Source organism: Aquarana catesbeiana, linkage group LG03, assembly GCF_042186555.1.
Source record: "Aquarana catesbeiana isolate 2022-GZ linkage group LG03, ASM4218655v1, whole genome shotgun sequence".
In the NCBI taxonomy this organism is placed as follows: domain Eukaryota; kingdom Metazoa; phylum Chordata; class Amphibia; order Anura; family Ranidae; genus Aquarana; species Aquarana catesbeiana.
The window spans coordinates 399,458,263-399,530,351 of NC_133326.1; positions in this window are offsets into that span (position 1 = coordinate 399,458,263).

The following is a 72,089-nucleotide window of genomic DNA, read 5'->3' on the forward strand; positions in this document are numbered from 1 at the left end:
TCATTTTGATTGCATTAATCTTCCCTATCCAGGATAAAGGAAGTTGCGACCATTGTTTTATTAGATTTGTGATCTGTCTTAATACAGGAGGATAATTGGTTGAGAATAAGTCAGAATGAGATGCTGTTAAATGAATTCCAAGATATGGGATTGATTTTTCTGCCCATGTGAATGGGAGTGCAGCCCTAGCCGGGATCAATTCCATGTTTGTGAGTGAAATATTAAGCACTAGGCATTTCTTAGGATTAATCATAAGGCCGGATAGGGCTGCAAATCCATCAAGAGCTGGTATTAAGTTAGGACCAGAGACCTGTGGTGATGATAGAAAAAGTAATATATCGTCTGCAAATATACATAATTTGTGTGTAATACCTCCTACTTCAATGCCAGTTATAGTTTGGTTTGTTCTGATGTATTGGGCCATGGGTTCGAGTATAAAGGCAAATAATAAGGGAGATAATGGGCAACCCTGTCGGGTACCTCTTTCGATATTAAAGGCTTCAGATTTGTATCCAGCATATTTTATATAGGCTTTGGGTTTATTATATAATGCTTTGATCCATGTTAAAAAGTGGGGTCCAAAACCCCATTTTTGTAATGAATATTGCATATATTGCCAGGATACTGTGTCAAATGCCCTCTTAATATCGAGAGATAGAAAACATAAAGGGATTTTCCGTTTTTTAGCAATATGTGCCAATAACACTGCCCTGCGTATATTATCGCCTGCCTGTCTATTTGGCATGAAGCCTACTTGATCTCTATGTATTAATTTTCCTATAATGCTATTGAGGCGTTTTGCTATTATTTTTGCTAATAATTTAATATCGAGGTTTAACAGAGAGATAGGCCGATAATTCACACAGGAAGTATCATCAGAAAGGGGTTTTGGGATCATACAAACAATTGCCATTAGTGTTTCTTGCCGAAAAGAATGTCCATCTAGAAGTTTGTTAAAAGTTTCAGTGAGAATGGGAGAGAGTATTTCTGAGAATGTTTTATAGTATAAAGCCGAGTAGCCGTCTGGGCTTGGTCTTTTGTTTTAGGTCTTTTATGGCGTTAGCAACTTCATCTATAGTTATAGGCTCATCCAAACTGCTTTTTTGATTCTGAGATAACTCAGGTAAGGTTATTTTTGAGAAGAAGGATTCAGCTTCTGTAGGATTAAATTCATTGTTTATCTTGTATAAAGTTGCAAGATGTGAGTGAAATTTATGGACTATTTTAACTGGATTACAAGTGTAAACATTTTTTGATAATTTCAAACGTATTGGTTTGAAAGATTTGTTAGTTGAATTTAATGCCCGAGCCAAATATGTACCTGGTTTGTTTGTATTCATGTAGAAATTGTGTTTGGAGCGTTTGAGGGATTTATCAACTGACTCAGTGAGAAATAGATCGTATTCCAATCTAGATTTTTCCAGATGAGATTTTGTACTCTGAGATGGATTATCTTGAAATGATATGTAGGCTGCATTAAAATTGAGTTCTAGTTTTTTTGCTAGATTTTTGCGTTCCCGTTTAAATAGTGCCATTTGTCTTTGTATTGTACCACGCAAGACAGGCTTATGAGCTTCCCACAGTGTTATTGGGGAGATGTCTGTTGTATTATTAATTGATATGTATTCCTTTAAAGCTTGTTCAATGGCCATCTGATGTAGTGGGTGTTTGAGCATTATGTCCGGTAAGTACCACGTTGGGTCATGCCCTTTTGGTATGGCTGAGGCTATAGTAGTGTATACTGCATTATGGTCAGACCACGGAATCGGAATTATATCTGATGCAATAATTTCTGGTATCATTCCTATTGTTAGAAAAATATGATCTATTCTGGTGAAGGTTTGATGAGGGTGCGAGAAATAAGTGAATTTCTTTTTCATTGGGTTACTTTCTCTCCATGAATCTACTAGATTGTATTTGGAAAGAAGTTGAGAAAAAGGTAATCTAGAGGTTATTTTGGATGGTGTAAAAGGTGATTTATCTAGAAATGGGAGGAGGACCTGGTTTGAATCCCCACACATTATCACTGTTCCTATTTTGTGTGTATTAATCACTTGTAATATATGTGAGAGGAATGGTGTAGGTTGTTTGTTAGGAGCGTAGTAGGAAATCACAGTGATTGCTGTATCCATTATATAACCCATGAGTATCAGGTATCTACCTTCTGGGTCTTTAATTTCTGATGATAAGGCGAATGGTGTGGATCGGTGAAATGCAATTAGAGTTCCCCTTTGCTTGGTACAGGCAGAAGCCGTGTAAATTTGTTGATAAAAAGGAGAAATATATTTTGGAGTAGAATCTTTGGTGAAGTGTGTTTCTTGGAGGCATACTATGTGAGCCTTCTTGTTATGGAAAGTACGGAAGGCTTTGGTCCTTTTTTGAGGGACATTTATTCCCTGAACATTCAGGGAAAGTATATTCAGTGGTGCCATGGCAATAGATCAAATAGTTTTGACTTACTTTTTGTTATGCAGAGCTGACTGCGCAGATCAACCTGTGTGGACTGAAGAGATGAATAGATAGAAAAGAAACCAGTGAATTCTGGAGTAAAGAGTAAACAAAAAACATATGAGATTAGATGATACATTGTATAAATTATTTTTTGCAAGTAATCACAATTTACCCGTGAAAGAGAATAAATATCTCTCTCAGGGGAATAAGTACCTTCGTCACACTCCCACATAATATGGTTGGGAGAATGAGGAGGGCTAATGGGGGTACACGGATCTTCCGCTTACAGGAGAGAAGTGCTATGTCAAAAGACATCAAAATGATGTTTCATTAATTGGAGTGCAGAATATAGTTTTTGTTGAAATTATTTATTCCAGGGTGGTTGTATATGGTTAGTCTTGCCCTAGGCTAAATAATTCAGTTAGAAAGGTACTGTTAATAACTTTGGTATTGATGAAGATAGTTTGAATTATTTTGGGATTTTAACCCTTTTAGAGTAAACAATTACATATTTTATTCATATGTAACTGTTTAGATATGTTAACTCATAAAATTGAGGTTGTATTGCTTCAGATTAGAATAAACAAAAACATAATTCTAGGAACTAGTTAGGTAATAATATATTTGTTTTAAGAAAAGAAAGAAAAAGCTTCCATTACTTCTGGATTATTGAACATATTTGTCCTAAAAAGTAATAAATCTATTGTTATTACCTGATAATATATAACTGAACAAGAATTTCCTTATTTCACTTATATATTCTAAGGCTATATGAATCAGAAGTAATAAGAAATATAACTGGAATGTAACATGATCTCATACAGTGTGTGACTATCAGTTACATTCAGTTATAAATACAGGTTTTTTATAGAGAACCATCTCTTAGTATAATAAATGAAGAGATATCAGGAATTAGGATGTCAGTCCATTGAATCTTCTTGGTCCATGGATGATGTGGCATAACGGCCTCTTTTGTGAGAATGATGATTCCCATTTTGTTCTGAAATTTTCTGGGTGCTGCCTGAAGGTGAAGATGACGCCATTCTTCTGCATGTGGGAGTGTTGCTGCTTGTGGGTTCTGTCAGATTTAATTTTAAAAGGGTTTGTTGTAGTTCATCTGCTGATCTGCTTCTGTAAATTGTACCTTGGTAGTTAAATCTGACTGAAAAGGGGAAGCCCCACTGATACGTAATGTTGTGGCGTTGCAGTTCCATTAGTTGGGGTTTCATGGATCGTCTTTTAGTAATAGTAAGTTGGGATAGGTCAGCAAAAATTTGATAATTGTGTCCTTGAAAATTAAGTTCTTTTTTTTCTCTTGCAGCAATTAGTATTTGTTCTTTCGTTCTGTCTTGCTCTTTTTTTCAATTTAATCAAATATTTTTTTTAATACATTATTATGGGATTTTATTTATCCAAAAAATAAAATAGAAAATTAAAATGTAAAGTTCTGTTATACCACATTACAGCTTTATAAAAAAAACTATAGAAAATATTTTCTATAATCCATCTACAGTACAGTATACAGTATGTCCAATCATCTATGTTTTTTTATCTTAAAAAAGTTAATGAAATGTTCCTGAAAAATGCCCACATACAGTTCCATCTTTGTGGATCCCATCACAATATAGATAAACGAGTTGGTTGAAATGTGTGTGGGCATCATGAGACCGCCAAATTCCTTTGTACTCGCTCTTATAAGATACCTATCTTTTGACTGCTGTGTTCTAGTTAAATAAATCATTGGTTGCTGGTAGGGGTGTAATAGTTAAGTAAAAGATTGTTAGTGAGGACATAGATGGATGCACATTTGTATGTTAAAGCACATTTCATAACAGCAGAAAAAATCATGCTAACTTTCTCAGAAATATATTTTCTTTGCAGGAGTAAAAATAGATCTCTGGCAGCCTGTGCCAGAAAAATAGCAGACACTGATTTGCAGTGATCAGGTTTCAGTATGATTGTTGATTACAGTAATTTCTACTATACAGTAGACCAGTGCACTAAGTGCATTATAATTTGCAAGGAGATAACGTAGAATTGACTAAGGAACAGGAACGAGTGAATCATAATTCTGGCATTATCTCACTTGTGATACTATCTGTATTCTGCTATCTAATGTTTCTTATGATTATCTATTATGTATGAATGACATGATGAACTTTTTATTCCTGATCATCGTCTCCGACATTATTTAATAATAGATTTTTATGGCCTGTTTTTCCATAAACCACCAATAAATAACAGATAATAGATGAATGTGCCTGGTATTCAATTTAAGATTACCCATTTAAGAAGATCATAGTCTCAGATTGCATTAAATACCTAAAAGAATAATAAAACCCCTTTGTTAATCTCACTCACCTCAGAATTTGCCTTTAAAGTCTACAAAAAAGCCATAGTGATCAAAGGAAGGCTGAAAATAGCTGGCATTCATCTAAATACTAAAACGTACTTTTTATAAAAAAAAAAAAAAAAATCCACAGAATTCATAGAAAATCGACAACCACAAACTTTCAAGAACGCGAGCATGGCTTTTGCTTGGCATCATCATTTGCATATGAGAAGAATGGATTAAGGTTCATTGGGAATTGAACTTCAGTAATGCAGGATGCAGTGATAAAACTGAAAAGGAAGAGGTTTTAAAACCAGTTTCTGATCTTATGAATGACCTCTGTATATCACCATCAGGCATTGAAACCAAGAATTCAGTTTGAATTATTCAACAGTCTTCTATTCTTCCTGGATTCTTTTTAAGATTAAGCGTATATCTATATAAAAAAAATGCTGGCAGTTCTGCTAGTTCTAGCTACATATCTAGTTGTTTACAACCATATTTCACATATTTCATTCCAGGCAGTTACTGCTTTTGGACTTGGAAAACGTTTACCTAAAAATGACCCAACACTTACAATTTTAGGAATTAAGTAAATAGACATCCAGTTAACATATTAAAATAAATAAAACCTGTTGATTGTAGTGTAGTGGAAATAAAAATGTATTTTTGGGGGTTTGTAGTGCTGGCCAAGGACTATTGCTAAATATAAGGCAAGCCACATCCTTTCATAAATGTGACAGGGCAACAGGTCTCTTACTGTATCAGGGATACAGACACATTCAGCAACATGCTGAGAAGTTTTAGCACGTCTACAAAAAGAATAACGCGTTTGGGTTAAAGCATTGCTGTAGGACAGGGATATGCAATTAGCGGACCTCCAGCTGTTGCAGAACTACAACTCCCATGAGGCATAGCAAGACTCTGACAGCCAAAAGCATGACACCCAGAGGCAGAGGAATGATGGGACTTGTAGTTTTGCAACAGCTGGAGGTCCGCTAATTGCATATCCCTGCTGTAGGAAGTGCCTTTAAAAAATTATTAAACAGAAGAAATCTACCAAGATTTAAATTTTGTTTTAGATGAAAAGTAACTAGGTATTCTTGCATGGGTGTCCTGATGTTAACCATGTGTCACCTGCCTACTTTGCTTTGTCTGCCATCTGTGCCAGTCAGTATCAGACCATTGCCTACTGACTTCATCTAGATGACAAACAGCACTAATGCATACAGGCATCATGAATTAGTCAACTCACATATATCAAGGCCTGTGCACAGATGAGACTAATGATGACTTGAGGTCTGGCTACCTGGTGAGATGTGAACTTATGAATGGAGGCAGAGGCACAACTAAAATCTTCAGGGCCCTGGTGCAAAAAAACATGAAGGGACCCACTGGTCGTGAGGCCTTTCCCTTCTGGTCCTGGGCCCTTTACTCCTATTGTGAGGCCCTTTATTACAACGCCACTGTGGGACCCTTTCACATGTTCTGTAGTGGGCCCCCCCTCCTGCCATCTTGGTGCCCAATATGGTGGCGGAACACCAGTGCCCGGTCACAAGCGCAATCTTTGCAACCCTGGGAGTTCTGCCACTGGGTGAAATACTCTGCAGTGTCATGGGATGGGTTGAATGCTCAGCAGTGTCAGAGGATAGGTGAAATGTTCTTCCATGTGTCATGGGAAAGGTGAAATTCTGTGCAGTTTGTCACCAGATGGGTGTAATGCTCTTCAGTGTGTCATGGGATGTGTGGAATGTTCTGCAGTAACACAAGATGGATGGAATGCTTTGCAGTGTATGATGGGATGGGTGGAATACTCTACAGTGTGTTATAGGATGTGTGGAATGCTCTGCAATGTCATGGGATAGGTGGAATACACTGCAATGTGTCATGGGATGGGTGGAATACTCTGCAGTGTGTTATGTGATAGGTTGAAATACTTTGCAGTGTGTCATGTGATTAGGGATGAGCTTCGTGTTCGAGTCTGTTCGCCCATTCGCCGAATTGCGAACGATATGGGCCGTTCGCGCCAAATTCGTGTGGCGCGTCACGGCCCATAATTCACTGCGGCATCGCAGTGCATTGCTGGCTGATGATTGGCCAAGCATGCACTATGACCCGCATGCTTGGCCAATCACAGCGCCGCCTGAACAGAGAGCCGTAATTGGCCAAAGCCAAGGAGGCTTTGGCCAATTATGGCTCAGGGGATTTAGTACACGCCCCACACTATATAAGGCCGCCTGCACGGCGGCCCTGTGTAGTGTGTGTTCCGGCGTTCATTGAGAGAGAGAGAGAGACAGACAGTGACATTTGATTTGAGTTAGATAGATTAGGCAGAACAGTCAGTCAGTTAGCTGTACTTACAGTGTATTGTGTATATATATGCATCCCAGGTGTTGCATATATATATATATATATATATACACTGTATTCAGTTTAGCTAGATCCGTTCTTGTTATCTTCCTACTGACAGGCAGGCTTGTCTTGTTACAGTATTTACAGCTACCTGAAGAAAATTACTGGTGTTCTTTTGATCCTATTAGTACCACAGTCAGGCAGCTAGACTATTTACAGTTAGTGCAGTGCGTCCTGCTCACAGTGTTCAGCTAGATCCATTCCTGCGATCTTCTTACTGACAGGCAGGCTTGTCTTGTTACAGTATATACAGCTACCTGAAGAAAATTGCTTGTGTTCTTTTGATCCTATTAGTACCACAGTCAGGCAGCTAGACTATTTACAGTTAGTGCAGTGCGTCCTGCTCACAGTGTTCAGCTAAAACTAAAAGTTAGTGGGGTGCGTCCTGCTCACAGTGTTCAGCTAAACCTACAAGTTAGTGCGGTGCGTCCTGCTCACAGTGTTCAGCTAAACCTACAAGTTAGTGGGGTGCAAGCTGCTCACAGTGTTCAGCTAAACCTACAAGTTAGTGGGGTGCGTCCTGATCACAGTGTTCAGCTAAACCTACAAGTTAGTGGGGGGCATCCTGCTCACAGTGTTCAGCTAAACCTACAAGTTAGTGTGGTGCGTCCACCTCACAGTGTTCAGGTAAACCTACAAGTTAGTGGGGTGCGTCCTGCTCACAGTGTTCAGCTAAACCTACAAGTTAGTGAGGTGCGTCCTGCTCACAGTGTTCAGCTAGATCCGTTCCTGTGAGAGAGACAGACAGTGACATTTGATTTGAGTTAGATAGATTAGGCAGAACAGTCAGTCAGTTAGCTGTACTTACAGTGTATTGTGTATATATATGCATCCCAGGTGTTGCATATATATATATATATATATATATATATATATATATATATATATATACATACACACTGTATTCAGTTTAGCTAGATCCGTTCTTGTTATCTTCCTACTGACAGGCAGGCTTGTCTTGTTACAGTATATACAGCTACCTGAAGAAAATTACTGGTGTTCTTTTGATCCTATTAGTACCACAGTCAGGCAGCTAGACTATTTACAGTTAGTGCAGTGCGTCCTGCTCACAGTGTTCAGCTAAACCTACAAGTTAGTGGGGTGCGTCCTGCTCACAGTGTTCAGCTAAACCTACAAGTTAGTGGGGTGCGTCAATGTTCACAGTGTTCAGCTAAACCTACAAGTTAGTGGGGTGCGTCCTGTTCACAGTGTTCAGCTAAATCTACAAGTTAGTGGGGTGCGTCCACCTCACAGTGTTCAGCTAAAGCTACCTGTAGAAGGTTGGTGGTGTTCTCATACTACAGGCAGGCAGTTGATTTTGCTAGCTGCAGTATCAGTACATATATATATATATATATATATATATCCCAGCTTAGTGCAGCTACAGGCCATTAGTATGTCTGGAAGGCCAAGAAGGAGAGGCAGACAGTCACAAGCCAATAAGAGAGGGCAAGCAGGCTCTGTGTCTAGTGCTGGTCGTGGAGACGGTGCATCCTCATCAGCACGTGGCCGTGGGACACGCTTGGCCTTTTTTTCGGCAGCTGGCCGTGTTGAGCCGCAACATGCGGAAGACTTGGTTGAGTGGATGACCAAGCCGTCCTCATCCTTCTCATCCTCTCTCACCCATGCCCAGGGTACTTTGTCTGGCAAAGCAGCGGCCTCTTCCCTCGGCTCAATGTCATCAGTGACTCCTTCCCTAGCCCCACCATGTCCTCCTGAGGAGTCCCTCGAACTGTTTGACCACAGTGTTGGGTACATGCTCCAGGAGGATGCCCAGCGTTTGGAAGGCTCTGATGATGATACTGAGCTCGATGAAGGCAGCAACATGAGCACGGAAAGAAGGACAGCAATCTGGCAGTCATGCTCCCCCTGCTGCAGCATACTGCCAGGTTTGCTCCAGTGATGAGGAGGGAGGGGATGATGAGGTCACTGATTCAACGTGGGTGCCTGATAGGAGAGAGGAGGAGGAGGAGGCGGCACATCACCAACGAGGCAGGATGCCCTCCAGGGGCCAGCCTAAGGGCAGCACATTGACTGCATCACACCCCAAAGCTCCACATGTGCAGGGCGCTGCAGTCTCTGCACGTTATTCAAAAAGTTCTTTGGTGTGGGCCTTTTTTGAGACGAGTGCATCAGATCGCACCGCTGCTATTTGCAACATATGTCTCAAGCGTATCTCGCGTGGCCAAAACATCTCCCGCTTGGGTACCACATGCTTGACCAGACATATGTTGACCTGCCATGCAGTTCGTTGGCAAGCGTATCTAAAAGACCCACACCAAAGAACAAAGAGGACCTCTCCTTGCTCCTCATCAGCTGAGATTTCCAACCCCACTATACCTTCAGTCCTCTCTGAGAGCTGCACTGAGAGGAATGAAGGTGTAGAATTAGGTGTGTCACAGCCAAGTACTTGTGGGCAATCTGCTTTTGGTACACCGACTTAAGATTGTACCAGGCAAATTTCCCTGCCCCAGCTGCTGCACCGCCGAAAGAAGTTTGCTCCCAGCCATCCACATGCCCAGCGGTTGAATGCTAGCTTGGCAAAATTGCTAGCACTTCAACTGCTGCCTTTTCAGTTGGTAGACTCTGCCCCCTTCCGTGAGTTTGTGCAATGTGCGGTTCCTCAGTGGCAGGTACCCAAACGCCACTTTTTCTCATGGAAGGCGATTCCGGGTCTCTACCGGCATGTGGAAGGCAATGTCCATGCCTCGCTGGACAGGGCGGTCAGCGGTAAGGTGCATATTACCGCTGACTCATGGTCCAGCAGGCATGGACAGGGACGTTACCTAAGTTTCACGGCGCATTAGGTGACTCTACTGGCAGCTGGGAAGGATGCAGGACAAGGTGCATTAGTGTTGAAGGTTGTTCCGCCACCACGCCTCCAAAATGCTAATGATTGTGACACACCTCTCTCCTCCACCCCCTCCTCTTCTTCTTCCTCCATGGCCTCCTCCTGTGCTTTGTCCTCGGAACCAGCGGTGCTCCGTAGCCGTTCAAGGGGCTACGCAAATACGCAGGCCAAAAGATGCCATGCAGTGCTTGAGCTGGTGTTCTTGGGGGACAGGAGCCACACTGGGGCAGAGGTTCTGTCAGCTCTGCAGGGGCAGGTTCACAGGTGGTTGATGCCACGCCAACTTAAGGCAGGAATGGTGGTTTGCGACAATGGCACCAACCTCCTCTCTGCCCTCCGACAGGGACAAATGACCCATGTGCCCTGTTTGGCTCACGTCCTTAACTTGGTGGTGCAGTGGTTCTTGGGCAGGTACCCGGGCTTACAGGATGTCCTGAGGCAGGCCAGGAAAGTCTGTGTGCATTTCTGCCGGTCATATAATGCCAGTGCTCGGCTGACGGACCTCCAAAAGGAGTTTAACCTGCCCAAGAACCGCCTAATCTGTGACATGCCCACCAGGTGGAACTCAACGTTAGCCATGCTGCAGCAGCTGCACACGCAGCAGAGGGCCATCAATGAGTACCTGTGCGACTATGGCACCAGGACAGGGTCAGGGGAGCTTGTTTTTTTTTCCCCACGCCAGTGGGCCATGATCAGGGATGCATACACTGTCCTGTCACCATTTGAGGAGGCCACGAGGATGGTGAGCAGTGACAGTGCATGCATCAGTGACACTGTCCCCCTTGTCCACCTGTTGGAGCACACGCTGCATGGAATAATGGACAGGGCACTTGAGGCAGAACAGAGGCAGGAAGAGGAGGACTTCCTTAGCTCTCAAGGCCCCCTTTATCCAGACAGTGTTCCTGCGTGCCCGCCGGTCACACAGGAAGAGGAGGAGGAGGAGGAGGAAGATTGTGTCAGTATGGAGGTGGAGCCTTGCACTCAGCATCAGCAGCAGTCTTTAAGGGATCAGTCCCAAGAAACACATGGACTTGTACATGGCTGGGACGAGGTGGCTGCGGACCATGTCGCCCTTAGTGACCCAGAGGACTCCGGACCGAATGCCTCAGCAAACCTACGCTGCATGGCCTCCCTGATCCTGCAAAGCCTGCGTAAGGATCCTCGTATTCGTGGTATTAAGGAGAAGGACCAATACTGGCTGGCAACCCTCCTTGATCCACGTTACAAGGGTAAGGTTGCGGACCTTATCTTGCCATCGCAGAGGGAGCAGAGGATGAAACATCTTCGGGAGACCTTGCAGAAAGGTCTGTGCAACGCGTTCCCAGAGACTGGGAGGTTACAAACTCCTGTTTCTGGACAACGTGTTGCTGAGGCTTCGGTCAGTCAAAGAAGGAGTGGTGGAGAAGGTGGCCATCTGACCGATGCGTTCAGACAATTTTTTGGTCCGCAGCCCCAAGGTATGATCGGTTCCAGCAACCATCGCCAGCGTCTGTTTTACATGGTGCAGGAATACCTAGGGGCAAGATCAGACTTGGACACCTTTCCCAACGAAAATCCTCTGGGTTACTGGGTCTTGAGGATGGATCACTGGCCAGAGCTTGCACAGTATGCAATTGAGCTACTGGCCTGTCCTGCATCCAGCGTTCTTTCGGAACGCACATTCAGTGCTGCTGGAGGCGTGGTAACCGATCACAGGGTGCCCCTGTTCAACAGGGGCATGTAATTACAATTCTTGATCTAATATTTCACAGCAGGGATCATTTCTGCACCCACCAAGTGCGAGTGAGGACTTACAGTGTTGTGGCACCAGCACCACCACCACCACCACCAAAGGCCCAGTTTTTCTGCCCCTGTTCAACAGGGGCATGAAATTACAATTCTTGATCTAATATTTCACAGCAGGGCCCTGTGAGGGCTTACGTTGTTGTGGCCACAACAACACCTAAGGCCCAAATTTCTGCTGAGTATATAGGGCAGGCCCCTACTTTCAAACATCTATTTTACAAACGACTCCTACTTGCAAACGGAAGGAGACAACAGGAAGTGAGATGAAATCTACCCCTAGTAAGGGAAATTCTCTCCTGTAAGAGTTAATATGGGAAAAACATTTCTCCTTTCCACTGATGCTTTCCAATCCTTGTTCCACAAAAAACCCCAAATTTTCAAAAAACATTTGTCATTGGGACAAAAAGTGAGGTGAAATCTTCTAAAGAGGAGGAAAGACAGCAAAACAAATGTCACAGGGGTGATAACCCTTCCCTATGTTTTCCAAAAAGCTTAAAAAAGATATTTTGGCTGGAGCTAAACACGTTAAAAATGTACCCGTTCAAAATGACAAACAGATTCTACTTAACAACAAACCTACAGTCCCTGTCTTGTTTGCACCGCCTGTATACTGCTGTTCAGAGTATATAGGGCCTGGTGGCCCCACACCTTTCCTTATTTTATTTGGGTGCGGGGTTCCCCTTAATATCCATACAAGACCCAAAGGGCCTGGTAATGGACTGGGGGGTACCCATGCCATTTGTCTCACTGATTTTCATCCATATTGCCAGGACTCGACATTACATTAAACCCGCAAGCAGTTTTAAATGAGATTTTTTCCTTTAAAATTGACATTTGGTGCAGGGACTGTTCTAAACACGGGAAACACGCGCCACTTTACAGGCATACTATAGACACCCCCCAGGTATGCTATTTAAAGGAATATTTCACTTTTTTTTTTTTTTTTTTACTTTAAGCATCATTAAAATCACTGCTCCCGAAAAAACGGCCGTTTTTAAAAGTTTTTTTTGCATTGATACATGTCCCCTGAGGTAGGACCCGGGTCCCCAAACCCTTTTTAGGACAATACCATGCAAATTAGCCTTTAAAATGAGCACTTTTGATTTCAAACGTTCGAGTCCCATAGACGTCAATGAGGTTCTAATGTTCGTGCAAACTTTTGGTCCGTTCGCAGGTTCTGGTGCGAACCGAACCGGGGGGTGTTTGGCTCATCCCTACATGTGATGGGTGGAATGCTCTGCACATATACACACACACACACAAACAGATATAAAAAAACACACATAATTACACAGAATCACACACACAAAATCACACACATACACACACAATCATGCACACACAATCACACACAAAAGAAAAAAGTTGTTATGGCACTAAACAAGAAGAGGTACAAAAATAAATAAATAAGTCCTATAAATGGTTCCTAGGAAGAGTCAAATAAATGCTCTCTACTGAAAAAAAGTATGTCAGTCCCTTAGAACATGGCTGCAGCTGCCCCAAAGAAGATTGGATGGCACTTATGGATCTGTATAAACAGAAAGGTATGTGAAGCGTTACTTATGCGCTGTACACATGACCAGTTTTGCCGTTGGAATAAACTCTGAAGGTTTTTACGTTGGAGTTCCGACGGAATTCCGCTCAAGCTGTCTTGCATACACACGGTCACACCAAATTCCGACCGTCCAGAACACGGTGACATACAACACATATGACGGGACTAGAAAACGGAAGTTCAATAGCCAGTAGCCAATAGCTTCTGTCTCGTACTTGCTTCAGAGCATGCGTCATTTTTGAGTGAGTCCACTCCTTTGGCTGAGAGACAACCCTACACATGAATGGATTTAAGATGCTTTACTGTTGGCATGACACAGGACTGATGGTAGCGCTGACCTTTTCTTCTCTGGAAAAGGTTTTTTTCCAGATGCCCCAAACAATCAGAAAAGGGATTCATCAGAGAAAATGGCTTTACCCCAGTCTTCAGCAGTCCAATCCCTGTATCTTTTGCAGAATATCAGTCTGTCCATGAAGTTTTTTTCTGGAGAGAAGTGGCTTCTTGACACCAGGTCAGCCTCCAAAAGTCTTCACCTCACTGTGCATGCAGATGCATTCACACCTGCCTGCTGCCCTTCCTGAGCAAGCTCTGCACTTGTGGTGCCTCAATCCCACAGCTGAATCAACTGTAGTAGACGGTCCTGGGACTTGCTGGACTTTCTTGCAAAGAACCCTGAAGCCTTCTTCACAACAATTGAACCTCTCTCCTTGAAGTTCTTGATGATCTGATAAATGGTTGATTTAATTGCAATTTTAGTAGCAGTAATATCCTTGCCTGTGAATCCTATTTTCTGCAAAGCAATGATGACTGCACATGTTGCCCGTCGAACAAAAGTCCAAAGTACAAACACGCATGCTCAGAAGCAAGGATGAGTCAGAAGCGGTCGGTCTTGTAAACTAGCATTCGTAATGGAGAATTAACATTCGTGACGTGGCAAATTATGAAATCTCAAAATGTAGTGCACATTCTCTTCTTCTTTAAAGGGATAATAATGAAGCCGCTTTGCTGGTGATACTGATGGAGTTATTGCAAACAAATTTTCAAAGGCTTTTTTTTCTAGTGATATCAAGAATAATATTATTATGCTTTCTTTTTTTTATTTTGGCAAGTTACCACAACACCATTATCCCGTAGTTTTTAAGATCAAAGTTACAACTATGTTGGTGTCCCTTGTCACTTTTACGATGTATTTTTTTTTTAAATTGTTTATTTATTGAATATTTTCAAAGAATAACAAAGAGAAATCAGCATGCATGTTTACAGGATAAAGTCATGAAAAGGAATTCCATCCCAATAAAACCGAAACATGTCATATTTTGTATAACAGGAATAGATATAGGATGTCAAAAGATTAATAGACATTATATACGCATCATTGTAAGAGAAGACGGATTTACTTACAGAGTAAATTCAGCATCAGCCTAGTTGGCCTCTTTTTTAATCAGTTAATCAAAAGTCTAGTTTGTCAAGCACATATAGCTACTGAAATTTTCTCCAAGTTGTATTCTGAGGAGTCCCATATCCCCCAAACTGTGTCAAATCTGGGGAGGGAATCCTCAATTACAGCTGTGAGATGTTCCATTCTGCTAATGTCCGCTATAATTGCCAGGAATTGTGCAAAAGTGGGAGGGGTATTGGTAAGCCAGCCCAGCACTGAGGGATGGCTCATTTAGCTGCTAAAAGAATAAAGGCCATCAGTTTCCTGAGGGGTTTAGATGTTTTCGGAAGGGGTAGACCCAATCAGAGGTGTATAGGATGGAAAGGAATGGGAAGGTTCAGAATTTTTCCCAAGAGTGCATGGATCCATGACCAAAAGGGAGAGAGCAAGGGGCATTCCCAAAATATGTGGTAGTGAGTGTCTATAGATGCGCCACACCTCCAGCATAATCCAGAAGTTGTCAACTGTTGTTTCATTAAAAATTCTAGAGTCCTGTACCAAAACATTAAGATTTTATAGGCAGTCTCTCTCTGGGTCACACATCTGGATATTTTAGAAGTAGCTTCCCAGATTTCCTTCCATTCATGCAGTGTAATTGGTCTATTTAAAATATGAGACCATTTACGCATATAGGAGTATGTTCAGTGATGATGGGGGTAGAGTGTAAAATTTTATATATAGTGGATATTGGGCGGGGTTCATAGGGGCCTCTGGAACACATCAGTTCAAATTCTGTGGGTATGTTTAAAGTCGGTTGTGGGGTTTTTTTGGAGAGAAAATGCTTGATTTGTAAGAAAGAGTAAAAGAGATTCTTCGGGACTTCATATTTAGATTGCAGTTCAGAGAAGGTGAGAAGTTTGCGCGTGACTGGGTTAACTAAATGGCGTAACTGAAAAATACCTGCTTTTGTCCAAGGTAACATGGCTTCATATGATAGGCTGTCAGGAATTTCTGGTTGAAGGTGACATTTTGTTAGAGGGGAGCATGGAGATAGAATATTTACCTGAACAGCTCTTCCAGATCGAGAGTGTAAATAACATCGGATTTAAACATATCCTACGCAGCTGAGAGATAAATTTGTCAGAAGATGGCCATAACATGCAGCATGGGTGAGCAGGTACTGTAATGCTCATTTCAATCTCAGACCAGCGATTGGGAGCGCATCTGGATGTCCAAGATGTTATAGCTCTCAGGTGCGCAGCATAATAATATTTGATTATGTCTGGTGCACCCAAGCCACCTCTAGCTTGGGTAGTAAGGAGAACTGAGGAAGCAATTCTACGAGATTTATAATTCCATATGAAATTTAGAAAGTTTCTCTGAAGGAGTTTCAGTTGGACATTGGAATCATTACTGGAAGGGTTTCAAAAAGGTATAGAAGTTTGCGGAGCACTGCCATCTTGAGAACATTTATCCTACCAAGGAGAGATAGAGGATGATTTGTCCATGTTTTTAGCAATTTATTAATTTCCACAAACATAGATGGGAAGTTTGCCTGAAAAAGTGTGGAATAGGAAGAGGTTAGGCGGACACCAAGATATTTTAGAGATTGAGGACACCAGTGATAATTAAAGTTTTCTTTTAAGATCGGGAGTGTGTCTGATGAAAGATTAATAGGGAGTGCCTCAGTTTTGGATGGGTTAATTTTAAAACCGGAGATATTACCAAATAGGTTTAGGATTGCATGAAGTGAAGAGAGCGAAATGTGGAGATGAGTCAATGTTAACAAAATGTCACCAGCAAAGAGTGACAGTTTGTACTCTCGATGTCTCAGCGGCACTCCTTTTATGTCTGGATGAGAGCGTATGGCTTCCGCTAAGGGTTCCAGACTGAGAATGAAGAGCAGGGGAGACAGGGGACATCCCTGTCATAGGGTTGCCACATCATCCCTCTAATCCAGGACACACATTAATTACACAGGTTCTGTGGCTGATTAAGGTGGTAATTAAACTCACTTGGTACCTTATCTGCATTAAATCAGCCTCAGAACCTGTGTAATTCATATGTGTCCTGGATTAAAGGGATGATGTGGCAACCCTACCCTGTCAAGTGCCATTACTTAGAGCAAATGGCGGAGAGGCATGAGAGGTCAGCTGCACTTGGCATGTGGGTGTGGAGTAGAGTGCTTTCAAGGTTTGTACGAAGGGGCCAGAAAAGCCATATCTATTCAGAACAGCAAACATGAATGATCAGTTCAGGCAGTCAAATGCCTTTTGGGCATCTAGACTGAGAATTAAGGCGGGTTTCTTGGTTTTGGTCAGCAGATCAATAAGATCAATTGTCTGTCTGGTATTATCTCCCACGTGTCTAGTGGGGACAAATCCTACTTAGTCTCTGTGTATGAGAGAGGGGAGAAGCAGAGAAAGTCTGTTGGCCAAAATTTTAGTAAAAATTTTATAATCAGAGTTTAAGAGGGCAATGGGGTGGTAGTTATCGGGCAACGAGGGGTCTTTACCCGGTTTCGGAATGACCGTGATGAAGACGTGTAAAAATTGAGAATGAGGGAGTGTCCCTGACATTAGAGAGGTGAACAAATTAATCATATGAGGCATTAGGACCGAGAGAAATCTCTTGAAGTAAGAATAAGGGAGTCCATCAGGTCCAGGGGATTTGTGGGTGGGGAGTTGATTGATAACCTTGGTAATTTCTTCAGCAGAAATAGGGGCATTAAGTCCCAGACGGTCCTCAGTAGAGATTGTAGGGAGTTTTAAAGATTCTATAAAGGTGTCAAATTTTCCCTGGGTGAATTGGGAATTCGGATCTGTAGATAGGCAGTTATAAAGTCTCTGGTAAAAATCACCAAAGACTTTGGACATATGTCCAGGACAGTAAGTGGGTTCACCATCGGATTGTAATAGGTAAACAGGGGCAGAAGTAAAGGTTCTAGGCTTTAGTTTATTGACCAACATTCTATGGGGTTTATTGGCATATTCATAGAATTTTTGCTTAGACCATAGTGTAGATTTAGCAAAGTTATTCAGATCTAAGGACTTAATGCGGTTACGTAGTGAAATCATGGTTCTGAGGCGTGCTATTGTAGGGAGCTTGAGTAAACATTCCTCTGCTTTGGATAAGTAATTTAAAAGGGTTGATCTTTAAAGGTCACGGTCCCGCTTAAATCAAGATCCTGCAGAAATACACTCCCCTCTGAAGAAATCCTTATGGGCCTCCCACAGAGTTGATGTCCCCAAGACTGAACCCTGATTAAGCTCAAAGAACTCGGTTAGTTTTTGCTGTAAATGAAGGTGAATCTCAGGTATGTTAGGAAGAGACTCATTGAGGCACCAATGACAGGTCCTAGGTGTGGGTGTGGATAGGAGAAGGTCTAGGACTATGGGTGCATGGTCCGACCATGTTATTGGGTTGATTTCTGAGTTCACAACGTATATCAGAAGGGGTGCCAAGACAAAGAAGTGGTCTAATCTAGTATATCATTTATGGGGAGGAGAGTAAAATGTGAATTGTTTGGCCGTCGGATGTTTCACTCTCCATGAATCAAAAAGATTTTGGGCTCTTATCAATTTACAAAATGATGAAGACTTCTGGATCTGTAGAGGTGGGCTATGTGAGAAAAGGGCAAATCTATCTTTAGTTGGTGACATGCATATATTGAAGTCTCCACCAATAACCATGAAGGGTTGAGAGAAAGGTTGGAATTGCTCAAAAAACTTTTCTAAAAACCCACTTTGTCCCGTATTAGGCGCGTATACATTGGCAAGGGTAAATGAGATGCTTTTGTGATCACAGTTCAGGAGAACAAACCGGCCTTGGGGATCCAAATAAGAGGACCTAACACGGATATTAGAGGAGCGTTTCAGTAAAATGGCCACTCCAGCCTTCCCAGATGGATCAGATGCTATATAGGCAGTAGGGAAGTGTTTGGAGGCGAATTTAAATGTGCCCTCCGCCTTAAAATACGTCTCCTGGACCATGATTACTTCAGCCCTAGAGGACTTGAACTCCTTCAATGCCTGCAAACGTTTACGTATGGAGCCCAAGCCTTTGACATTACAGGAAAATATACTTACAGCCATATATCAATCGTAGGAGCAAAGCACTTGTTATTATTTGAAAAAAACATTTAGGACATTTATACCATGATGCATATAACTTTGTAAAAGAAACAGTATTTACAATCAGATGACAAAAAGGTGGGAAGTTAGGAACGTCACTTTTTTTGGTTCTGGGTCAAAAAGAGATCCCATAAATAAAATATAAGTGCAAAAAAGAAAAAAGAAAAATAAATAAATAAATAAAAATATAAACATAAACAACAAAAAAAAAAGTGAAATCCAGAGTAGGATCAAAAAAAATCCATGGAAAAAAGAAAAAAAAATTAAGTGAAAGACCTGAGGAGAAAGGGTACCTCAGGAAGTCATGATCCCGTTGCATGACCGTGATGTAGGGGAGGGGGCATGACAGCCTGCCAGATCAGTCACAGAGGCCTCAGCCCTGTCTGTACTTTAGATAGAAAAGTGGTTTAAGGAACTGTCAACTTCTAACATTTGGTGTAACGAGGGTGTAATAATAAACTTTTAGCTCAAAGTCCAGAGGTATATAAGCCAGAAAGAGAACAGGACTTACATGTAGAAGGGAAATGTGAGGATAATCTTGGAATCAGTCTCAGGTGAGGCCTTTGGACGGTGCAGCTCTTTGGGGGGTGATAGGAACCTTCCGTGTCCTCTGACATACCGGGGTCCAGATCTTTCCAGGTGTAGATAAGGGTCGAGAGGATGGAATCTGCATCTGTAGGTCTTCGTCTGGTATCGGGGGGAGGCCCAGGTTTTTGATGAAAGCCTCCTGAAGGTCTCTTATGGAATTTTGCATTCCATCTTTGGTGACTGACAAATGAAATGGGAAGCCCCATTGATATGGAATTTGATGTTGCTGCAGATGAGAGGTAACTGGGCGTAGGGCACGGCATTTACCCAGGATGATAGGCGACAGGTCACTGAAAATTTGGATCTTTGCACCTTTAAATTCAACCCGTAACCTGTTACGGGTGGCAATGGTCAGGGCTTCTTTGCTCTCGTAGAAATGAAAGAGTGCAATGATGTGCCTGGGATTAGCTCCTGGGGGAGGTTTGGGAGCCAGTGACCTATGTGCTCTATCGAGGCGCCAGTCTATGTCAGGAATGTGGGGTGCCAGTGTAACAAAAAGGTCCAGGAGGTAGGGTCAGATTTCCTTATCTGGGATGGATTCAGGGACTCCACGGATCCGTAGAGTTTGGCGTCGTTCTCTGTTTTCAAGGTCCTCTGGTTGCATCTGCGGTTGTGTAACCGCATTTTTCAAGCTGACATTTTCTTCCTCTAATACATGGACATATTGCACCATATCATCGAATTTGGACTCCAGAGTATCTGTGCGTTCCCCCAGCAGGTCAGTCTCACCCCTGAGCTCATGAGCTAACTTGCTTACCTCTTTGGTTATGGTTTGGGTGATGCTATGGAGTAGGGCCTGTAGCTTAATTTCCAACACATCCACTGTCACTGGCGATGACATTGCGGGGGATGGAGGTGGATATGAGTGTTGTGAGTGCAGTGAGAGCACCTCAGCAAAGATAAAGGGAACAACCAGTGGATTGTTGTCCATCAGGATCGCGGTAGGTGGCGGTGTACTCGAGGCCGGGGATTGCGAGAGAAAACGATCCATGGACTGGATGGCCCAAGTCGCGGCCTGTGAAACTTGCCTCCGATATATGTGTCTCTGGTCACCTATTTTCCCCATACACCAATCGGAGGATAACTGGACAGTTCCGTGAGCGAATGGGACAACTCCTGAGTCTGTGGCTGCTACAGATGTGGAGTGGGAGGTTCGGACACACAGGCAGAGGCGGGAGCGCAGATCCTAAGCGTCCGCCATCTTAGCTAGCCACGCATGTGCCCCCTGTATTTTTTTAAATGTAACTGCCTACTGCCAAACTGTCATTTGAAGTAAAACACATAGCCAAGTATTATTCTCAACAATTTTTTTATTGTGCATTAAAAAAAAAAGAAAAACAAATAAAATTAGACATGCTATCTGCCAATAGAACTTAACCAAAAAGTGCATTCTATGCATCCAAAAATATAGAAAATATACCAAATCAAATCATTATATTTCAACCAAAAAAAAAAGGCTCATACATGTGTCCTGCTTCTTAATATAGGGGGGTCAACAATGCCAAGAGTTGGTGAAAGCAGGGGTCTATCATCCGGAGATAATTCAAACATCTGGATTATTTTCCTAGAGCTCCCTCAGCAAAGACATATGACATAAGTGGTCACGATTTATAAAGCAACCAATTTTTGGTCCAAGAACTCCTCCTCCTCCTGTTCCTGGACTTGGGTCAAAGCAATAACTTCAAGGCCAATAATAAATAACACGGTATCTCTAAAATTCCACAACATGTTTGGTTGACGAACGGCCATTCAGAAAGAACTGAAAAGCACGAAATGAAAAGCGCAAAATGAAAAGCGCAAAATGAAAAGTGCGAATCAACACTCACCAAACTTCTACTAACACAAAATTAGCAGAAGGAGCCCAAAGGGTGACACTAAAGAGCTGAAAAACCACGTAGTACGTCAGTGCGTTCTTGTTTGTTGGCCGACAATTCTTTGCCGTTTTGTATGCAAGACAAAATCCAGATACACACCTGTTGAAAAAGTTGGAGGTTTTGTCTGCGGAAAATACGATCATGTGTATGAGGCTTAACTCAATCAGCAATACAGAGTGATTTCCAGCCTTGTCCTTGTCAACACTGACACCTGTGTTAATGAGAGAATCACTGACATGATGTCAGCTGGTCCTTTTGTGACAGGGCTGAAATGCAATGGAAATTTTTTGGGGAGATTAAGTTAATTTTCATGGCAAAGAGGGACTTTGTAATTAATTGCAATTCACCTGATCACTCTTCATAATATTCTGGAGTATATGCAAGTTGCCATATAAAAAGAGCAGAGGCAGCAGAGGCAGTAGACTTTGTGAAAATTAATATTTGTGTCATTGTCAAAATGTTTGGCCAGGACTGTATATACAGTACTTCACAAAAATGAATACACCCCTCACATTTTTGTAAATATTTTATTATATCTTTTCATGTGACAACACTGAAGAAATGACACTTTGCTACAATGTAAAGTAGTGAGTAGGGATGAGCTTCGAGTCAAACTCATGTTCGACTCAAACATCGGCTGTTCACCAGTTCGCCGAACAGCGAACAATTTGGGGTGTTTGCAGCAAATTCCAAAGCCGAGGAACACCCTTTAAAAGTCTATGGGAGAAATCAAAAGTGCTCATTTTAAAGGCTTATATGCATGGTATTGTCATAAAAAGTGTTTGGGGACCTGGGTCCTGACCCAAGGGACATGGATCAATGCAAAAAAAGTTTTTAAAAAACTGCCATTTTTTCTGGAGCAGTGATTTTAATAATGCTTAAAGTGAAACAATAAAAGTGTAATATTCCTTTAAATTTCGCACCTGGGGGGTGTCTATAGTATGCCTGTAAAGGGGCGCACGTTTCCCGTGTTTAGAAAAGTCTGACAGCAAAATGACATTTCAAAGGAAAAAAAATCATTTAAAACTACTCGCGGCTATTAATGAATTGATACAATGTGAAGTAAATTTGTAATAAAAAAAGAGAAGAAAAAAAGTGTGAAGATGATTGCTGGGTATAAACGTGTCATAATGTTACCAAAGATACACGGGAGTTATAAACAGTGTATCAATAAATTGTGAAGTGTGTGTGTGTATAAATAAACACTATGTAAAAGTGTGTATAAATATGTGTGACACCAACATATATTTTATGATTTGTGAATAAAAACCATAATTATGCAGAAAAGGAAAGAAGGATATAAACCTGTGTGCTCTTCCCGTTTCTTAAAATGAAAACCTATATGTTTGTGTAAACGTATGTGTGTATATCCACATATAGACCACACAAGTATATGGTCTCGAATTCCCATGGTCTGTAGATGTGTAGCCTCTCTCCTAAAAGGGAGGAAAATAAGCAGATACATGTATTAATGGAATAAATTAATTGAATACGCATGGTAAAATGTGAAAAGGATTTATAATATGTCTTTCTATGCGTATATAGAGGGAGAAGGATGAATAAGGAAAAGGGAGGGGCAGGGAGTAGGGGAATGAAAGGGGAAGGAACTTTCACCAACTACATGTATAAGCATAACCATACTTAATAAAATCTTGAATGCAATGGATGTGAATAAATATAAGACCACTTTTGTGCAAAACATTCAACTGTATATACGTATAAATTAATCCACAGACAAAAAGATGGAGTGTTTAAATACATAATATATATATATATGTGCATATATACACATATATATATATATATATATATATATATATATATATATATATATATATATATATATATATATATATATATATATATATATATATATACACACACATGCACATATATATATAGCTGATTGCCTGTACTTTTTTGCCACGATATCCTTTATGATCCTGATTTTACAATAAATATTTTTGGATACTATCTTCCCAGTGTGCGGCTGTCCGGGTTTTCTCATCTACGTTCAGCATGATTCAGCATTAGCCAGCACCTGGGGCTCTTTACTCTTGGAGATAACCATTCTCTTCACACCTGGCTTGAATTCACACCAGTGCAGTGAAAACTCTCTCGCTACATTTCACAAAAAAACTGTCAAAAATGTTAAAAATGACAAGAGACAGTTTTTGACAATTCCTTTATTTAAATGCTTCTTCTTTCTTCTATATTCTATCTTCTATCTTCCTTTGGTTTCTTCCTTCATCTTCTTCTTCTTCTGGTTCTGGAATTCCCATGCCGTTTTTATCAATTAACTTTTATGTGTATTGTCGGACCGGCAATTCATTAATAGCCGCGAGACCCCGCCCCCTAATGATGTCACAGTCCCTGGGCATGCTGGGACTGTGACGTTTTAGGGGGCGTGGTCACCGGGCGATGTTGACCACGTCCCCTAAAACATCACAGTCCCAGCATGCCCATGGACTGTGACATCATTAGGGGGCGGGGTCTCCGCCTATATAAGTCACAAAGCACCCCCCATGTTGAGGGCATGCGGCCTGGTACGGTTTAGGAGGGGGGGCGCTCGCTCGTCCCCACCCCCTTTCCTGACTGGCCGGGCTGCATGCTCGGATCGGGGTCTGGTATGGATCTTTGGGGGAGCCCCATGCCGTTTTTTCGGCGTAGGGGGTTCCCCTTTATAATCTATACCAGACCTAAGGGCCTGGTATTCCCCGCGACGGGGCTCGCAAGGTGTCAATCTTGCCGGTAAAAGCGGCAAGATTGATTTCCTTTTTTAGTCCCGTCGCACATGAGTCACGTTCAAAATGAACGGACTTGTCCGTGTGTGGGCAAGTCCGTTCATTCTGAAAGTCCGCCGTAACTCCGGCGAAAGTCCGTCGGAAAGACGGGCGGACTTAGCCCGCCGGAAAAGTCCGGTCGTGTGTGGGCAAGTCCGTCCGTTTTAAAGTCCGGCGCACCTGGCGGACAAAGTCCGTCAGAAAGTGTGCCGGACCAAGTCCGCCGGAAAGTCCGACCGTGTGTATGTAGCATAAGCCTATTTTTGAAATTTGGTACTGCTTATCGGAATCCGGGAGCCCCCTTTAATAAGAGGGCCCCCAGATCCCGGCCCCCCCCACCCTATGTGAATTAGTATGGGGTACATGGTACCCCTACCCATTCACCTAGGGAAAAAGCGTCAATAATAAAACACACTACACAGGTTTTTAAAATAATTTATTAAACAGCTCCGGGGGGGTCTTCCTCCGGCTTCGGGGGTTCCTCCGGTTCCTCTTCTCCCGGCGTCCGGTTGGTTCTTCTCCGCTCTCTTCTCCCGGTGTTCCAGTTCTTCGGCCGGCTCCTCTGCTGTCTTCAGGTAGCTCTCTTGCCAGCAGAGGTCCGGGCTTCTTCCCTCTTCTCTTCTCCAGATGTTGACACGACATCATTAGGGGGCGGGGTCTCCGCCTATATAAGTCACAACGGAGCCCTCAGAGAGCAGTCCAGCCGGAGAGAGCGTCGTGTCAACATCTGGAGAAGAGAAGAGGGAAGAAGCCAAGAAGCCCAGAAGCCCGGACCTCTGCTGGCAAGAGAGCTACCTGAAGACAGCAGAGGAGCCGGCCGAAGAACTGGAACACCGGGAGAAGAGAGCGGAGAAGAACCAACCGGACGCCGGGAGAAGAGGAACCGGAGGAACCCCCGAAGCCGGAGGAAGACCCCCCCGGAGCTGTTTAATAAATTATTTTAAAAACCTGTGTAGTGTGTTTTATTATTGACGCTTTTTCCCTAGGTGAATGGGTAGGGGTACCATGTACCCCATACTCATTCACATAGGGTGGGGGGGCCGGGATCTGGGGGCCCTCTTATTAAAGGGGGCTCCCGGATTCCGATAAGCCCGCAGACCCTGACAACCAACGGCCAGGGTTGTCGGGAAGAGGCCCTTGTCCTCATCAACATGGGGACAAGGTGCTTTGGGGGTGGGGGGCCCCGCAGGGCGCCCCCCTCCCCCAAAGCAACCCCCCATGTTGAGGGCATGCGGCCTGGTACGGTTTAGGAGGGGGGGGCGCTCGCTCGTCCCCACCCCCTTTCCTGACCGGCCGGGCTGCGTGCTCGGATTGGGGTCTGGTATGGATTTTAGGGGGGACCCCACGCCGTTTTTTCGGCGTAGGGGGTTCCCCTTTATAATCCATACCAGACCTAAGGGCCTGGTATGCCCCGCGCTCACCGCAATAGGAAAATCTGTTTTTCCTATTGCAGCGAGCGCGAGATGCAATACCCTGCCCTCGCGTCGTATCTGGTCCGTTGGACCAGCATACACACGAGCGGACTTTCCGTCGGACCAGCACACAGACGAGCGGACTTTCCGCCCGAAACTGAGTCCGTCGGATAAATTTAAAACATGTTTCAAATCTTGGTCCGGCGGACTTTGGGGAAAAAGTCCGCCGGAAAAGTCCGCTGGCGCATACACACGGGCGGATTGTCCGGCACACTCTGGTCCGCCGGACCAAGTCCGCCGGAAAGTCCGACCGTGTGTACGCGGCATTAGTCATGAAAGGGATAAAGTTGTAGTGCCAGAATTCCAGGCACACTGCTCAGTAGCTGGTATAGCTAGCAACACATTGTGAAAGCTACAGAATACTTGATTTAAGAATATCTAAAACCTAAGAATAAAAATGTAGTAGTTGTTTATATTGTGTACCGTAAAAATCCAATAAAAATAAAAAAAATAAAAGTACTATATATTGCATGATTGATGGCTGCATTCATTTTCTTTTTTCAGGCTTTTGTATTTTTACCTGATGATCTTGCCAGGAAAACACTTCCTGCCCTCAGGTGACTACAGTGGAGAAAAATGTAGAAAAATGGTAACCACCCTAGATCAGGAATTGACTAAAAATGATGAGGGGATTAGAAGCATATGGGAGAGGTGTTGTTTAGTCCACAAAGAGAAATGTGAACAGAATAACTGATAGGAGTTAGTAGAGGCAGAGTGCACAGAAAGTTATCATAAAATTTCTGTCAGGAAAAATTGGTATTTTTATACTTTATGAACAATTTTAACAAAACCCTTTTGAGAGTTTATTTAACAAAACAAGAGAGAGCAAATAAGAAAAGTAAATAGTTAGAATATACATACAATGTAAATACTCTATTGCCCTGTACACACGGTCAGACATTGATCAGACATTCCGACAACAAAATCCATGGATTTTTTCAGACGGATGTTGGCTCAAACTTGTCTTGCATACACACGGTCACACAAAGTTGTTGGAAAATCTGATCGTTCTGAATGCGGTGACGTAAAACACGTATGTCGGGACTATAAACGGGGCAGTAGCCAATAGCTTTTGTCTCTTAATTTATTCTGAGCATGCGTGGCACTTTGTGCGTCAGATTTGTGTAAACACGATCGGAATTTAACTGATCGGATTTTGTTGTCGGAAAATTTTATAGCCTGCTCTCAAACTTTGTGTGTCTGAAATTCCGACGGAAAAAGTCCGATGGAGCCCACACACGATCGGAATTTCCGACAACACAATCCAATCGCACTTTTTCCGTTGGAAAATCCAACCGTGTATACAGGGCATATGAGTAATAGTATCATTGCAATATAAAGGCCTGATGATTTTTTCTTGTAGACTTGACAGTAGCAGTCCCTAAAACTGAGCCAGAGCCGCTATGACTGAGCACCATTTTAAGACAATGCTTGGACACACTTTCTAGGGTTTTTCTTTGCAATGTTTCAGATTCCTTTTGTGCATGGGTATAGATAAACTTCCTATTTTCTCATGTTTGTCATTAGTTTACATGCAAAAATACACAAGTATATTAATACAGATATGTATATCGTATGAATGCAGACCTAAGAATTTGTATTCTTTTTGAATATGTTTACACTTTTTCTACTTTCTGTGAAACATAAAAGTGACTTTAGGCCATTTTAACAATACCAATGTGTTATTTCTTTTTTTCTCCATGCTGCAGTTGGCTGGATTCCTTTGTTGTGAAAGATGTCCCAATAATTGCACATATACAGTATTTGGTGATTGAAAACAAGCTCTTCACAGTGTTTGTTTGGATCCAAGCCTTCCAGTAAGCACAGTTCACCTTATATATCATTATATCCATTTATTTCTCTTCTTTTTTTAAATCATCTGCAGTTGTATTACACTGTGATTTTATCATTTTTGTTATTGTTTATGAATGATAAAAGAAAATTCAGAATTATTTATGATTACTTTGCTTTCTCCTTATGAAAGGTTATAGTATTCATGTACATTGTTCAATTGATTTAATGCTACAGGAAAGCCAAATCATTGTAGGTGTTAAAAGAGCAGCATTGATTGTGTGAATCATACTTACCTAAGTGGATGCAGCATGTCCCATGCCAGCTCTAACGCTGAGAACTGAGCGATCAAACACTGCGGTGATAGCGGAGACTGTCAGTCTCAGCTGTGTGCTCTGCCCCCCTCACCACTCACTGAAGCGCTGGGCTGTGGAGGGGGCAAGAGCGGCTGGTTCAGGCTCTCAGTGGCTCGCAGAGAGGCTGAGCCAGGTGCTGGTCCAGGCTCTCCTGGGTGGATCCCAACCATATGGTCACAATCTTTCCCCAGCCTGGACTGGCTCTGTAATATCAGCTGACAATGAGCTTTAGCCCACTGTCGACTGAAAACAGGTCACAGGGGTGCAGAACAAACTGCACTCCTGTGATCTATAGAAGTACAGCCAAACAAGCTTTGGCCATACTTCTCTTTTAAGTCACCGCAAAGATATTTTTTGTCTTCAGTGTGTTCTATCCTCTCAGTATACCTAAGGGTGTATGGTTCTTTATTAAACATACAGTATTTTCAGCAAACCATCAAGCAATGTTGGAAGCATTTTGGATGCAATGGGCACAAATGCTTCAGGGTCCATGAGCTGTTGCACTACCCTTGCAACATGGTTAACAATAATGTATAGTGGTTGTGTATATAACTTTCTTTATTTTTGGCAACATTAAAAAAAAATTAAAAAAATATATTTTCTTATTTAGTTAGATATGCAATATCTGAAATCTGAAAATGTGACACTGCATTGCGTTACTTCAACTGAAAATTAAGCAGTTGTGCGATGCTGTACCCAAATAAAATGTATGTCCTTTTTTTCCCCCACAAACAGAGCTCTCTTTTGGTGGTGTTTGATCACCCCCGCGGTTTCCAATTTATGCGCTATAAACAAAAAAAAGACAGACAATTTTGAGAAAAAAACTATATATTTTTTTTTACTTTCTGATATAAAACACATCCAATAGAAAAATAGAAAAAAAATCTAATCTCCTCATTAATCTAAGTCAATATGTATTCTGCTGCGTATTTTTGGTAAACAAAATCTCAATAAACGTATATTAATTGGTTTGCGCAAAAGTTATAGTGTCTACAAACTATGGCACATTTTTTAAATTAATTTTTTTACTAGTAATGACAGTGATCAGTGACTTATAGTGGGACTGCGGTACAGTGAACAGTGCTAAAAAATATGCACTCTCACTGTACTAATGACACTGGATGGAAAGGGGTTAACATCAGGGGCAATAAAATTGTTAATTGTGTGCCTAACCAGTGTTTTCTTACTGTGGGGGAGCTGCTTGTACTAGGGGAAGGCATAGATCTGTGTCCCTGCTTTGACTTCATGCGCACCCCAGACTCGGATGTTTCGGATCACTTACTAGGTATGTTTGCCGCCGTATATCTAAAGGGCCGTACACACGATCAGACTTTTTGACTACAAACATGCAAATGAGCTGTTTTGGAGCAACATCCGACCGTGTGTACGCTCCATCGGACAAACTTTTTCAGTTTCCATTAGACTTTTGTTGGCTGTGCGAACGGACAAAATTTCCGGTAACAAAAGTCCGATGGAGCAAAGTCCGATCGTGTGTACACAAAGCCATCGGACTTTTGTACAAACTACAGTACGCAGCCGTGAGAATGTTTCCAGTGCGATCGGATCGCGCTGGTACTCGGCGACAGGGTACTGTACATCTCGTGCTAGCTGCAATAGGAAAAAAACATTTTCCTACTGTGGCGGGCGCAAGAGGGAATTCCCCTCTGGAGAATACCATCCCTTCGGTCTGGTATGGATTTTAAGGGTAACCCCCTACGCCAAAAAAATGGCGTGGGGCTCCCCCCAAAATCCATACCAGACCCTTATCCGAGCACGCAGCCTGGCCGGTCAGGAAAGGGGGTGGGGACGAGCGAGCGCCCCCCCTCCTGAGCCGTACCAGGCCACATGCCCTCAACATGGGGGGCGGGTGCTTTGGGGGAGGGGGCATCCTGCGGGCCCCCCCACCCCAAAGCACCTTGTCCCTATGTTGATGAGGACAAGGGCCTCTTCCCAACAACTTTGGCCGTTGGTTGTCGGGGTCTGCTGGCGAGGGGCTTATCAGAATCCGGGAGCCCCCTTTAATAAGGGGGGCCCAGATCCCGGCCCAGGGTCTTCTTCTGACTTCGGGGGTCCTCATCTGACTTCGGGGGTCTTCTTCCGACTTCGGGGGTCCTCTTCCGACTTCGGGGGTCTCTCTGGCGTCTTCGCCCGGTGTACGCATCTTCTGCTGGCTCCACCGCTATCTTCTGCCGCTCTTTTGCCAGCGGTGGACCTGGACTTCTGGATCGTCTTCTTTCCTCTTCTCTTCCAGAGATGTTGACACAACGCTCTCTCCAGCTGGAATGCTCTCTGTGGGCACCGCAAAGGACTTATATAGACGGTGACCCCGCCCCCCTATGACATCACAGTCCCGGGGCATGCTGGGACTGTGAGGTCATAAGGGGGCATGGTCATAGGATGACATGCACCTTGTCCCCATGTTGATGCGGAAAAGGGCCTCATCCCTACAACCCTTGCCCGGTGGTTATGGGGGTCTGTGGGCAGGGGGCTTATCGGATCCTGGAAGACCCCTTTAACAAGGGGACCCCCAGATCCCAGCCTCCCCCATGTGAAATGGTAGCGGGGTACAAGTACCCCTACCATTTCACAAAAAAAGTGTCAAAATGTTAAAAAAAAGCAAGACACAGCTAAATTAAAAAATAAAAATGTCCTATGATTCTTTCATCTTCTTATATTGCTCGATGGACCGAAAAAGAAAAATCTGCCACCCATCTGCCTCCATGGGAGGCTCCCGCCGTGTGATACTTCATTGCCTTTGACAGTTCTTATATAACTGAGGGTGGGGCCACCTGGTGACACACCCGGGTGACCCCACCCCCTCTGACGCCACGGGGACTTTCCCATGGCTTGCCCATGGCGTCAGAGAGGGCAAGGTCACTTGTTTACATAACCGGGTTGCCCAGCCCCCTCTGATGCCACGTGGAAGCCATAGGAAGGTCCCCGTGGCATCAGAGGGGGGGGGTCACCCGGGTACATCACTGGGTGGCCCCGTCCTCAGTTTTTTTTTGTCCATCGATGGAGCGATATAAGAAGATGAATGGACATCATGGGACTTTTTAAAATTTATTTTAATAAAGGACTTGTTCCAAGCTGTGTCTTGTTTTTTTTTTACATTTTGACAATTTTTTTGTGAAATGGTAGGGGTACATGTACCCCATTACCATTTCTCACAGGGGGGGAGGCCAGGATCTGGTGGTCCCCTTGTTAAAGCGGGCTTCCAGATTCTGATAAGCCCCCCGCCCGCAGACCCCCACAACCACCGGGCAAGGGTTGTGGGGATGAGGCCCTTGTCCCCAAGGGTTGTGGGGATGAGGCCCTTGTCCCAAAGCATACTCCCTATGTTGAGGGCATGTGGCCGGGTACTGTTCAGGAGGGGGGCACTCTTTCACCCCCCTCTTTTCCTGTGGCCTGCCAGGTTGCGTGCTCGGATAAGGGTCTGGCATGGATTTTGGGGGGAACCCTACGCCATTTTCTTTAAATTTTGGTGCAGGGTTCCCCTTAAAATCCATATCAGACCTGAAGGGTCTGGTATGGATTTTGGGGAGACCCCTGCGCCATTTTTAAAAAAAAGTTGGCGCAGGGTTCCACTTAATTTCCATATCAGACATGAAGGGCCTGGTATGGATTTTAGGGGGGCCCCCATGCAATTTTTTCTCTTATTTTGGTTCAGGGTTCCCATTAATATTCATACCAGATCCAAAGGGCCTGGTAATGGACTGGGGGGGATCCCATGCTCTTTTTTTCAATTAATTTTATCTATATTGCCGAGACCCGACAATTCATTACAGCCGCAATCAGTTTTAAATGACAATTTTTCCTTTAGAAATGTCATTTTGCTGTGGTAATGTTCTAAACACGGGAAAAGTGTGCCACTTTACAGGCATACTATAGACACCCCCCAGGCACAATATTTAAAGGAATATTTAATTTTTATTGTTTCACTTTAAACATTCAAAAAATCACTGCTCCCTAAAAAACGGCCGTTTTGAAAATTTTTTTTTGCATTGATACATGTCCCCTGGGGCAGGACCCAGGTCCCCAAACACTTTTAATGACAATAACTTGCATATAAGCACTTTTGATTTTTCATATTCGTGTCCCATAGACTTTAACGGTGTTCCGGCAGCGTGCGCACGGCGAGGGAAATCTGTGTTGGCCATGTCCCTTGGACACAACCAATCACAGATCGTGTTAAATGGCCAATCACAGCGACCATTTAGAACTCGATCGGAGTGTCCAATGAGAAATGATCTCATATGTTATCTCTCATTGCCGGCTCTCACTCCTTACACAGAGACAGTGTGTGAGGAGGGAGAGCTTCTGTGCTGCACCGGCAGTGAATAAAGTAAGTTACACTAACACAACCCAGTGCCATCTGTCCCCAGTGCCACCTATCAGTGGCATCTGTCCCCATCGCCATCTGTCCCCAGTGCCACCTGTCAGTGCCATCTGTCCCCGGTGCCACCTGTCAGTGCCATCTGTCCCCAGTGCCACCTGCCTCCAGTGCCACCTGCCCCCAGTGCCACATGTCAGTGTCACGTGTCATCAGTGCCACATATCAGTGCCATCTGTCATCAGTGCCACCTGTCAGTGTCACGTGCCATCTGTTATCTGTGTCACATGTCATCAGTTCCAAGTATTAGTGCCATCTGTCATCAGTGCCACGTATTAGTGCCATCTGTCATCAGTGCCACGTGTCATCAGTGCCATGTATTAGTGCCATTTGTCATCAATGCCAAATATTAGTGCCATCTGTCATCAGTGTCATGTTTTATCAGTGCCACGTATTAGTGCCATCTGTCATCAGTGCCATGTATTAGTGCCATGTGTCATCAGTGCCATGTGTCATCAGTGCCACATATTAGTGCTATCTGTCATCAGTGTCACGTGTCATTAGTGCCACATATTAGTGCCATATGTCATCAGTGCCACATCAGTGTCACGTGCCATCAGTGCCACGTATCAGTGCCATCTGTCATCAGTGCCACTTCAAAAGTGTAATAGGTAAACAAATTAGATGTGTCATTTATGCTCCTAGAACATGTGACGGAACTCCCTGCATGTTGAGCCTCTCTATGTGGCTAGACTGTGAAAAAGTTCCACACATGTGGCATCGTAATACTCAGGAGGAGTAGCAGAATGTATTTTGGGGGTCATTTGTGGTATACACATTCCATGTGAGAGAAATAACCTATTACAATGACAATTTTGTGGGGAAAAAAACTTAATTTTGCAAAGAATTGTGGGAAAAAAATGACAACATAAAAAACCTCACCAAAGAGCTGCTGTGTTTGATACATTGGAAAGTATGAGGTAGGACTTATCTGCCTGCAAGAGACACACCTGACTAAAGACACCAAATCACAAATACGAAATAAGACATTTCAGTGTCAATACCACTCAGTACACACCTCCTATTCAAGGGGAGTGTCTGTGTTGATTAGTAGAGCAGTGGTGTTCACTTGCAGACAGTGCAGTATAGATGAGGAAGGCCGATATATTTTTCTACATTGTGTAATAGAGAGTATCGGGAGTATGTTTTAGCAAATATTTATATTCCTCCACCTTTCAAATTAGAAGTTATGTATAGCCTAATGTAATTTATAATGGATAAAACCGGGTTACCAATTATAGTAGTGGGGGACTTTAATGTAGCCATTAGTAAAAAACTAGATAGGTTTCCCCCAGGAATACAGGAGCAGAGGGTGTATGAAAGTCGGATGTATCAGTTCAGGAAGCAGGGTTATTTGACATGTGGAGAATGCGGAATCCAGATGTGTTACAATATTCATGCTTTTCGAGCTCCTATTCTACACTTTCTAGGATAGACCTTGCTTTGGGCAATGGGGAAGCATGCCAAATAATAAGAGACATAGTATACCAACCCAGGGGGGTTGTCGGACCACTCATTGATGACGGGTCTCGGTAAATTTGGAAGGCAAAAGATCTTTTAGGGCATGGAAGATGAATCCAATGTGGTTTGAAATAATGGGAAACCCAGATAAGGTGCAATTTAAGTTAAAAGAGTTTAATGAAGATACAGTGATGGGGGGAGTGATGTGGGATGCAATGAAGGCATACCTTAGGGGTATATTTATTCAGCAAGTGGCAAAAATTAAAAAGACCTTAAGGGAATGGGAGAATAGGGTCAGGAAGGAGTAAGTGGAAGCAGAAAGGGAATATGTGAAAGATCTATCCCCAGAGAAACAACATCTATGGCAGAATAAGCAACAAGAATATAAAGATGTAGTGACCAGGAAATCAGAAAATAAGAGATTGTTTCAGAAGCAAATTGCATATGGGGAGGGGGAAAAAGTTGGAAAGATGTTGGCTCATTTAGTAAGAACCAACTCCTCCCCCTCCGTGGTCCCTGCAATTAGGACAGTGAGAGGAGAAATTTCATCACGGGTGGAAGAGATTACAGATACATTTAGAGAATACTATGATGGATTGTGTAGATTGCGGGGGACCGTGGGAGTGGGGGAATTGGATAGTTTCTTTGGAAATATTGAGGTACCTGCCCTTACAGAGGAGGATAAACAGGGAATAGAGGCCCCAATAACTTTGGAGGAAATAAATCTAGCAGTAGCAGAAATGGCCAATCAGAAATCCCCAGGACCTGACGGTCTCCCAGTGGAAACTTATAGATACTATGGGAAGGTATTGCTTCCGGAGCTTCTCAAAGTGTTTAACTGGGCGAAGGAGGTGGGGAAGCTACCTACATCAATGACAGAGGCCACGATAATAGTTCTGCACAAAGAGGGGAAAGATCCATTGGAAACTAAGTCTTATAGACCTATTTCCTTACTCTGCTCAGATGCTAAAATCTTGGCAAAGATACTGGCAGTTAGATTAAATAAAATCATATCCAGACTTGTTCATTCAGACCAAACAGTATTCATCCCTAGCAGATCAACCAGCATGAATATTAGGAGGGTATTTCTGAATCTACAGACACCAACAGAGAATATGGGTCTGACTATAAATTGGGAGAAATCAGCACTTTTGCCAGTGGACCCCATTAGGAAGCAAACACTATTAGAGATTACCCAGATGGAAATAGTTGAGATAACGAAATACTTGGGTATATACATAACAAAAGATCCAAATAAATACATAAATAATAACATAGCTCCCCTTTTAACTAAATTTAAAAGTAAAATTGAAATATGGAGGCGTCTTCCATTATCTGTTGCAGGGAGATGCAATTTGATTAAAATGCTGTGGATGCCACAGTTATTGTATTTGTTGCACAACTCTCCATTATGGATACATAGGAAATGGTTTAAAAAAAATTGATAAATTGTTTAGAGATCTTATATGGAAAGGTGGCCAGCCCAGGATAGGTTTACAAACCCTACAGTTACCGACAAGGGAGGGGGGGCTTGCGGTGCCGCACCCACTGAGTTATTTTCTAGCAGCCCAATTGCAGCACTTAGAAAGGAGCATCGACCTAGGAGGAGGTATAAATGGGGGATTAATGATAGAAGGGGCACCACATAAGACAGTAGTGGAGGTATTGGAGGCAAATTCTTTCATCGATAGAACCCCCACGGTAAGAATATCATTAAAGGTTTGGAAGACAGTAAAGGCATTAAGGGGATTGGGTGGTATGACAAAATATACCCCTAAGGGGATAGATAGACTGGCCCAGCTCTATGAGGGGAGTGTTTTAAAAACATTTACCTCTTTGATGGAGGAATTTGATATCCCTAAACATTAATTTTACAAATATGACACGCTCTAAACACTCAGTTTGAGAAACAAGGACCAGTTTGGAGTAATTCTCCTATATAGCAAAGAATAGGGAGTCCGGGTAGGTCTGGAGGATTTATAGCAGAAATGTACCCATATATATGTGGAGGAAGTATTGAGGGCCCGGAAAGGCTTAAAAGTAGGGGTAAATGGGAGGATGATCTTGGTACAATATCGGATGAGCAGTGGAAAAGGATATTAGAGAGAGGACACCTGGTGTCAGTCTCACCCGCACAGAAGGTCTCATATCTGATGTTGCTGCATAGGACATATTATACACTAAAAAGACTATTCGAGTTCGGGTGGAGAGGAGATGCCAGGTGCCCTAGATCAGGATACTGGGGATTTGATACATATGATCTGGAAGTGCCCAAAACTGTTTCGATACTAGTCTGAGATCCTAGATACCATAAATAGGACTTTCAGCATAAGACTGAAAATTGACCCTAGACTATGTATTGTAGGTCTAGGGGAGGGTATAGGTGGAGCGAATAATATAACTAAAGTAGTGTTGAGGTGTCTTTTCCAAGCAAGAAAATTAATAACGCAGAGATGGCAGGCAGAGAAACCCTCTTCGGTGAGAGACTGGGCTAGAATTGTGACTGAAACAGTGTGGAAGGAAAAAGTAGTACATGCAAGGAGAGGAAATATTAAGGAAAAATGTGAAACCTTGGCTAGAGAAGATGGGATATCCCATGTAAAGTACGGAAGGAAGAGAAGAAGGGGAAGGCCCTATGGAATTAAAATAACAGTGTTAATAAGTGAGTGTGTAGCAAAATATTTATTGGGATAAAGCATGGGAATGGGAGGGGGGAGGGATAAAGTAGAAAATCAACTGTAGTGTTAAAGAAGATAATGGTAAAGCTTCAAGAAAATTGTTTTTTATTATCATCATCCTTGTGATATATATTGTATTTAAAAAAAAGGGTACTTTGTATTTTGTATAGTATGAAGAAAATAAATAAAGATTATACAATTAAAATAAAAAAAAAACCTCACCATGCATCTTACTAAATACCTTGGAATGTATTTACTTTCAAAAAAGGGGTCATTTGGGGGGTATTTGTAGTTTCCTGGCTTGTCTGGGTCGCAAGAAATGAGATGTCAGTTCATCAGGTGTGATCATTTTTTTTATGATTTGCACCACAGCTTGTAAACTTTCTAACTCTCACAAAGACCAAATAATATCCACTAATTTGGGTTATTTTTACCAAAGAAATGTAGCAGTATAAATTGTGGCCAAAATGTATGAAGAAAAATTAATAATTTGCTGAATTTTGTCACAGAAACAAAGAAAAATTCATTTTTTTTCAAAATGTTCAGTCTTTTTTAATTTATAGCGCAAAAAATAAAAAACCCGGAGGTGATCAAATACCACCAAAAGAAAGCTCTATTTGTATGAAAAAAAGGACAAAAATTCATTTGGGCACAGTATTACATGACTGAGTAATTGTCATTCAAAGTGTGAGAGCACCAAAAGCTGAAAATTGGTCTGGGCAGGAGGGGGGTTTACGTGCCCAATTGTCAAGTGTTTAAGAATGCTTAAAACATTGAATACTTGTGACTCCTTGTTTAACAACCAATTTGTTTAACAACCTGGTCGTTAAGTGAGGAGTACCTGTAGTAGGTTTTGAGCATGTGGACTCCCTTTCATGCTGATACCAGTCCATATGCTCTTCAAATCAGTAGGCTGCACCAAGGAGGAAACAGCAAAATAAATTAGCCATTCAGTGGGGAGGGGGTCTTTTTTGTGGCTTTGAGGGCAATATTGAAAAAACACAAATGTTTTAAATAACATGCTTGGGGGATGCCTTAAATCTGTATTGGGTGTTGCAGAACAGTATGCCTTTTACAGGCAGTCTAAACTATAGTGTACAATGACAGTACACATTTGGCTGTAAAATAGATTTTTCTTTGAATATTAACTTGACCTACATAAAGGAATAGCACCCCAATCTGATTCATTTTAATCTGATTATCTTTTATTCTGGTAGTTTTAGCAGAAGCACATGCTTTTTTACCAAGCAGAAATAGGCCCACTTTGACCTGTAGACACAGAATTCCTATGGCCCTATCTGTATGGCCCTCTCATGGTCTTCTGAATCTACCTTATCCTGTCCACCAGCTATCTACCTAAATGGCTGCATTGCCTAGGGATTCTGTGGCTGTGGCGTTGCCACTGTTGAGAGCAATGGGATTAGTCTGCTTGTCTCTGTTATTCTTTGTGGGCTTTTTCTTTCTCCCTTCTTTTTTCTGCCCCATGGACTGTTTTAATTCTTGGACCACAAAATGACATGTGCTTTTATTATGCCTGAAAACTATTCCAGATCTACAGCCATTGCCGATCCTCTCCTGAAGAAGTTAATATTGTTCATGAAATGAGTTGAGGAAAAATATTCTGGTTCCTGGAAACATTTTGAATAGCTTTATATTCATTAATACAAATGATACCTGGAAAGATTTAAACTTATTTGTTTGGCTTAATTGTCTTCAACCACTGCTTTATGGAATTATAAATTGTATACGATTTTATCATGTAATTGCAATTTTATGTTGTATGATTATGTATGAATTTTAGAGTTGGTTGTATTTCAGTTTATATTGATACCTAAAAAGTTCAATTTAGTGCTACTGTATGTTCATCTAAATCCTTATAGGGGATGGTACATATGGGAAAAACAGGAGGTAAAACAGCCTTTTTTATTTGGCAATAGTTCAAAGATCATACAGTAAATACAGTATGTATCGTGAATTAAAAGTATAAAAAATCCCCTGGGTGAATCTGCACAAACATTTGCTTGGACTGTGAGTATTGAAACTACAATATTCACCTTAAACTCAGGGAACCTGAACCTAATCTCTGTTAATAATCACTAAAAGGGCATCACCTACTTTTCTTCAACCCCTTATGCACAGAAACTCACAAATGTGCACAGGAATCTTTGAAATTTATCAAGGTTGCTCAATCACTATCTTTGACCTCAGACAATGTCTTCCCTGGTTTACTGAACCTAAGGCCTTGCCATATTCTGAGTGATTGCAGGAAAGAAAATCGCTTGATTCCCCCATCAACATAGACAGTATTGGCAGGGAAATTCCTTCCACCGAGCCATTGTGTTCTCCTGGCGGGGGGGAAGCGGTTCCCGCTGTGAGAACACAGTGATTACTACTAGTGCTTTAACAGGGGCTAGCGATAATCACTTGTGAAAACCAGCAGGCTGGTTGTGCTCAAGTTAAACTGCTGAACAGGCCAAGATTTGAACCATCTATGGCTGGCTTAAGTTAACAGTTACTCAATACTAGTGATGGGCAAATCTGCCCAGTCCTGATTTCTCAATGTTTGGTGAATTTTTCTCAAGTAGTATTTATATGTATAAATGTGTTAGATTGTAAGCTCCTTGAGGGCAGTTGCTGATGTGATTGTGCAATATATAACATAAAGTGGTGCATAAATTGATGGTTCTATATAAGTGCCTGTAATAAATAAGTAAAAAAACCTCCAACTTAGAGGTGAGTCCCATTAAAGTATACAGACTCACTTGTTTGGTGTTGCTTTTCATGCAGCTTTGAGGTCAACATTAAAATCCTTTAAATAATATGCTTGGGGGATGCCATAAAGTATGTGGTGTTAAGAAACAATTTGATATGTATGGACATAATCAGCAACAGCATACAGTATGTGGCTGTGGATTTTTTTTTTTTCATTACAATTAGCTCAGCTTGCATACAAAGAAACATGTTTTTTTCATTAAATGGTGACAAGCCCCCTTTGCCTGGCTAATAACTGGTAAAACTATCCTGCTCCTGGTCATTTTCTATCAAGACCTCTTTTTGAATTAGCAGACCAAAGATGGAAAACTAAAAGTGTAAAACTATCCAGCTGCAGGACATTTTTTAATCCAGGAGAATTGTCTTAAATGTACTAAAGAAGAGTACAGGCTGGTGTTTTATTACAAGAATTAGGAGACGTCCGATGACAGATGAATAAAGATCTTGCAGAGGATACAGTAGTACAAAATTGGTCAGCAGCAGGACTGTTTTAATCAGGGGTAATAGCCTAACATTAGAATCCCAACCTATATTTTTTCTATGGGGAAAGGGTTGCGTGGAATGTGAGTAACGTGATGTGAGTTTAGTGCTCAATGTACTTGCACTGTTTTTTTTTTTTTTTTTCTTTCAAGCTGTGCATGCTGCAAACAAATGGCAGCTTAAAAAACAGATGGAGAATAACAAGCAAATGCTTTAAGCACCCTAAACTTAAAAAGGCCATATCAACATACACTAAATTAAAATAGTAAAACCAATAAAAGAATACAAAAAATACTACCCCTGAAACAAAGGATCACTTTTAATAAAGGAAAGACTTGGAAAAATAAGTCAGACTAAACTAAAGGTTCAAACAACACGATAAAAGCACAATATACCTAAAAGAAATATTAGAACGTCAAAATGCCACCTCCAAGTGCACAATTTATTTTTTAAGGAAGACTTGCAGTACCAAAAGAGTTTGCTATAGATGGGACAGTTTTCAAAGACAAAAAAAATACTCCCATAAACAATAAAAAGGCAACAAAAAAAGCAAAGGCAGAAAATTGCCCAAAAATATAGACTTCAGAAATAAATTACAGTTTCCTAACAGACCCTGATCTCTCCCTATAAAGTTTGTCAGCTTTTCCTATGCTTTCTTTACAAAAGCCACCAACACTATGACTATGGATAACCTCTTGTGGATCACATAATGTATATGTGCAGCAGCAAGCAGGGTGGCCCTTAATGCTCTAATATTGCAAATTCATGCCCATGATAGGGCATGAAGGTTTCTGTTCTGAGAGTGTCCATTCCACCTTCCCGCCTTCCCGCCTTCCCGCCTTAAAGGATAAGTTAACCTTTTCGGGCAGAATTTCAGTTTTCATAATAAATAGAAGCATTTTCAAATGCCATTTCTGGCCCAGCCATCCCAATGTGCTTTTCTCTCACTTATTTTATCCATGGGAGATTTAAAATCTTGTCAGTTTATTTGAATTTTTGAAATGATTTTTAAATTCCATCACTTCCTGAAGATTCTCTCAGCATTCACTTCCTGTAGGCCATCTCCCAGAAGCCTTCACCTCCTTGATCCATCACAGAAGAGGGTATGATAGGGTGTGTTCACCACTCTGGATCACACCTCTCTCATTACAATACCACCTTCCACCCACTTTCTATACAATCTGATTGTACAACCTCCTTTAGATCTCCAATCAGTTATGTAGTACAAGGACCTGTCTGATTTGATACAAATTGAATTGATTGTTCAGGTGTGTCAACCTATTCAATAGTTCTGATTATAAACAAAATTGTACAGAGATTGTCAAATCGGATTGCATAGTGTATGGCCATCTTTATACAAGTACATAGGAGGGAGTGGACAGAAACACTCAGTTCTCAGGCCTCATTCACATCTCCACGTAGTGAAAACTCACATGTGAGTTTGTTTTGGGTGTTTTGGAGCATTTTCATTCGTCACGCATAGGGCAGCCAATTCACTTGAATAGCCTGGCCTACACACAACAATCACCCCAGAGAAGCTCCAAAACTTTTTATGGAGTGGAGCATGGGACGTAACCGTAGTTGTTTGGTGCATTTGCCCCTGGGTCCCTTTAACAACACAAGCACGATGCACATTTGCAGCATTTCTGAAACGCATGGCAAAATATGCATTTTCTGTGTGCTTTGCCATGCGTTTGGAAACACACAGATGTGAATGGAGCCTCATTGTTCTTGTGTAAAGGCACCAATTTCACTTTCAGGCCCCATTCATACCTAGAATAGTGGGAGCACATGTTTGGTTTTGGTTTTGTTTTGCACATGTTGTGTGTTTGCTTCTGTGTTTGGTGTGCTGTTAACAATTAATGACACTGAAACTAGGTAATTTTAGGTGTATACATGTGGCCATACACTATACAATCTGATTATACAATCTCTGTACAATCTCCTTTGGATTTATCAAAACTATAGAATAGGAGGGCACACCATCTATCCAATCACTCTGTATCCAAATAGGCAGGCCCTTGCACTACATCAGGGGTGTTCCATGGGCTGCATGTGGCCCCAGGGAGTTTAGCATGCAGCCTGAGCTCGTCTGAAGGGACCCTGGGGAAGCCAGGCAAAGGAATGCATGGAGAGATGCCGGGGATGCTGTAAAAACTTAGTTGATGGGTGAAGGGTGTGTCAATTTCCCTTACTTTTTTTCTAATAAATATTTTTATAATTTGACATACAGCAGGCTGTGGCAGTTTTTTCTGTTCATTTATGGTGATGGTTGAGCTTGATTAGGTTTTTTATTTTTGAGTAACGTGGAGGGTGTGTGCTAATGAGGTCAGCTGGTAAACTCCTTCCTGTTTTCTTACTGATTTCTTTCTTACTGGTTTCTTTGTCTCTGATTGTATACCAAGGAGTCTCTGAAGCTTTCTAAGAAATACAGCAAGGGCTAAGGTAAGAAAGCTTGTATTTTTCTGCAACCAAGGTACATTAACCACTTGCCGACCAGCCGCCATCATTATACTGCGGCAGGTCGACACAATCCCGCAAATCGCCATAGGTGTACAATTGGCACCTTTAAGGCAATAGCATGCTTGCGCCCGCTGCACACCGATGACTGCTGGCCATCTGCGATTACGAGAACCAGAATGGGGATGTGTGTGTGTAAACACACACATCATCATTCTGACAGGAGAAGAGAAACAGATTGTCTGTTCCTACTAAATAGGAACAGTGATCTGTCTCATCCCCCAGTGAATCACATCACCATATAGTTAGAAACACTCCCTAAGACACACATTTAACACCCTGATCGCCCCCTAGTGTTAACCCCTTCCCTGCCAGTGACATTTATATAGTAATCAGTGGCTATTTTTAGCTCTGATTGCTGTATAAATGGTCCCAAAAATGTGTCAAAAGTGTCTGATATGTCCTCCGCAAAGTCGCAGTCCCGATAAAAATCGCTAATCGCTGCCATTACTAGTAAAAGATAAATAAATAAAAATGCCATAAATCTATCCCCTATTTTGTAGACGCTATAACTTTTGCGTAAACCAATCAATATACGCTTAGTGTTTTTTTTTTTTTTACCAAAAATATGTAGAAGAATATATATCGGCCTAAACTGATGAAGAAATTTGTATTTTCACATTTTTTTTTTTTTTTATATGTATTATAGCGAAGTAAAAATATTGTTTTTTTTTTTTTTGTTTGTTTTATTGTTTTTTTTAATTGTCGGTCTTTTTTTGTTTTTGTTTTTTTGTTTTGCCCCCAAAAATAAAAACCTCAGAGGTGATTAAATACCACCAAAAGAAGGCTCTATTTGTGGGGAAAAAAAGACGTAAATTTTGTTTGGGTACAACATTGCACGACCGCGCAATTGTCAGTTAAAGCAATGCAGTGCCGTATTGCAAAAAATGGCCTGGTCCTTAAGTGGTAATGGTATGTTGGTACATAGGGGAGATGGATTTTAGGAAAAAAAAAAAAAAAAAAAGCTGAACTTTAAGGCTCAGGCAAAGGGCCATGGCTGGTGGGTCATAAAGCAGTACGTTTCCCAAACTTCCCACTTCCACAGGTTCTGTGAATATTTGGGAGCACCGCAAACTGTTTCCCAACTATATAAAAGAGTAGTTTTACCATGCCTGTTTGTTTCCTGTACATTTGAATGCAAATATGATGACCCCCCTAATATTGCTTTTTGCCATGAAAACAGCCCTGAGCCATCACAACAAGGATGCCACTAGACCTCTGAAGGTATGCTGTGGTATCTGGCACCAAGCCTTTAGTAGCAGATCCTTTACATCCTGTACATTGTAAGGTGGAGCCTCCATGGGTCAGACTTGTTTTTCCAGCACCTTCCACAGATGCTTGACAGATTGAGAATAAGAGAACTTGGAGGCCAAGTCAACACCCCAAACTTGTTGTGTTCCTCAAACCATTCTTAAACCATTTTTGTAGTGCGGCTTGGTCAGCAATAATGTTTAGGTAGGTAGTACATGTCAACCTGACCAAGGTTTTCCAGCAGAACATTTCTCAAGGAATCACATGGCCTCTGCCAGATTGGCTTTTTCCCATAGTGTATCTTGGTGCCATCTCTTCCCCAGGTAAGCGACACACACACCTGGCCATCCACATATTATAAAAGAAAATGTAATTCATCAGACTAGGGCACCGTGGTCCAGTTCTGATGCTCACATGCCCATTGTAGGCACGTTTGGCTATGGACAAGGGTCAGCATGTGCACCCTGACCATTCTGCAGCTACACATCCCCAAACAGAACAAACTACAATACACCTTTTTTATGCTTTCAACATATCAACTTCAGGGACAAACATGTATACTTGCCGCCTAATGTACCCCACCATCTTTCAGATGCCATTGTAACAGTGTTATTCACTTTACCTGTTAGTGATCTCAAAGGCTAAGTTCCCTTTTTTTTTTTTTTTTTTTTTTTTTACTAAACTCGAGCTTCCCTGTGTACCAATATGACATTAATGAACCTCTTTTGCAGAAAATAAAAAGCTTTATATATGTCCTATACCTGGCTTTACCTCAGCCTCCAGTTTTTTTGTATAAAAGAAAAACCTTCATTGCCTCCTGGATGGCCCTTAGGTTGGGAAAACCGTTAAGACACAGGAAGGTGTTTGCCAGCTGCCCTTATTAACATATATTCTGTCCAGGAAATCGCTCCCACCCACCTCTGTACTGACATACATTTAATGTCAATAAACAACATTCTCACGGAATACACAGCCATGGTCTTCTTTGATTTGTATCTTACCTTCTTCTTGCATCGATCACTCATTTCCCAGAGTGTGCAGGAGCTGAACAACCACAGCCTATGTGGAGCGGAGCTGTAGAATTGAAAACAGGAGAAGCGTGTCCCTGAAAGCCTGTAAAGCCCACCTTACACTATACAATCTGATTTTACTATTTCCTTTATATCTACCATCAACTATGTATTGCAAGGGCCTGACTGATTGGATACAGTGCCTTGAAAAAGTATTCATACCCCTTGAAACTTTCTACATTTTGTTACAACCAAAAACATAACTGTATTTTATTAGGATTTTATGTGAAAGATTAACACAAAGTGGCACACAATTGTGAAGTGGAAGGAAAATGTTAAATGGTTTTCAATTTTTTTTTACAAATAAATATGTGAAAAGTGTGGTGTGCATTTGTATTCAGCCCCCTTTACTCTGATAACCCTAACTAAAATCTAGTGGAACCGATTGCCTTCAGAAGTCTCTTAATTAGTAAATAGAGTCCATCTCTGTGTAATTTAATCTCAGTATAAATACAGCTGTTCTGTGAAGCCCTCAGAGGTTTGAGAACCTTAGTAAACAAACATCATCATAAAGGCCAAGGAACAGACCAGACAAGTCAAAGATAAAGTTGTGGAGAAGTTTAAAGCAGGGTTAGGTTCTAAAAAAAAATTCCAAGCTTTGAACATCTTATGAGTGAGCCCTTATTAGTGAGAAAAGAGTACCGGAGTACCCAGAAGAAACCCTAACGAGCACAGGGAGAACATGCAAACTCCATGCAGGTAGTGTTCTACATTATATTTGAACCAAGGAGCGGAGTATTGCACATTTTTATACTGTGTTTTTTGGTGCGCTTGCAGCATGCTTGTTGCACGGCAAACTTGCACCTGCTACCTGTGCTCTCTGTGCGTTCAGAAATGCACAGATGTAAATCGAGTACCATTGTTCTTGTGTAAACACACCAATTTCACTTTCAGGCCCCATTCACATCTAGCGCAGTGGAAGTGCACATTTTTTGGCTCATTTTTCCTGTGACATGCATAGGGAAGCTCATTGAAATAATCACATGGCAAAGTAGCTTTATAAGACATTTTGGCATGTTGGGGTCTACATGTTTTTTAATTGTGCTTTTTGCTGTGTTTGCTTGTTTTTTCCTTAGCTATGAGTAAGCATCTCTAGATGTGAAACGCGTTAGATATTGCTATACTCTGTTCCCATGAGATGGCTATCTTTGGATATTAATTGATTATACAATAAAGATGTCTGTCTTCAGAGTGCGCAGTCCAGGATTCTCTTGTTCCCATAGACTTGTTTTTTCACATGTGTGTTTGCTTTTGAGCTTTCTGCGCCATTAATTGTTAACAGCACCCCAAACTAGTTGATTTTGGGTGTATAAAGGTGGCCATACACTGTACAGTAATTGTACAATCAGATTGTATAATCTTCTTTAGATTTACCAAAACTATATAATAGGACACTCCTTCTACAGTGCCTTGAAAAAAGTATTCATACCCCTTGAAATTTTCCACATTTTGTCATGTTACAGACAAAAATGTAAATGTATTTAATTGTGATTTTATGTGATAGACCACCAAAAAGTGGCACATAATTGTGAACTGGAAGGATAATGATAAATGGTTTTCAACATTTTTTTTACAAATAAATAGGTATCTATGTAAAAAAATGTGTGGTGTGCATTTGTATTCAGCCCTCCCCTGAGTCAATACTTTGTAGAACCACCTTTCGCTGCAATTACAACTGCAAGTCTTTTTGGGGATGTCTCTACCAGCTTTGCATATCTACAGAATGAAATGTTTGCCCATTCTTCTTTGCAAAATAGCTCAAGCTTTGTCAGATTGAATGGAAAGCGTCTGTGAACAGTAATTTTCAAGTCTTGCCACAGATTCTCAATTGGATTTAGGTCTGGACTTTGACTGGGCCATTCTAACACATTTAATATGCTTTGATCTAAACCATTCCATTGTAGCTCTGACTGTATGTTTGAGGTCATTGTCTTTCTGGAAGGTGAACCTCCGCCCCAGTCTCAAGTCAAGTTTTCTTCTAAGATTGCCCCATATTTGGCTCCATCCATCTTCCCTGTCCCTGCTGAAGAAAAGCATTCCCACATCACAATGCTGCCACCACCATGTTTCACAGTGGGGATGGTGTTTATAGGGTGACGTGCAGTGTTAGTTTTCCACCACACAAAGCGTTTTGCTTTTAGGCCAAAAAAGTTCACTTTTGGTCTCATCTGACCAGAGCACCTTCTTCCACACATTTGCTGTGTCCCCCCACATGGCTTCTCGCAAACTGCAAACGGGACTTCTTATGGCTTTCTTTCAACAATGGCTTTCTTCTTGCCACTCTTCCATAAAGGCCAGATTTGTGGATTGCACAACTAATAGTGACAGATTCTCCCACCTGAACTCTGGATCTGTGCAGCTCTTCCAGAGTTACAATGAACCTCTTGGCTGCTTCTCTTATTAATGCTCTCCTTGCCCGGCCCACCAGTTTAGGTGGACGGCCATGTCTTGGTAGGTTTGCAGTTGTCATATTCTTTCCGTTTTCCGATGATGGATTGAACAGTGCTCTGTGAGATGTTCAAAGCTTGGGAAATTTTTTTTATAACCTAACCCTGCTTTAAACTTCTCCAGAACTTTATCCCTGACCTGTCTGGTGTGTTCCTTGGCCTTCATGATGCTGCTTGTTCACTACGATTCTCTAACAAACCTCTGAGGGCTTCACAGAACAGCTGTATTTATACTGAGATTAATGTACACATTAGGTGGACTTTACTTACTAATTAGGTGACTTCTGAAGGCAAATGGTTCCACTAGATTTTAGTTATCGGAGTGAAGGGGCTGAATACAAATCCACACCACACAATTTGAAAACCATTTATCATTTTTCTCCACTTCACAATTATGTGCCACTGTGTTTGGTGTTGTGTTGGTCTATCACATAAAATCCCAATAAAATATAAATAATAAATATATAAAGTGGGGAAAAAAGTATTTAGTCAGCCACCAATTGTGCAAGTTCTCCCACTTAAAAAGATGAGAGAGGCCTGTAATTGTCATCATAGGTATACCTCAACTATGAGAAACTATGTGGAAACAAATCCAGACTAGGGATGAGCTTCGAGTTCGAGTCGAACTCATGTTCGACTCGAACATCGGCTGTTCGCCAGTTCACTGAACAGCGAACAATTTGGGGTGTTCGCGGCAAATTCGAAAGCCACGGAACACCCTTTAAAAGTCTATGGAAGAAATCAAAAGTGCTAATTTTAAAGGCTTATATGCAAGTTATTGTCATAAAAAGTGTTTGAGGACCTGGGTCCTGCCCCAGGGGACATGAATCAATGCAAAAAAAGTTTTAAAAACGGCCATTTTTTTTCAGGAGCAGTGATTTTAATAATGCTTGAAGTGAAACAATAAAAGTGTAATATCCCTTTTAAATTTCATACCTGGGGGGTGTCTATAGTATGCCTGTAAAGGGGCGCATGTTTCCCGTGTTTAGAACAGTCTGACAGCAAAATGACATTTCAAAGGAAAAAAGTAATTTAAAACTACTCGCGGCTATTAATGAATTGCCGGCCCGACAATACACATAAAAGTTCATTGATAAAAACGGCATGGGAATTCCCCACAGAGGAACCCTGAACCAAAATTAAAAAAAAAAATTACGTGGGGGGTCCCCCTAAATTCCATACCAGGCCCTTCAGGTCTGGTATGGTTATTAAGGGGAACCCCAGGCAAAATTTAAAAAAAAATGGCGTGGGGTCCCCTTCAAAATCTATACCAGACCCTTCAGGTCTGGTATGGATTTTAAGGGGAACCCTGCGCCAAAATAAAAAAAAAAAAATGGCATGGGGTCTCCCCAAAAATCCATACCAGACCCTTATCTAAGCATGCAACCTGGCAGGCCGCAGGAAAAGAGGGGGGGATGAGAGAGCGCCCCCCCCTCCTGAACCATACCAGGCCACATGCCCTCAACATTGAGAGGGTGCTTTGGGGTAGCCCCCCAAAACACCTCATCCCCACAACCCTTATCAGAATCTGGAAGAATGGAACAAGGGGACCCCCAGATCCCGGCCCTCCTCCCTGTGTGAAATGGTAAGGGGTTACAAAAGTACCCCTACCATTTCACAAAAAAAGTGTCAAAAATGTTAAAAATGACAAGAGAAGTTTTTGACAATTCCTTTATTTAATTGCTTCTTCTTTCTTCTATCTTCCTTTTGGTTTCTTCCTTTTCATCTTCATCTTCTTCTGGTTCTTCCTCTGGTGTTCTCATCCGGCATCTTCCTCCGTGGCGCCGGTGTCTTCTTCCCTTCATCTTCTGGGCCGCTCTGCATCCACCATGATGGGATGGGAGGCTCCCGCTGTGTGACGCTTCTCCTCTTCTGGCGGTTCTTAAATAACGGAGGGCGGGGCTACCCGGTGACCCCGCCCCCCTGACGCACAGTGACTTACCTGTCCGCCCCCCTCTGATGTCACGGGAATGCCACAGGGAAGTCCCCGTGCGTCAGAGGGGGCGGGGTCACCGGGTGGCCCCGCCCTCCATTATTTAAAAACCATCAGAAGAGGAGAAGCGTCACACAGTGGGAGCCTCCCATCCCATCATGCTGGATGCGGAGTGGCCCAGAAGACGATGGGAAGAAGACGCCGGCGCCGTTACTGGTCCTTGTTGGGCATATATTGTAAATCTTCTTTTTTTTTCATGCAGCCTGTGGAAAAAAAGTGATTGATCGGTGGGTATGCCCACCATTAGAATACCTCCCTTCATCCACCCACTTCTAATGATGGGCATACATGCACCATTTATATATGCTGAAGCATGGGGGCATCTGCCCCAAAAGTTAGGAGCAAATCACTCCTCCACCCCTGCTGCCCCCATGCTTCGGCATATATCACCTCCGCTGGAGTCACGGCTTTATATATCGTGGGAGCAAACGCTGTTGCTGTCAAGATAAATAAATCCGCTCTGCAGCTGAATGGCATACCTGAAGACAAAAAAATGGTTAACAATAAAACACAGTAAACAGTAAAGTATAAAAATTGTATACCTGAAAAGTAAACATGATAAAACATAACAATAAAACATTGCAGAATTGAATACAGTAAAAAAGAGCAGAACAATAGAGAGAGAGAGAATAGAGAGAGAGAGAGAGAGAGAGAACAATAAAACAACAACTATTTTCGTTTTATTTTATATATTTTTTTGTGTTTTACACTTTTTTTTTGTAACTGTAACCTTTATAACTGTAACCGGTTCCAGGTTCGGGTCTCTCAAAATGCAATGGCATCTTGGGAGACCCTGTGAAAGTGTGCCTAGTCTGTGCAATGCTGTACCCTACGCTAATACTCAACTAGTGTATGGTAGCGTTCAAAACATTCACCAATGCAAAGACCAGGATTGTCAGGACAGGAGGGACAATAATAGCGGGTGTCACGCCTATATCCGCGCTTGCTGCAGACACCACATCTTTTTTGGGGGGTTCGTTGGGTAGGGGTACTCAGGAGGACATAAAGAAAATGCCTCTCGTGCAGCCGACTGCATTTGGTTGGGGATGTGAATGGGGGAAGTATGGGTGCTGCAGAAGTGGTGGGTTCCCAATTAGGATTGGCGAATGCAGCAGGAAGGGCATTATGGGCACGACGGGCCTGTGTTTGTCTTCTTGGTGGCAGCGGGACACTACTTGTGCTTGCCACCTCACCAGCTTGAACTGCACTTATGGGACTCGCCACGTCACCAAGTGTTACTGCAGTGCTGGTTTGACTACGACCGAGGTGTACTAGGCCGCTGGTGCTTGCCAGTTCACCAAAACACTACCAAAAAAAACTGTTAGCGATCACAGGGATCAGGCCTGACTCTGTGAACACTGCAGTTATGTGTTTAGTGTTTTGTAAGTGACAGTGATCGATCGATACTGCACTTGGGTGGGCTGGGCTGGGTGGAGGGGCAAAACGCAGGTGCTAGCAGGTATCTGGGTTGATCCCACTAACACTGCGTTTTTGGGAACCCTAAACTGCTGGGGACGCTAGTATAGATCTGATCGGATCAGATACTATACCACTAAGGGAGGTGTACGGTGCGTGCGTGGGTGTTAGCGCTACTAGTACTAACCTGACGCTGCCTGGGGCTGGTGCTTGCCAGTTCACCAAAACGCTACCAAAAAAACTGTTAGCGATTGCAGGTATCAGGCCTGACTTTGCGAACGCTGCAGTTATGCGTTTAATGTTTTGTAAGTGACAGTGATCGATCGATACTGCACTTGGGTGGGCTGGGCTGGGCCGGGCCGGGCGGAGGGGCAAAAAGCAGGTGCTACAAGGTATCTGGGCTGATCCCACTAACACTGCGTTTTTGGTATAGATCTAAAACTGCTTGGTGTCACTGACAGGGGGGGTGATTGGGGGTGATCAGGGGGTGTAAAGTGTGCCTGGTGTGTTTTACTGTGTGTGTAGTGTTTGTGCACTCATATCGATGTCTTCTCTCCTCGGCGCCGGAATGGAAAATACAGAGCCGAGGAGCGATGACGTCACAGAGGTAAGTAAAACCTTGGACAGAGGGGTGGCTGTGGACGTGGTTTATTTGGATTTTGCAAAAGCGTTTGATACAGTTCCGCACACACGGCTCATGTGTAAGTTAAAGTCTACAGGCTTGGAAATATCAGTTTGTAAATGGATAGAAAACTGGCTAAAAGACAGAATTCAGAGAGTAGTGGTTAATGATTCTTACTCTGACTGGTCTAAGGTTATCAGTGGTGTACCCCAAGGTTCAGTGCTGGGACCCTTACTCTTTAATATCTTTATAAATGATATTGGGTCTGGGATCAAAAGTAACATTTCTGTCTTTGCAGATGACACCAAGCTATGCAGTGGAATAACGTCCTTACAGGATGTCTCCAATTTACAAGCCAACCTCAATGCACTGTCTAATTGGGCGACTATGTGGCAGATGAGGTTTAATGTTGAGAAATGTAAAGTTATGCACTTGGGGGCTAAGAATATGCATGCATCATACATGCTAGGGGGAGTACAACTGGGGGAATCTGTAGTGGAGAAGGATCTGGGGGTTTTGGTAGATCATAAGCTCAATAATAGCATGCAATGCCAAGCTGCGGTTTCCAAAGCGAGCAAAGTTCTTTCTTGTATTAAGAGAGGTATGGACTCCAGAGAGAGAGATATCATTTTGCCCCTGTTCAAATCATTAGTAAGACCTCATCTGGAATATGCAGTTCAGTTTTGGACACCAGTTCTCAAAAAGGATATCGGGGGAACTGGAGAAAGTGCAGAGAAGGGCAACCAAACTGATAAGAGGCATGGGGGAGCTCAGCTATGAGGAAAGATTAGAGGAACTGAATTTGTTCACTCTTGAGAAGAGGAGAATAAGGGGGGATATGATCAACATGTTTAAATATATAAGGGGTCCATATAGTGAACTTGGTGTTGAGTTATTCACTTTACGGTCAACACAGAGGACAAGGGGGCACTCTTTACAACTGGAGGAAAAGAGATTTCATCTTCAAATACGGAAAGGTTTCTTCACAGTAAGAGCTGTGAAAATGTGGAATAGACTCCCTCCAGAGGTGGTTCTGGCCAGCTCAGTAGATTGCTTTAAGAAAGGCCTGGATACTTTCCTAAATGTACATAATATAACTGGGTACTGACATTTATAGGTAAAGTTGATCCAGGGAAAATCCGATTGCCTCTCTGGGATCAGGAAGGAATTTTTTCCCCTGCTGTAGCAAATTGGAGCATGCTCTGCTGGGGTTTTTTGCCTTCCTTTGGATCAACTGTGGGTATAGTATTGGGTATATTGGATTGTACGTTTTTTTTTTTTTTTTTATGGTTGGACTGGATGGACTTGTGTCTTTTTTCAACCTGACTAACTATGTAACTATGTAACTTCCTCTGCCGCTGTTTACTATACAGCAGCAGAGGAAGAGTCTCATTGGCTGGGAGCAATCGCGAGGGGGTGGCCACGAATTGATGGCCTCCCCCTCACCTCTTATTGCTCCGGGACAGAAGCCGACCACCTCGGGCACCGGGGGGTCCAATTGGACCCCCCGCCTGCAGGAGGCAAGTAACGTACCCATACATTACTTTGCCTGCCCGTGCCATTCTGCCGCAGTTCATCTGCGTGAGGCAGTTGGCAAGTGGTTAAATAAAGGAATTGTCAAAAACTGTCTCGTCATTTTTGACAGTTTTTTTGTGAAATGATAGGGGTACTTTTGTACCCCCTTACCATTTGACACAGGGGGAGGGCCGGGATCTGGGGGTCCCCTTGTTAAAGAGGGCTTCCAGATTCTGATAAGCCCCCTGCCCGCAGACCCCCACAACCACCGGGCAAGGGTTGTGGGGATGAGGCCCTTGTCCCCATGGCTACCCCAAAGCACTCTCCCAATGTTGAGGGCATGTGGCCTGGTACGTTTCAGGAGGGGGGGCGCTCTCTCATCCCATCCTCTTTTCCTGTGGCCTGCCAGGTTGCATGCTCGCATAAGGGTCTGGTATAGATTTTTGGGGAGACCCCACGCCATTTTTTTTATTTTGGCGCGGGGTTCCCCTTAAAAAACATACCAGTCCTGAAGGGTCTGGTATAGATTTTGAGGGGGACCCCACGCCATTTTTAAAAAAATTTTGGCTGGGGTTCCCCTTAATATCCATACCAGACCTGAAGGGCCTGGTATAGAATTTAGGGGGACCCCCCATGTCATTTTTTTTTTAATTTTTGGTTCAGTCTTCCCCTGCGGGGAATTCCCGTGCTGTTTCTATTAATGAACTTTTATGTGTATTGTCGGACCGGCAATTCATTAATAGCCACGAGTAGTTTTAAAAGAATTTTTTTTTCCTTTGAAATGTCATTTTGCTGTCAGACTGTTCTAAACACGGGAAACATGCGCCCCTTTACAGGCATACTATAGACACCCCCCAGGTACGAAATTTAAAGGAATATTACACTTTTATTGTTTCACTTTAAGCATTATTATAATCACTGCTCCTGAAAAAACGGACGTTTTTAAAACTTTTTTTGCATTGATCCATGTCCCCTGGGGCAGGACCCAGGTCCCCAAACACTTTTTATGACAATAATTTGCATATAAGCCTTTAAAATTAGCACTTTTGATTATTCATGTTCGTGTCCCATAGACTTTAACGGTGTTCGCATGTTCGAACAAATTTTTTGCCTGTTCGCATGTTCTGGTGCAAACTGAATAGGGGGGGTGTTCGGCTCATCCCTAATCCAGACAATCACATTGTCTGATTTTTGAAAGAAAAAGCAGACAATGTGATGTTGCTGGTATGTTGGCCCATTCCTCCATGCAGATCTCCTCTAGAGCAGTGATGTTTTGGGGCTGTCGCTGGGCAACACAGACTTTAAACTCCCTCCAAAGGTTTTCTATGGGGTTGAGATCTGGAGACTGGCTAGGCCACCCCAGGACCTTGAAATTCTTCTTACGAAGCCACTCCTTCGTTGCCCGGGTGGTGTGTTTGGGATCATTGTCATGCTGAAAGACCCAGCCACGTTTCATCTTCAATGCCCTTGCTGATGGGAGGAGGTTTGCACTCAAAATCTCATGATACATGGCCCCATTTATTCTTTCATGTACACGGATCAGTCGTCCTGTTCCCTTTGCAGAGAAACAGCCCCAAAGCATGATGTTGCCACCCCCATGCTTCACAGTAGGTATGGTGTTCTTTGGTTGCAACTCAGCATTCTCTCTCCTCCAAACACGATGAGTTGTGTTTCTACCAAACAGTTCTATTTTGGTTTCATCTGACCATATGACATTCTCCCAATCCTCTTCTGGATCATCCAAATCCTCTCTATCAAACCTCAGGCAAGCCTGGACAGGTACTGGCTTAAGCAGGGGACACGTCTGGCACTGCAGGATCTGAGTCCCTGGCGGCGTAGTGTGTTATTGATGGTAGCCTTTGTTACGTTGGTCCCAGCTCTCTGCAGGTCATTCACTAGGTACCCCCGTGTGGTTTACTCATTGTTCTTGTGATCTTTTTGACCCCACGGGGTGAGATCTTGCGTGGAGCCCCAGATCGAGGGAGATTATCAGTGGTCTTCTACGTCTTCCACTTTGATTTTTTCACACCAAGCTGCTTGCCTATTGCAGATTCAGTCTTCCCAGCATGGTGCACGTCTACAATTTTTTTTTTTTTTTTTTTCTTGTTAAATATATTTGAGTTTTCACAGAAGAAGAAATAAAATGATACAATACATGGATACATATCAATCATCAGAAGATCTTTGCAGTATGATAAAAAAGATAAATAAATACAGTACCTGACCGCGAGATTGTGTTTCCAGCGCGATACCATCGCGCTGGTTCTCGGCGACAGGGTACTGTGAATGTCGCGCTGGCTCGCTCATCGGGAAAGGAAAACTTTGTTTTCCTTCCGCGATGAGTGACAGGCAGTGCTGACAGCTGTCTGGTATGAATCCTGAGGCGGGAACACCGCGCCAAATTTTAAATGAAAAAACCGGCGTGGGTTCCCCCCTCCGAGGCATACCAGGCCCTTAGGTCTGGCATGGATTGTAAGGGGAACCCCCTATGCCGAAAAATCGGCGTGGGGGTCCCCCCCAAATCCATACCAGACCCTTATCCGAGCACGCAGCCCGGCCGGCCAGGAAGGGGGGTGAGGACGAACGAGCGCCCCCCCCCCTCCTGAGCCGTACCAGGCCGCATGCCCTCAACATGGGGTGGGTGCCTTGGGGGAGGGGGGCGCCCTGCGGCCCCCCCACCCCAAAGCACCTTGTCCCCATGTTGATGAGGACAAGGGCCTCTTCCCGACAACCCTGGCCGTTGGTTGTCGGGGTCTGCGGGCGGGGGGCTTATCGGAATCCAGGAGCCCCCCTTAATAAGGGGGCCCCCAGATCCCGGCCCCCCACCCTGTGTGAATGAGTTTGGGGTACATGGTACCCCTACCCATTCACCTAGGGAAAAGTGTCAATATAAAAAACACACAGTACACAGGTTTTAAGAGTAATTTATTAGTCAGCTCCGGGGGTCTTCTTCCGACTTCGGGGGGTCTCCTTCCGACTTCTCCCGGTGTTCGGCCTCTTCTCCCGGGCCCCACCGCTATCTTCTTCCAGCTCTATTGCCAGCGAGGGGCCCGGTCTGCTGCCGCTGTCTTGCCGCCGCTGTCTCGCCGCCGCTGTCTTGCCGCCGCTGTCTCGCCGCTTCTTCTCTTCTTTTCTTCTTCCCCGATGTTGACACGACGCTCTCTCCGGCTCGAATGCTGTGTGCGAGCTGCGGAGCCATTTATATAGGCGGTAACCCCGCCCCCTTACGACGTCATGGTCCCAGCATGCGCAGGGACTCTGGGGTCACGCCCCCTTATGACGCCAGGGTCCCTGCGCATGCTGGGACCATGACAGCTGTCAGCACTGCCTGTCACTCATCGCGGAAGGAAAACAAAGTTTTCCTTTCCCGATGAGTGAGCCATCTCGGCACTGGCCCCTGCGACGGGGCTCGTAGGTGTCAAATCTCGCCGAGAAGTGCGGCGAGATTGACACAATATCGCGGTCACCTACTGTAAGTTAATAAAATAAAGTAATTTTAGAGATATCTTACAACCATATTTACTATACACTAGTTGGGATTCTAGATGTAAGATTAGAGAAATAAATCAAGTTATTAGACTAAGTATCCATAGGAATATTTTAGGAAATAATAAAAGAAAAGGAGAGGGAGGAGAGATAAAGATGGAAAGAAGAGAAAAAAAAAAGTTTCCCGGGATGATGATCCAGCTCTCATTAGATATACAAATATAATATATATTTCAGTAATAATATGATATATATCTTAGTGTGGTAACAACAGAGATTGGTCAAAATCTGTAGGGAGGTAGTTTTTAACCCATGGTTGCCAAATTTTGCGAAATTTATTTATTTAATTTTCTTCAATAGCTGTCATCTTGCTGTATAAAAGTGCTCTGTTCATTCTGTGTTTAGCTTCAGCAAGAATTAGATTTTGGGACTTCCACGCCTTGGCAATCGTTTGTTTAGCTGCAGTGCTAAGTTGGATAAACAATTGGAATTGAGTATGGGTGAGTATTGTGGGTTTAAGGTTTAGGAGTGCCGTTGCAGGATCTGGAGGAATCATGATTTCCAGGGCTTTAGAAGCCATAAGAAATATATTCTTCCAGAATTCTTCAACTACGGGGCATTGCCACCATATGTGAAAATGTGTTCCTGCTGTGTCACATCCTCTAAAGCAATTAGGTGAATATGTGGGGACAAATTTAGCTATTCTAGCTGGTACAAGGTACCAGCGTGCTAGAACCTTGTAATTAGTTTCTACAGCAAAACAATTTGGAGAGGAAGTTTTGGTGGCTGACCATATATTCGACCAATCTTGTTTATTAAACACTCGATTCATATCTTGTGCCCATTTAGTTGTGTATGAGGGTAGAAACTCACTAGATATCATATTAAGTTGGAAATATAATATTGAGATAAGTCCTCTAATGTGTGGATCACTTATACACATCCGCTCAAATTGAGTCATTTGATTAAGAGTTGAGCCTGTACTAAGAAGTGGTTCATAAAAAATTTTAATTTGTAAATATTGAAATATTTCAGTTTTAGGTAACCCAAAGGTTTCACATAGTACAGGAAATGTATAAATAGCTTTAGTCGAGGAAAGATTGTATAAACGAGTCAGGTTCGTAGAGGTCCATGCAGAGAATGATTTTGGGAATTTCCAGGCAAGATAAAAGGCTGGATTATTAAGAAATGAAAGCAAGGGATTATGTGTTGATTGAAGATTATGTGCAAATTTTCATTTATCCCATACTGCTAGGGTCTGTTTCGTGATAGGATTAGAAAGATGTATTCTATCAGCAGGACAGAGCCAAAACATATTTGCCACTGAGATAGGGTCACTTTCCACTGATTCAATAGCTACCCATAGGGGAGCTTCTACAGAAGTATGATACTTGGGTATAAGTGCTAGCTGTGCAGCGCAGAAATAGGAGGAAAAGTTGGGCAATCCCAAACCACCACTCAATTTATTAAGGTAAAGCGTAGATTTAGGTATACAAGGTTTGGTGGTACCCCAAATGAAGGACATAACTCTACGTTGAGTAAGTCTAAGAAAGTAAGATGGTAAAGAAATAGGGAGTACGCTAAATAAATATAAGAATTTCGTCAGGATTGACATCTTTACCGCATTAATCCTTCCCAACCATGACAATGATAGAAGAGCCCATTGTTTCAGGAAGCCGGAAGTTTGTTTAAGGAGGGGTAAGTAATTTGCCGCAAAAAGGTCTTTCAGGCCCCATTCACACTAGCGCGTTTTTTGATGCATTTTGCATTTTGCAGAAATGCACGGGAATTTTTTAACATGGGTTCCTATGGAACATGTTCACATCAATGCTTTTTTGTATCTCTGCGTTTTTGGAAAGGGTCGGGGACTTTTTTTCATGCAAAAAGCAGCGTTTTGCATGTAATGGTTTTCAATGGACAAGCATCAAAAACGCAAGTGCAGCGTTTTTGCAGCGTTTTTGGTGCGTTTTTGGTGCGTTTTTGCCGTTTTTTTTTTTTTTTTTTTGTAATTTTTTTGTAAGACTGTAAAAAAAAATGAAAAAAAAAAAAAAAAAAAAAACGCAAATCGTGGCAAAAACGCGGCAAAAACGCGGCTCAAAAACGTGGCAAGCATGAAAAAAAAACCTCCAAAAACGCTCAAAAGCAACATGCATAGGTGTGAATCGAGCCTAAGAGAGATTGTGAGTTTTATTCCTAGGTATGGAAGCAGCTTTGGAACCCAAGTAAAGGGTAAGGAAGTTTGTGCCTGCTGAAGTTCTAATTGAGATAAGGAAATATTTAATGCATTTGATTTTGTTGGATTAACATGTAGTCCTGATATTTGGGCAAACTTATCTAGTGTTTTTAGTAGATTAGGGGTGGATATATGGGGATGAGACAAAAATATGAGAATGTCATCCGCAAAGAGACATAGTTTATGGTGATAACCACCTAGTTCGATACCTTTAATGTCAGGATTGGTTCTAATAAGGTGTGCCAGGGGTTCTATTATTAGGGCAAAAAGTAGAGGGGAAAGAGGGCATCCTTGTCTAGTGCCTCTTTTGATATAAATCATTGTTGACTTATTGCCTGCATATTTGATATATGCTCTAGGATTATTGTATAAGGATGAGACCCAGGTTAAAAAATTGTTTCCAAATACCCATTTACCAAGGACATATTCCATATAAGGCCACGTAACCGAATCGAATGCTTTCCTTATGTCTAAGGATACAAGGCAAGCTGGGATTCGTCTAGTTTTAGCCGCATTAATAAGTAAGAGTGCTCTCCTGATATTATCTCTAGCTTGGCGTTTAGGCATAAAGCCTGTTTGGTCTTTATGGATTAGTAGGCCAATAATATTATTCAGTCTAGTGGCCAAAATTTTAGCAATTTTATATCGAGATTTAGGAGGGATATAGGACGATAATTAGTCCAGGAGGTGGAGTCAGAATGTGGTTTGGGGATCATTGCTATTTTAGAGGTGAGAGTCTCTGTTCTAAATGAGTTACCTTTTAAGGATCGAATTGAAGGCTTTAGTTAAGACAGGTGTTAAGATTGATGCAAATTGTCTATAATATGTTGCCGAAAATCCATCTGGGCCTGGTCTTTTACGTAATTTTAAAGATTTTATTGCGTTAAGGACTTCAGTATCTGTAATTGGACATTCAAGAAGATCTTTCTGTTGTTGATCAAAGTTAGGAAGCGTGATATTGGAGAACAGTGTGTCTGCTTTAGTTTTATCAAAATTTGAGGCAGAAGAATATAGTTTAGATAACTTAGAGCGAAAAATTTCAAGTATTTTCACTGGGTTACTAGTGTAAGATTCCCAGGATACTTTCAATCTGATAGGCGTATGTATATGTTGTGAATTTTTTAAAATTCTGGCCATAGGTGTATCAGGTTTATTTGCCCTGCGATATTGAACATGCTGGCGTTTACTTATAAGTTTATCTGCGGTATCAGTAAGAAAAAGATCTAGATCCAGGCAGGCTTTTTCTAGTTTGGTACTGTTGGTAGCATTCGGGGAGGTTTGAAAAGTTTGATGACAGTCATTAAAGGTAAATTCAAGTTTTGCAAACAACAGTTTGCGTTCTCTTTTAAGGTTAGTTGCTTGTTGTATCAGTCTACCCCTAATGACTACCTTGTGCGCCTCCCATAATGTAATAGCAGAGACATCGTCTGTATCATTGGATTTTAGGTAATCAGAAAGTGCTTTTTCAATCTCAACACGATGAGAAGGGTGGGTCAGAATTGAATCGTTTATACACCAAGTGGTATTGTGTGATCTAGGAATTGTGGAAGCAATGGTAATGAATACAGCGCAGTGGTCTGTCCATGGAAAAGGAATGATTTTGGATGATATGGTTTCTGGTAGCATACTTGACGGGATTAGAATATGATCTATTCGTGAAAAAGAGTTATGCGGATAAGAATAATGAGTGAAGCGCCTACTAATAGGGTTCATCTCTCGCCAAGTATCTACCAGGCTATGAGTGGTGAGTAGATGTTGAAAAGTTAGGTTTATTGAGTTTGTGGTAGGTCCAGGGGGAGATTTATCTAAGAACGGGAAAATAGTAGCATTAGAATCCCCACAAATAACAACAGTACCAAACTTATGTACTTCTATAAGTTGAAAAAGGTGGGATAAGAAAGCAGTTGGGCGTTTGTTAGGGGCATAACAAGACACAATAGTAATAGGATTATCAGAAATAAATCCTGTTAGGAGAACATATCGTCCTTCAGGGTCTGTTATTTTGGATACAAGGTTAAACGGAGTGGAACGGTGAAAACCAATGAGAGTTCCGCGCTGTTTAACCGTAGCTGAAGCAGTATAGAATTGTGGATATGATGATGAAAGAAATTTGGGATAAACTTTGTCAGTAAAATGCGTTTCCTGCAAACATATAATATTAGCTTTTTTCATAGCAAAAGAGCGTAAAGCCTTGGTTCGCTTATGTGGAGTATTAAACCCCTGTACATTTAATGACAAGATATTTATAGGAGCCATAAAACAACGAATGCGAATATTATAGCATAAAAGCAGAGTACTCACCGAGAGCCAGGATCACCAACCCGAGAGTCAGGAGGGAATAGCAAAGATTAAAGAAAGAAGCAATAGAATAGAAAAAGAAAAAAGGAGGGGAGAATCGAACAAACCCAATATGAAGACAATTTAGCAGTATATAAAGGCTAAATAATAGGGTGTAGGAGCATCTCAGGAGAGTTTTTAGAACTCTCTGAGAGGGTCCGGGACCACCAATAGAGACCCCCATAACAATGGTAGGAGTCCTTAGGTGGAATAAAGGGCAACAAGAAATTCCTAAAGGGATGTATAACATTGGAGGACCACAGGAACTATTCCATTACTATCATGGAAAAATTTTGCTTAAATTGTTACAAAAAAAGAAAAAATAAAGTTCAAAAACTTGAGAGGAAAAAAAAACAGAAAAAAGTTAATATAAAAAAATAAAAAAAAAATATTAAAAAAAATATATTTTTGTAACATAACAGTAGTATTTAGCCATAACTCATTTTAGTCATGAATATGGCCAGTTTATTAACTCTGTCAGCATACTGTGCTGGAAAAAAGTAGCAAGGACAAATAACTAGTCTGGCTTAGATTGTCAGTCCATTGAATCCTCATTGTTTGGTGGTGAATGTTCATATCGACCTCGCTTGTTAAGATTTTGATGGGAAGATGTGGAATAGCTGGGTTTTGGGTCCTTGTCTTGCTGTGTAGAACGAAAAGCTGAGCGCCTATGAGACTGGTCATTTGGTAAGATTGCTTCGGCTAGGCCCATATCAAATAGGGCTGACTTCAAGTCCTCTGAAGAGCGACAAACATATTTTGTTTCCAAATGAGTAAATCTGAGACAAAAAGGAAATCCCCATTGATAGGAAATTTGATTTCTCTGGAGTACCTGGAGTTGAGGTTTAAGTGCACGTCTTTTTGCAACCGTTAGTGGGGACAAATCTGTGAAGAGTTGATAGGTATTGCCCTGGAAGCTAAAAGATTCTCTCCCTCTGGCAGCTGTTAGTATCTGTTTTTTGGTTCTGTAAAAGTGCAATTTAGCTATAATATCCCTCGGGGGACCATTTATTTTGCGTGGGGCTAACGCTCTATGCACTTTATCCATTTCGAACCTGTCAATAGGGGTTCCAGGTAATAATTCTTGAAAGAGCGCCCTGATATTATCCTGCAGGTCTAGAACAGATTCAGGGATTCCCCTGATTCGCAGATTCGATCGACGATCTCTGTTCTCTTGGTCCTCTAAACGATTTTGTAATGTAAGGTTTTCCTCTTTTAGTACTTTCATCTCAGACATGTAGTTCTGTGCAAAATTATCAATTTCATCAACCCTCAGTTCTAAGTCAGCTGTTCTCTGACCTAGTTCTCTAATTTCTTTAGTCAGTTTGTCAGTTATATGATCAGAAGTCTGTTTGAGGGCTTTCTGAAACATACATTCAAATTTTTTGAAGATGTCAGACTGTGTAGCAGCTTGTAATTCACAGTATTCATATTCAGACTCAGACTCACCGTTAGCAGCCTGTGTCTTCTGACTGTGAGGTAAAGATTTTCCAGTGTATTCACCGCTGTGCTGACTGTGAGGTAAAGATTTTTCAGTGTATTCACCGCTGTGCTGACTGTGAGGTAAAGATTTTCCAGTGTATTCACTGCTGTGCTGACTGTGAGGTAAAGATTTTTTAGTGTATTCACCGCTGTGCTGTGGGGAAGAGGATACCGCCGCCATTCCAGCCGCCAGCCTGTGTCGCACGTCTACAGTTTTGTTTCTGGTGTCCTTCGACAGCTCTTTGGCCTTCACCATAGTGGAATTTGGAGTGTGACTGTTTGAGGTTGTGGACAGGTGTCTTTTATACTGATAACAAGTTCAAATAAGTGTCATTAATACAGGTAATGAGTGGAGGACAGAGGAGCATCTTAAAGAAGAAGATACTGGTCTGTGAGAGCCAGAAATCTTGCTTGTTTGTAGGTGACCAAATACTTATTTTCCACCATAATTTGCAAATAAATTCTTTCAAAAATCAGACAATGTGATTGTCTGGATTTGTTTCCACATTTTTTTTCTCTCATAGTTGAGGTATATCTATGATGACAATTACAGGCCTCTCTCATCATTTTAAGTGGGAGAACTTGCACAATTGGTGGCTGACTAAATACTTTTTTGCCCCACTATGTATGTATGTGTGTGTGTGTATGAGTATATATGTATGTGTATATATATATCTATCTATCATGCTGAATACAGCGAGTAATGCTGCTGCAAGCAATATTACTGTATTCTGAAATGCCATCATATGGGACATCTCTCTCAGAGCGCAGCCATGGAAGAGGGAAATGAGGCACTGCACAGATCACTGGCTGTGAATGAGCTGCATGCTCATGCTGGAGCTCAGGGTAGAGGGGCAGGACAAGTCTGTAGATGCAGCCACAGAAAGAGGAAAGGACGGGCGGAATATTTTATGGGAATATCTATGTCACCATGTCCTCCATCCCAAATGAAACAGGGACAGAAAGTAAGAATAGCAGTGCAGCTTTTGAATATGTTGATATGGAAAGTGGGGTTTTACTAGGGGTGGGGCAGATGAAAGCAAATTTTTTTTTTTTCATACTGCACACTGCATTGCTATGTCATAGGCCCCCTTTGCTGGGAACTACATTTTTTTTAAAGGTGAACTAACCCTTTAACTTATACTTAAAAAGGTTCTGAGCAACAGTACTGCTATATAAATGTACAAAGGTTGCTGTGGAGAAAGAGTGACATTAAAAACAAATATAACTAATTACTCTTTGTTACAGTTCTAATGTAAAGGGGACTGGTAATAATGGAGAGTAAAAAAATATAATAAGCAAGCAATGTATGAAGGCTCTTAGCAACCCTGAGATGCATTTTGCTCTGTGTACAACCAATATGGGGGTCATTTACTATAACTCCAGGAAGTACTGGGCACTATGGCAAATAATAGAGCCCATTTTAGCCAAATGGAAACAAACCGGCGAATTTGCGCATGAAATTAAGCGATATAAGCGGGGAACAAACGTTTGTAAATTCTAAATTGCCGCTAATTAGCGCTTCCCGAGTATATACAAATGCCAATTCTTATCAAGCTGTTATATAGCACTGTACTGTAGCCATGATCCATGTATGTGAAAGAAACATTTTTATCAGAGATGTGCTCTAGTTCCCGTGCATCTATTGATTTATATTGCAAATAGTATTCCTAGGTTTTTTTTCCTTCTTTTGCTAAGAAATGCAGTTCTGAATGATTATTACATAGTAATGTCTGCTATTCTGTAAAGTTACATGTATTAATCATTTAGGTTACCTATTTGTTGTATGTTGTTTTTGATTTATTATTTATTCATTTAGTTGACTATAAAGCAGTAATTATTTATGTTCATTCTTTAATAATACTACACTCTTATGCAGGTCTTGTACTTATCCAAGCAGACCACTAGGCCATTGTGCTATCTCCACACCACTCGTGGTATGAGTTCAAACAACAGCCAACCTACCATCCACCAGCTGTGTTTATTTTTTCAGTGCACAAGTGAATTAAAATAAATAAACAAACAAATAAATGTAAACTGCCCTTTAGCTAGTGTGTGGTGTTTGGAATGTCACATCATATTATAATTGAATACTTACATACCATTGCAGGCATTTAAAGCGTTACACTAAAAACTTTCACATAAAAGTGCACTGGCTACTTGGCAATCATCTATCTATCTATCTATCTATCTATCTATCTATCTATCTATCTATCTATCTATCTATCTATCTATCTATCTATCTATCTATCTATCTATCTATCTATCTATCTATCTATCTATCTATCTATCTATCTATCTATCTATCTATCTTTGTGTTGCTTTGGCTAACTGGCATTCTTCTTTTCCCACCAATGCAATCTTTTAGGATTCTTCTGTGGGATTTGAACCCATGAGTCTTTCAATACCTGAATTTTTGAAGGTAGAGGTGCTAACTGCTAGCCTATTGGGCTGAGCACAATTATATATACAAACTACTTTTACTAGTGTTTGATGGTGTATATACCATACAATAAAGTTTATCAAATGTAAACTGCTTGTTAGCTAGTGTATGGTGTTTTGGAGATTCACACCATAATATTAGTGAAGACTTATTTATTTTTATTTAAGGTACTTCTATAGTGCCGTCAATTTACGCAGTGCTTTACATATACATTATACACTCACATGGGCCCCTACCCTCAAGGAGCTTACAATCTAAGGTCCCTAACTCACATTCATATACTAAGGGCCAATTTAGACAGAAGCCAGTTAACCTACCAGCATGTCTTTGGAGTGTGGGAGGAAACCGGAGTACCCGGAGGAAACCCACGCAGGCACAGGGAGAACATGCAAACTCCAGGCAGGTAGTCTTGTGGTGTGGTTGGGAATAAGAACCAGCGACCCTTTTTACTGCTAGGTAGGGATGAGCCGACCCCCCCCCCCCGTTTGGTTCGCACCAGAACATGTAAACAGGAAAAAAGTTTGTTCGAGCACGCGAACACCGTTAAAGTCTATGGGGGTCATTTACTATAGTGCCAGGAAGTACTGGGCACTATGGCAAATAATAGCTCCCATTTTAGCCAAATAAAATTTCAACAGGCGAATGTGCAAATGAAAAATTAGCGCTATTAGTGAGAAACACATATTGGTAAATTCTAAGCTGGCGCTGATTAGCGCTTCCGCGTATATGCAAATGCCAATTCCTACCAAGTTGTTATATAGTACTGCACTGTAACCATGATCCATGTATGTGAAAGAAACATTTTTATGTGAGATGTGCTCTACCTCGTGTGCATCTATTGATGTATGTTGCAATTAGTATTCCTAGTTTTTTCCTTCTTTTGCTAACTAATGCAGTTATGAATGATTATTACATAGTAATGTCTGCTATTCTGTAAAGTTACATGTATTAAACATTTAGGTTACCTATTTGTTGTATGTTGTTTTTTATTTTTTAATTTAGGTGACTATAAAGCGGTAATTATTTATATTCATTCTTTAATCATACTACACTATTATGCAGGTCTCATACTTGGCACAATGGCTTAGTAGTCTGCTCAGATGTCTCCACAGCACTCACGGTACAAGTTCAAATACCAGCCAACCTACCATCCCCCAGCTGTGTTTACTTTTTCAGTGCACAAGAGAATTAAAATGAACAAACAAAAAAATGTAATCTGCCCATTAGTTAGTGTGTGGTGTTTGGAATTTCACACCATAATAGTATTGAATACTTACATATCACTGCATGCATTTGAAGAGTTAATATAATAGAATCAGCCAAATTTAAAGTGCATTGGCTAATTGGCATTCACCTCTTTTCAGCATATGCTGCTTTGGCTAATTGGCTAATAGTCATTTGCTTTTTTTTCACCAATTCAATCTTTTAGTATTTCTCTGTGGGATTTGAACCCATGAGTTCTTCAAGGTAGAAGTGCTGACCGCTAGCCTATTGGGTGTAGCACAGTCATACATAGAAAATACATAGAAAATACATTCACTAGTGTTTGATGTTTCTTCTCCCCGAGCTGTCTCTCCTGCTGCCACCATCTTCTCCCGCTGATGTGTTCTTCAGCGCAGCCGGTTACCCACTAATAAAAAAAAAAAGCCGCTCTTCTTGTGGCCATCCGATAATGTCACCCGGAGAGTCCGCTCCATGGCTATGTAAGAGACGCCACACTGCGGGTGACAACACAGCGAAGGAGGACCACCATGGAAGAAGAGCAGCTTTTTTTTATTAGCGGGTAACTAGCGGTGCGGAAGAACACAGCAGATGGAGAAGATGGCGGCGGCAGGAGAGACGGCTCTGGGAGAATACAGCTCGGGGAGAGGAGGGAGAGACAGCGTCTGGAGAAGATGGCTCAGGGAAGAAGACAGCTCGGAGCTATTTTACAATAAAGGACTTGTCAAAAACCGGCTATTGATTTTTTTACATTTCACTGCTTTTTTTGGTGAATGGGTAGGGGTAAAATGTACCCCATACCTATTCACATAGGGGGCAGGATCTGGGAACCCCCTTTTTAAAGGGGGCTTCCAGATTCTGATAAACCCCCTGCCTGCAGACCGACAACCACCGACCAGGGTTGTCGGGAAGAGGCCCTTGTCCCCATCAACATGGGGAAAAGGTGATTTTGGGGCATGTGGCCTGGTAAGGTTCAGAAGGGGAGGGTGCTCACTCGTCCCCCCCTATCCTGACCTCCAGGCTGCATGCTCGGATAAGGGTCTGGTATGGATTTTGGGGGGCCCCATCAAATTTATTTTACATTTTGGTGTGGGATTCCCCTTAAAGTCCATACCGAAGGGCCTGGTATGTACTGGGGGGACCCTACGACATTTTTTTCCTTGAATTTTGGAATTCCATACCATAATATTATTGAATAAGTACATACCATTGCATGCATTTGAAGAGTTAAAATATGGAATAAAGCAAGCTGATGTGCTTTGGCTAATTATGCTTCTGAGTACAATGCACACTTCCAGGAGGTGATGCTGTCAGTGGGATTTGAATTCATGGCTTGAACTTTTGGGGGCAGCAGGGTATACCACTATGCTACAGAGCTGAGCACATACCTACAGAGAAAATACATTTACTAATGTTTGATTCTATACAATAATGTTTTGCATTTCAGGCATTAATATTATAGTAACAACCATGCTCATGCCGATGTGGCATTGGCTAATAGGCATTTGCCTCTTTTCAGCATATGCTGCTGAGTACAATGCAAGCTTTCAGTAGGTGATACCATCTGTGTGATTTTCAGCCATTTGAGCACAATTATATTGAGAACATGTGTTTGATGGTGGGACTACTTTATATTCTAGGTATAAAATAGTACTCAGCACAGTGACTTAGGCACCTTTCACACTTGTGCGACCTGAAAGTTGCGAGATTTTAATGCGACTTTAAGCAATGCCTGTGTAATCTTGAGGTCTATGGATGCAGGAGTCGCAGGGAAAGACACGCAACTTTCCCACGATTTTGCATCAGCAATTTTGCCGCAATTCCAGGGACTGCCTGTGTAAACTTGAGGTCTATGGACCTCAACTCGCATCAAATTCAGACCAAAGTAGTACAGGGACTACGTTGAAGTCAGTGTTACTTGAAGTCGCACAGATATGAATGGTACACATTGAAAATCATGGGGTATGACTTGTCATACGACTCTGATGTCCAAAGTTGCACAAGTGTGACTCAGCCCGACTTTGTCAGCGATTTCATAGACATCAGTGCACTTTCCTGCACAGATTTCTAGTGAAATCACATAGGTCCCAACTATTCTCCTTTAAGAAAGTGTCCTATGCCTACCTACTTTTGCTAATAGGTGTCCCTTATACCCATCTCAAAAAGTTGGGAGGTAAGAAATCGCCCCCTGAAGTCGCCCAAAGTAGTGCAGGAACTACTTTTGGGAATCGTTGTGGCATTGCACCAATTCGGACAGTTCCATTGCCATCAATAGGCGCCGATTTGGCCTACAATTTGACATGTCAATTCAGACCTATGTGAACATGGGTGAAGTTGCATAGATATTAGAGCTGCATGGTTCTGGCCAAAATGAGAATCACTATTTTTTTGCTTAGAATAAAAAGATCACGATTCTCGCAACGTAAAATCTTTCACATTATCCCACAAGAAATTGGGCTAACTTTTCTTTTTTTTTTTAATTCATTAAAGTAATTTTTTCCAAAAAAAATTGCATTTGAAAGGCGCAAATACAGTGTGACATAAAATATTGTAACAACCACCATTTTATTCTCTAGGGTCTCTACTAAAAAAATATATATAATGTTGGGGGTTTTAAGTAATTTTCTAGCAAAAAAAAAAAATGATTTTAACCTGAAACCAACAAATGTCAGAAAAATGTTTAGTGTTTAAAGGGGTTGTAAAGGTAAAATTTTTTTTAAAAAAAATAACAAACATGTTATACTTACCTTCACTGTGCAGCTCGTTCTGCACAGAGTGGCCCCGAACCTGGTCTTCTGGGGTCCCTCAGCAGCTGTTTCAGCTCCTCCCCGCAAGCATTAACCACCTTAATGTGAGCTCCCTCGCATGGTGGTGAGTGCTTGCGGGCGCGCTCCCATGATACAGCCGGCGGCTATAGCCGCTCGCTGTATCACTCGGCACCGCGTCATCGGATGTGATTGACAGCAGCGCGAGCCAATGGCTGCGCTGCTTTCAATCCATCCACTGCAGCCAATCAGCGACCAGGCTGAGCTGCAATGGAGATGACGAGAACGAGCAGCGGAGATTCGAGGCGTCAGGTAAGTAAAACGGGGGGGCTGGGGGCGGCGGTATTGTCAAAAGTTTTTTCACCTTAATGCATATAATGCATTAAGGTGAAAAAATTTTTACCTTTACAACCCCTTTAAGTGGTTAAACTTTCCTCACTTACACAGAATTCTATTTAATTGACAAATTGTTACAAGGTTTCTAGTTAAGTTCACTGATAAAGAATGTTCTAATTCTTGGCAGACTTCCTGGTTTTTCGGCTGTGGCTTCAGAAGAGCAGAGAGAGTTCTTTGCATAGCAAGAATCGTGAAACGCTTTTTTCAAGATCTTAAAGGGGAAAAAAATCACGATGACGATTAATCGTGCAGCTCTAATAAATATGCATGGAAATCAAGGGGGACAACTTTTCATGTGACTCTGAGGTCCAAAGCTCCATGAAAAGTCACCCAAGTTTGAAAGTAACCTAATGCGATTAATTGATAACACCTTTGAATAAGGCCCCATTTGCACTTGTGCGACCTTAAAATTGCACAGCTTTGTCATGACTTGAAGCAATGTCTGTGTAATCTTGTGGTGTATGGACCTCAAATTGTATCAAAGTCAAACCAAGGTAGTGCAGGGACGAATTTGCTACACTTTCAGGATGCACAAGTGACAATAGGGCCAAATTTAAAGGTGTTATCCTTGAATCTCATTCACACTGCTGCAACCTGAAAGTCACACTATTTTGCTGCCACTTTACCGCTGCAACTTGGCCCCAACTTCTGGGAATGCCTGTGTAATATTGTACCCAATATACCTCAAGTCACACCAAAGTAGTACAGGGACTACTTTGACGTTGGTGTGACTTAAAGTAGCACAGATATGAATGGTTATCATTGAGAATCATGGGGTACAACTTGTCATGCAACTTAGAGGTCCAAATTTGCTGGAAAATTTGCCCAGCTGTGAAACAAGTCATATATATTTTAATAAAAGGAGCTCTCATTTATACTTGCATAGTCCTTACTGATTTACATCAGCAGAACAAATGCAGGAAGTGATTTGTGCACATGGGACGGAAGCAAATGTGTGGTGATGCCAAACAAATCAATGAACCACACCAAATCTAACTATTACATCCACCCCCACATTGATTAAGTACAATTACATATTCTACACTTACCCGGCCAATGAGCAGCACCTCCTCTCTGCTGAAGAGACCTCACCATGTCCACCTAGATGGAGATCTTGACCAGCACAGGAACTTCCGGGTGCATACAATGACTAATTTCCAGGTCAGAAGGTGAAACCACGCTTTTGATTGCAGCTGCGAATATTTGATCTCAACCATGATTAGTATTTTTTATTTTCAGATATGCAAATCTGTATTTCTACATATATTTGAAGGTAAACTTAAGGGAGTTTGATAAGAAATGGTGTCCCTGGGTTAGCAGCAGGTGAATTACAAAGGCAAAAGGCCCAGTTTGAGCCCTGGTTCACACTGACAGCAGCAGGAAAGCATTCAGCTGAACTCCCACAATTTCATTCCTGCATGTCAGTCCCGACTGTGGGGGCAACATCAGAGACATCAGTGCAGGTTTCTGCACCAATATCAATACAAATCGCACCAATTAGAACAGTACAATTGCCACAGATTTGACATGTCAAATCACACCAATGTGAACCAGAGCTTACACATTCAAACACTGCCTATCCACCAGCTGAATTCATTACCTGCAATTCTCCACAGCTGTTAATGATAAAGGTGGAATCTTTATATAGAACTTGCAGTTGTGCAGAAGCTTAGGTTTACATTGGAGCGATTGGTCATGCGATTTGAGAGATCAAATCGCATGACTATTGGCAATGGCACTGTTCCAATCGATGCAACATTTTTTTTGTGGCACCACATCAATTTGCTAAAGTAGTTCCTGCACTACTTTTGCCGATTTCAGGTGTGACTTCAATAGACATTTGTGTATGAAGCCACCTGAAATCACGCTGACCTTGCTACTTTGAAATCGTGCTATTGCAAGTGAAATAGCGCAATTTCAAAGTAGCATGTGAACCAGGGCAAAGAGATTAGTTTTTTGGTGCACAAATACATATTGAAATAAAATATAAAAGAGATATTGCACTTTCCCAAAACCACCACCCACAAAAACTAAAGAGAAAGAAAAGTAGAAGGAAAAAAAAAAACCACACACACACACACACAACAAAAGCTCAATAATGTACTTTTATTTTACCAGCAGAAAAAAAATAAATTTACATTTACTAGCTTCAAAAAAATGGACAGGATATATGGTGCTACATTTAGCAATGGAATTTTAAGGGCCCTGCTCATAGGAGCTTACAATCTAAAATTAGACAAAACCTTAGAGTGGACACAGCTTTAATTTCAGTGTATAGCGGGCAACACATCACATTATTATCTGCAAGATTATAGAAACATACTTAACAGTCATTCTTACAAAGCATTCCAACATAATATTACAAAAGACTAATTCAAAACACCCACCACCAGCCCACAATCCACACATACATACATTGGTGACCATGTTCTGCTAGAAGCTGCATTTCGGTGTACGCGATTAAACAAGATCAAAAAGAGTAGGTCAGCAGATGCTTCCAAACGATGTTTGCATGATCAGACAGGAACAATACACGCACAACATTGACAGCATGGCCACATAAACCCACTTTTGATTGAAAAAATGCACAAGAATTTCATCAAATCTCCCAATATCATTCCTTCTCCCTCACAACAAAAAAACCTGACCTTCTCAGGCCAAACGAACCCCCCCTACTGCAGGCCTTTATATAAGAGAGGTTGTATTGTTAGCACACTGACACACCCAATAGAAGTACACGCCCACCAGTATCTTTCAATCTGTCTCTTCATGTATGTCTAAAGTGATTGCACCTGATGAGCAGGAACACATAATACTATTTGCAACTGTGTTAGCCTTGGCTATGTGCATCAAATCTCCAACTACAGGCCAAAGATCAAAGTCCATTTGCATCCACATAAACAAAGCAACGGTTTTCTAAGCATATGTACCTGTGCAGTGTAAACCCTAAAATTTGAAATGTCCAAGTCCCTGAGCATAATTAGTGCTAATAAACATTAACATCAGTCCCTGGCTGCAATAAGCTTCCAATATAAAGTCCAAAATTAACTTTCTTACATTAGAACTTATTTCGACAGGAGACAAATAAAATGCCAGCATGTCTTTGGATTGTGGTGAGAAACCTACACAAGGAGAACATATAAACTTCAAGACAAGCATTAGCATGTTGGGGAATTGAACCAACATTCCAGGTGCTGCTAGACAGAACTGCTACCCACTTAGTCACCAGGCAGCCCCACACATGTTCTCTGCATCTCTGTGGTGTGAACCAGCCCTAAGTCCATAGCCATGCTCAGTGTCACAAGCAATATACAGTATATTGGCCTAAGTATTGGGATGCCTGCCTT